Below are 72,089 nucleotides of genomic sequence, written 5' to 3' on the forward strand. Positions count from 1 at the left end.
CTAAAAGACCGTGTTCTAAACAGTCCCGGACAAACGACGGAGCCCCGGAGTAAGCCGTTTGTCACAATATATATACATATATACAGGCATACTCCGCTTTAAGGACACTCACTTTAAGTACACTCGCGAGTAAGTACATATCGCTCAGTAGTCAAACAGCAGCTCACGCATGCGCCTGTCAGCACGACCTGTACAGCAAAGTTGAACTCCCTACCTGCACCGAAGCTGTGCGCAAGCGGGGAGACTATAGAGCCTGTTACACATGCGTTATTTACATCAGTTATGCACGTATATGATGATTGCAGTACAGTACATGCATCAATAAGTGGAAGAAAGGTAGTGCTTCACTTTAAGTACATTTTCACTTTACATACATGCTCCGGTCCCATTGCGTACGTTAATGCGGGGTATGCCTGTATGTGTGTATATATATATATATATATATATATATATATATATATATATATATATGTATATATATATGTATGTATATATGTATATATATATATATATATATATATATATATATATATATATATATATATATATATGTACTACACCAACAACCCCCTAAGGTCCCTAACATTTTTGGGATGCACAGCAAACACTATAGGCTGGCAGTGGCCCTCGGGTGTTCCCGCAGGTGTCCCCGCTTGCCTGCAGTATCAAGTCTGTGCCCCAAAAAAATAAGTAAAACACACATAAATACTTTTAAATAAATAACCCCTCCCCCCCCCCCCACCCGCCGTCTAACATATACAGCAATAGTAATGGGCCAAATGACTATTATCCACATATGGATAATAGTGCATTTGCCCATTTAAAATACATGAATCCTAATAAATAAAATAAAGACATCTTGCACTCACCCTTGGTCGCCAGCCACGATGAAGGCCATCCTCATCTTCATCACAGTCATGGCCTCGGGTGCTGAAAAACACACACAAGCATAAAAAGAGCCAATGTTATGTCCCCTAACCCCTTAATCACCGTAGCGGTTATTAACCGCTACCGTCATTAAGGGGTTAACCCATCCTCACCCACCACTCTGGAGGCCTAAGCACACCCCCCCCACTACCCACCCCCGTGAGGCATAACCACCCTCACTCACCCCTACACACCGGGAGGCCTACCCTCCCTCCCTTGGGGACAATATCCCCTACCCCCAATACCCACATTAAAAACAATACACACACCCGCAATAAACATAACAATTCTGAATATACTATACATAACCCACCCACACCATATAGCAAATATATTCTGGTGTTACTTAACCCCTTAATAACAATAACGGTTAATAAGCGCTAAAGTTATTAATGGGTTAAGCCACCCTGCACCCATTCATTTGTAGACTGGCTGCATCATTCACATAATATACAGGTAAACCCCGTTATAGCGCGGTCCTCGGAGTCCACCCCGAGACCACCGCGTTAGTAACGGGGGCGCGCTAATTTAAAAAAAAATGGCCGCCACGCGCCTGATCGGGAGGAAGGGAGTGAGGAGGGAAGGAAGGAAGAGGTGGCCGGAAGCCCTACAAATGGCAGCGATTCATCCCTCCTCCCTACCAGCCCCCTCCCTCTCCCTCCCAGCCCCCTCCCTCTCCCTCCCAGCCCCCTCCCTCTCCCTCCCAACCCCCTCCGCCAGCCGTGTGTTTTTTTTTCTTCAATAGCAGGCTGCCGGGGAGGTCAGTGTGTGTGTGTGGTTGGTGAATAGAGGGTGAAAATAAATGAAAGTGCAGTTTGTAATAGACATTTAGTATTACACATATAAGTTGCTGAATGTAATTAGTATATAGTAATACATGAATAAGGGTTCCGTTAGTAATCGGTATAACATAGTAAAAACTAGGAATATAGAAATGTATGATACAAGGGTACAGTATGTAATAGTTTTGTATTACATTATTACAGGGCTCGGGCTCAGTGTGTAATAGGAATATGACATTACATAAGTACAAGTAAAACAGGACAATGAGGCTCTACGTATCGGCTGCGGACCTCACAATTTAACATGCACTTCCCTTATTAACTCTTTGGCCAAGGCTTTGTCTTGTGGCCCTGCTTGCGTCCGTATCAGTACAGGGATTGCTTGCACAGAGTGAGTCGAGATGTACAGAACTTCTACTCGCGTTCGCTAGCCTTGGCGGTATTTGCCTATTTTCCCCCCTGCGCAATCTGAGTTCCCCCTCCACTCATGTTCCTATGGTGACGTAACGATCAGTGCCAAGCACGTGATCGTGACTTTTTGGAGGGGGCGTGAACATGAGGTAACCCCTGCCCTCAGGCAATTGAGGGGTCATTTATACTTAGCAGATAGGATTAACAAGTGTCTTACAGCCAATGCACTTGGGTTGGACGTAGAATGTACTCTGGGAGGGGACAGACGCTGTGTGTGTGTGTGTGTGTGTGTGTGTGTGTGTGTGTGTGTGTGTGTGTGTGTGTGTGTGTGTGTGTGTGTGTGTGTGTGTGTGTGTGTGTGTGGAGGGGGGCACAATGACGCTGAATGTACTCTGGGAGGGGGACGGACGCTGTGTGGGTGTGGGTGGAGTGGGAGTGTGTGCATGCAGTGTAGAGTGTGTGCAGTGTAGAGTGTGTGCAGTGTGTGCAGTGAGAGTGTGTGCAGTGTGTGCAGTGTGTGCAGTGTGTGCAGTGTGTGCAGTGTGTGCAGTGTGTGCAGTGTGTGCAGTGTGCAAAAAAAAAATTTTTTTTTTAAATTTAATTTTATTTATTTATTTATTTATTTAAACGGGAGCCACGGGGAATCCGCGTTATAACCGATTCGCGTTATAACGGGTCGCGTTATAACGGGGTTTACCTGTATATATATATATATGTATATATACAATGTTCAACAAAGCTATACATTTGCTCGCCCCGGGCGAGTGGATTTAACATCGTGGCGAGCTCCTATTGGCCCAAGCAGCACACGTTTGGTACTAGGTGGCGAGTAGATTGTTTTGTGTGGCGAGTAGATTTTTTGGTGATTTGTCGACCACTGTATATATATATATATTTTTTTTTGTGTGGCGAGTAGATTTTTGGGTGATTTGTCGACCACTGTATATATATATATATATATATATATATATATACAGTGTTCGACAAATCACCCAAAAATCTACTCGCCCAACCAAAAAATCTACTCGCCACCTAGTCCCGCCCCCAACCCCGCCCCCAAAGCCGACCTCAACCCCGCTTTAAATTAAAATATATAAATAAAATACATTTAATAAATTCCTAGTCAGAACAACATTCGTGTGTGTGTGTGTAAATGTCGGATCTAGAAATAAAAGCCACAGGTGAATGACTAGTTTCCTGAACCCCTTAACCAGTGTCTGGACGTCCCCGGTTCACAATATCTAAAGCAGCAATCCCGCCTGGGATCTTACCTGATCCGCAGTCCCTCAATGTCCAGGTACCCTCATTCCCGCAATGTTATAAGTTGGAGGGGATGTGTTCCCTACCTGTCTTCTGGGTTAGGGGGTGATTCCGATGTCTTCCGTGTGAAGCTTGAGTCAGATCTGGAAGAAAGCAGTACTGTATAAGTTATTTTGGTGTAGTATAGGACAGTTTAGATATATAGGGTAAATAAGATATCCAGATACAGAGAGGGGGAGAAAGAGGAAGAGAGGGAGAGGAAGAGAGGGAGGGAGAGGAAGAGAGGGAGGGAGAGGAAGAGAGGGAGGGAGAGGAAGAGAGGGAGGGAGAGGAAGAGAGAGAGGAAGAGAGAGAGAGAGAGGAAGAGAGAGAGAGGAAGAGAGAGAGAGAGAGAGAGAGAGAGAGAGAGAGAGAGAGAGAGAGGGAGAGAGAGAGGGAGAGAGAGAGAGAGAGAGAGAGAGAGAGAGAGAGAGAGAGAGAGACAGAGAGAGAGACAGAGAGAGAGAGAGAGACAGAGAGAGACAGAGAGAGGAAAGAAAGAGACAGAGAGGAAAGAAAGAGACAGAGAGAGACAGAGAGAGAAAGAAAGAGACAGAGAGAGGAAAGAAAGAGACAGAGAGAGGAAAGAAAGAGACAGAGAGAGGAAAGAAAGAGACAGAGAGAGGAAAGAAAGAGACAGAGAGAGGAAAGAAAGAGACAGAGAGAGGAAAGAAAGAGACAGAGAGAGACAGAGAGAGACAGAGAGAGACAGAGAGAGGAAAGAAAGAGACAGAGAGGAAAGAAAGAGACAGAGAGGAAAGAAAGAGACCAGAGAGAGGGGAGAGGGGGGAGACCAGAGAGAGGGGGGAGACCAGAGAGAGGGGGGAGACCAGAGAGAGGGGGGAGACCAGAGAGAGGGGGGAGACCAGAGAGAGGGGAGACGGGGGAGACCAGAGAGAGGGGGGAGACCAGAGAGAGGGGAGACGGGGGAGACCAGAGAGAGGGGGGAGACCAGAGAGAGGGGAGACGGGGGAGACCAGAGAGAGGGGGGAGACCAGAGAGAGGGGAGACGGGGGAGACCAGAGAGAGGGGAGACGGGGGAGACCAGAGAGTGGGGGCAGGGGTGACTGACTGACCGGGGCAGGGGTGACTGACTGACCGGGGCAGGGGTGACTGACTGACCGGGGCAGGGGTGACTGACTGACCAGGGCAGGTGACTGATTGGGGGGGGGGGGTACCTCTGGTGTCACACACATACTCCCATACACACATACACATTCTCCCATATACAGTATATACACACACACACCCATATATACACACACTCCCATATATACACACACACACACACTCCCATATATACACACACTCCCATATATACACACACTCCCATATATACACACACTCCCACATATATACACACACTCCCACATATATACACACACTCCCACATATATACACACACTCCCACATATATACACACACACACACACACACTCCCACATATATACACACACTCCCACATATACACACACACACACACACACACACACACACACACACACACACACACACACACACACACACACACACACACACACACACACACACACACACACTCCCACATATATACACACACACACACTCCCACATATATACACACACACACACACACACATATATACACACACACACTCTCTCCCCCCTACACACACACACACTCTCCCCCTACACACACACTCTCTCTCCCCCCCCTACACACACACTCCTCTCCCCCCCCCCTTACTCACCGTGGATCGCTGTGGTCTCTGTGACAGCCAAGGAAGCGGCAGGCCGGGTGTCGCCCTCGGCGGCTGTTGCTGCGGGTCACCGGGTGGCAGTGAGGGATCCGGACACAGGGGAGAGAGGAGTGGGGGGGCTAGTGATGCGGCTGGTCACCGGAGGCCGGGGACACGGAGTTGGAGGTGAGATCGGGAGTGAGTGGGGAGATTTGGGGTGTCAGGGGTGTCACGGGTGTCGGGGGGGAGATTGGGGTGTCGGGGGGGGGGTCATGGAGGCCGGGAGAGATTGGGGTGAGGGGGGGTCACGCAGGCCGGGAGTGATTGGGGTGAGGGGGGTCACTGAGGCTGGGAGAGATTGGGGTGGGGGGCGGATGGCCCGATGGGAGGGGGGGGCGGATGGCCCGATGGGAGGGGGGGGCGACAGATGGCCCTGCAGGGGCCTGAGGCAGACAGGCGTGGAAGGGGCTGGCTGCCAGAAGGGGGAGGAGTGGAAGCGCTGAGGAGGGAAAGTTGCTCAGAGGCGGGGTAATCTCCCCCAACAACATGAACCCGCCTCCGGCTTTTTTTTTTTTCTCTCCAGCGCGAGCTCGGGAAAAACAGCAGCGCGACCGGGGGAAAAACAGCAGCGCGAGCGTGGGAAATTTAAAAATCACACGTGTGCTGCTTGGGCCAATATTTACTCGCCCGGGGGTTAAATCCACACGCCCCGGGCGTGTAAATGTATATAATTGTCGAACACTGTATATATATATATATATGCAAATGTAAATACAACTGTATGCTCATCTGCATGTCTTAGGCAGGTCTGCAACCCCGCCTTTCACCATTATCACCCAGCACACAGCACTACCACTGCAGCAAGAGATTATGGGAAATGACATGCAAATGAGCCCACAGTGACACTTTTTGCTTCAAAAACCATTTTTAACATGGTTCCCTATAGGCTTAAGCTTGCTGCATGGTCACAGCTTTGAGCACAGCCAGGGTTAAGGTGCATAGCCAGAAAACCCACCCACAGACAGCTTTTTTTTTTTTTTTTTAGCCCGGGTGGTGGAAAAGTGATTCCACCTCAAAAACCGTGCTCGTGATCCACGCTGTGAGATCAGGTGCGCTCCACTTGTGACTATAGGCTCCGGAGAGCTGCAAGTCCATGACATAGTCAGTCCTCTTCAGCCACGAGGGTCAGGAAAAGTCCTGATGTTACACCGATGTCGTCATCCGAAGAATCCGACGTCCATCCTATTCCCTCCCCGTGCAGTAGACGCAGCAGGAGGGTCCAGGTCTTTAGGGCTTTCAGCTCACACCTACTCGCCCACCGCAGTCTTCTCCCGAGGGATGGCGACCAGCACACAGTCTTGCATTATCCGAAGAAAATTAGGTGACTGATAACCAAAAAAAAAAGTAAAACGAATTGATAGTGCGAGTGCTCCAGTGCGCTGAGTGATGCAGTGAAGGAGGTGCCCAAACGAAACAACAAAAATAAGTGTGTACAAGTGCACGCCAGACCCGGAAGCCTGGCAGGTAAAAAAACAATGGCTACCCCTCAGCGGAAGGCAATAAGGGGAGCCAGTGCAGAAAAATGTAGGGGTGTGCAAATTATCCGTGCAAGTGTCAAGTGCGTGTGGCAGCAAATGACTCCACCAGGTTAACCACTCCTGGGGTGCCGTGATAAAATAGCCCGGGCTACATATCCTCACTTCCCGGCCATGACAAGAGGACCAAGTGGACTACTACACTTGATCTTAGCCAAAAGGCCGAGAAGCCACCCACAGATAGCTGTTTCGACCTTAATGGGTCTCATCAGTGTGGGGTTGGTTAACTGGGTATGCAAAGAAGCTAAAGAATGGGGTTTACCATACTGAGTTAAGTTATGGTGAGTAAAAAAAGTGACAAAAACCCTCCACAGAAAAGCAAATATGCAAATGTATATACAACTGTATGCTTTTTTTGGGGCACAGACTTGATACTGCAGGCAAGTGGGGACACCTGCGGGGAACACCCGAGGGCCACCGCCAGCCTATAGTGTCATTGCTGTGCATCCCCAAAAAAATATATATACACATTTTAAATATATATATCTAAATATATTGAACATATACAGGTGTATGATTAACCAATCTACAAAGAAATGGTTAAGGATATCCATGTACAAATGTAAAACATCCCATCTCAAATTGACAACATCACTGCCAAATTAAAAACAAAGCCAAATGAAAATTAAAACACATCTCATAAGAGAATACAGCAAGCACGTATCCAAACCAGTAAATAGCAAATGGTAATAAAACATACAATTGAACAATGTGCAAATAATATTTCCATCATGTACACAATAGCAATCAATGCTCCAAAACAAATACACAATTGAAAGTAAACATTGAATATAAACAAAGCAAGTAGACAATAATAAATTACCAACACACAATGTATGCCATCCGGAATACATAATAAGCAAATATGAACCCAAAACCCGATTCACTATTGTAATGCTAAAACAAAACCATTCCGAAAATAAATCTATTTCTAACTAACACGATCATACACAATCTAACTTCAAAAAATAAGCCACAATAAAAAATTAAGGCAGGGTCACTAAATAAATCGATGCAATAATCATCATCATAAATGACATAACTAATTCAAAATAACATTGCACACACAAAATTTTAACCAAAAAAGGGAAAATACGTGTACAAGACATGAAAAAATGCAATTAACATTTGCAAAAGAACCCTTTAATCAACATGTATGTATATAGCTCCATAGGGATATATATACATACAGGGGCATTAAATGGACATTAAAAAAATTAATCTGACATGTTAGAAAAAAAAAAAAGAGTTCCAACTTAAATAAAATACATTTCTTTAGTGTACTTACCATTAGATGACCAATGACCGACTTCCGGGGGAACCGCTATGCCTGTAACAAATCCAAAAACAGGAACCAGGAACCCATAAAATAAAAAACCTTTGTAATCCAATGTGGTGTCTTCTTTCTTGTCTTTATAAACCATACCGTCTGTGGTCTTCTTTTCGGGGTCTTCTTTACCGTCTGCTGGGTCTTCAGGCTTCTTCTTCTGCGACGCACTGTCCATCTTCTTCAAAGGGGAGGTCCTCTCCCCACGGCGTCTAGCTGGAAAATGAGACGACATCGACATAGGCCTCTGACGTCACATTTTGCATCAAATGGTTCTCACGGTCCTGATTGGGCCGTGAAAAGCATGTGATTTTGGTTAAGGAAAAAAAATGATGACGTCATTTAAAGGAAATGAAGCCAGCCAATCAGAATGGCTGTGCTTCATTTCCCTCTAACATGACGTCAACAAAACCAAAATGGCGCCGTCACATGGGACTAGAGCCAATGAGATCGTTGAATTTGTTCCCACGATCTCATTGGCTCTAGTCCCATGGGACGGCGCCATTTTTGTTTTGTTGACGTCATGTTAAAGGGAAATGAAGCACAGCCATTCTGATTGGCTGGCTTCATTTCCTTTAAATGATGTCATCATTTGTGTTAGCCTTATCCAAAATCACATGCTTTTCACGGACCAATCAGGACCGTGAGAACCATTTGATGCAAAATGTGACGTCATAGGCCTATAAAAGCCTATGTCGTCTCATTTTCCAGCTTGACGCCGTGGGGAGAGGACCTCCCCTCTGAAGAAGATGGACGTGCGTCACAGAAGAAGAAGCCCGCAGACCCCGCAGACGGTGAAGAAGACACAGAAAATAAGACCACAGACGGTATGGATTATAAAGACAAGAAAGAAGACACCACATTGGATTACAAAGGTTTATTATTTTATGGGTTCCTGGTTCCTGTCTTTGGATTAGTTGCAGACTTAGCGGTTACCCCGGAAGTCGGTCATTGGTCATCTAATGGTAAGTAAAGTAAAGAAATGTATTTTATTTAAGTTGTAACTGTTTTTTTTTTTTCTAAAATGTCAGATTTATTTTTTTAATGTCCATTTAATGCCCATGTATGTATATATATCCCTATGGAGCTATATACATACATGTTTATTAAAGGGTTGTTTTGCAAATGTTATTTGCATTTTTTCATATCTTGTACAAGTATTTTCCCTTTTTTGGTTACAATTTTGTGTGTGCAATGTTATTTTGAATTAGTTATGTCCTTTCAGATGATGATGATTGGATCAATTTATTTAGGGACCCTGCCTTAATTTTTTATTGTGGCTTATTTTTTTAAGTTAGATTGTGTATGATCGTTTTAGTTAGAAATAGATTTATTTTCGGAATGGTTTTTTTTAACATTACAATTGTGAATAGGGATTTGGGTTTAGATTTACTTGTAATGTATTTCGGATGGCATACATTGTGTGTTGGTAATTTATTATTGTCTACTTGCTTTGTTTATATTGAATTATTACTTTCAATCGTGTATTTGTTTTGGAGCATTGATTGCTAATGTGTACATGATGGAAATATTATTTGCATCATGTACACATTGTTCAATTGTATGTTTTATTGCCATTTGCTATTTACTGGTTTGGATAGGTGCTTGCTGTATTCTCTTATGAGATGTGTTTTAATTTTCATTTGGCTTTGTTTTAAATTTGGCAGTGATGTTGTCAATTTGAGATGGGATGTTTTAAATTTGTACATGGATATCCTTAACCATTTCTTTGTAGATTGGTTAATCATACATACACTGGCGACACACTTTATCGCAGTGCGGCCAGATCCGCAAGCCGGGAGATTTCCCGGCTTGCTAGTGGCCGCCCCTCGGCGTGCCGCGCGTCATAGACGCGCGGTCACGCGTCATCGGGAGCCTGCGCCCCCTGCACGCGTGTCCAGGGGCTCCCCGAGGGAGCCCTGGTGTCCCGCGATCGCGGGACAGCGGCAGGGGGTTCCGGGGGACCCGGCGGACCCGGCAGCGGTAGGGAGAGCGCCCCGATCGGAGGGCGCTCTTCCGCTGCTTCGGCGCGCGCCCGTCACACTCGGGCGCGCGCCAGGCTACTGCTGCGGCACAGAACGGGCAAATGCTCGAATAAACTGTGCCGCAGCAGTATATGTTCAATATATTTAGATATATATATTTAAAATATTATATATAAATATATATATATAAATATATATATATATATATATATATATATATATATATATATATATATATATATATATATATATAATATGTGAATGATGCAGCCAGTGTACAAATGAATGGGTGCAGGGTGGCTCAAGCCATTAATAACTTTAGCGCTTATTAACCGTTATTGTTATTAAGGGGTTAAGTCACACCAGAATATATTTGCTATATGGTGTGGGTGGGTTATGTATAGTATATTCATAATTGTTATGTTTATTGCGGGTGTGTGTATTGTTTTTAATGTGGGTATTGGGGGTAGGGAGTACTGTCCCCAAGGGAGGGAGGGTAGGCCTCCCGGTATGTAGGGGTGATGGTGGTTATGCCTCACGGGGGTGGGTAGTGGGGGGGGGGTGTATTTATGTAAAAGTATTTATGTGTTTTTTAATTATTTTTTTGGGGCACAGACTTGATACTGTAGGCAAGCGGGGACACCTGCAGGGAACACCCGAGGGCCACCGCCGCCCTATAGTACCATTCCTGTGCCTAAAAAAATAACTATGGGTTATGTATATAAGGGGGGTATAGGGGTTGTTGGGGGCACAGAGGTTGATTGTGTTGTGTATTGCAATGTTTATTGGGGGCAATTGTCCCCAATAAACATGCTACTGTGACTTAACCCCTTCATTGCCTTAACGGATAGCCGCTAAGGCAATGAAGCAGCATTACTGTATTTGTATTAATAGTGTACATGTGCAGAGGGTCTCCGGACATGAACCGTGTTGGTTTTATGTCTGGGGACCCCCTGCTTCCAGAGATACAGGCCCCGTTATGGGGTGCCGGTATCTCCTATGAATGGAAATGTCCCGCGTCACGTGATCGGGCTATCTCCATGCATAGGAGATATCGGCACCTCATAACGGGGCCTGTATCTCGTGAAGCAGGGGATCCCCGGACATAAAACCAATGCGGTTCATCTCCGGAGACCCCCTGCACATCTACAATATTAATAGATTTGTTATGTACAAATTTTTTATTTGCCGGTGAAATTTGTGCAGAGAGAGGTGGATCTCGCTCTCTGCTGACAGATCTCGCCAGCGGAGCCCTTCTCGCCAGGGCTCGCCATCTCCCTGCTGGATTCCTCTCCCAGCAGGGCCACCAAGAGGGGGGGACAGAGGGTATGGGCATTCCGGGACCTTTGAGTCAGGGGGGCCTGGTCGATTGCGGCGGCCGCCGGGCCCACCGTGTGTCAGAAAAAAAAAAGTGTAAAAAAAAAAAATGAGGAGAGGGGATCCAATCAGGGCCCTCCTCATGGGCGGGGAGTGGGACGGACTTACAAGTTAATATAAGCAACTGACAGGCGGGAGAAGTGAGTTTGAATGTTCCCGGCTGGCAGCTGCTTATTCACATACAACATAAACGTTAAGTACATGCTGACTTATCTGTACTGTGAGTGTGTGTGTCTCTGTATGTGCGTGTCTGTGTTTTTTTTTGTCGGTCTGTGTAGTGTGTGTCCGTCCCGTTCAGACCCCCCACGGGCCCCCTTACCGGCATCCACCTCACCTTCCCCTCACCGGCATCCACCATCCCCTCACCCCTACCGGCATCCACCATCCCCTCACCCCTACCGGCATAAGCACTGTCCTCCGCGCACCCTCCCCAGCCAGGGCCTCACCCCCACCGGCATCCACCTTCCACTTTCCCCCAGGCTGCCACACCTACCGGCATCATCCACCCCGGCATCCAGACCGGCAGACCATCCTCCGCGCCAGCCCTCACTCTTTCTCCACTCCTAGCGCACACGGCCCTCCCCAGCCTCATCCAGCCAGCTCCTCGCTCCCCTTCCCTACCGGCATCCACCTCCCCACCACCGGCATCCAGCCCCCCCCACCGGCATCCATCCCCCCCACCAGCATCCACCCCTCCCCCCCCACCGGCATCCACCTTCCCCTCACCCCTACCGGCATCTACCTCACCTTCCCCTCCCCCCTACCAGCATCAGCACTGTCCTCCACGCACCCTCTCCAGCCAGGGCCTCACCACCACTGGCATCCACCTCCCCATCCTCCCCACACTGGCATCCACCTTCCACTTCCCCCTCAGGCCGCCACACCTACCGGCATCATCCAGCCCAGCATCCAGACCGGCAGACCATCCTCCGCACCAGCACTCACTCTCTGTCTCCACTCCTACGTGCAGCGTTTTGGGCCTAGCGCATGTGGCCCTCACCAGCTTCATCTAGCCAGCTCCTTGCTCCCCTTCCCCTACCGGCATCCACCTTCCCCCCCCCCATCACCCCTACCAGCATCCACCTTCCCCCCACCACTCCTACCAGCATCCACCTCCCCCCCACCCCTACCAGCATCCACCTTCCCCCTCCCACCCCTACCAGCATCCACCTTCCCCCTCACCCCTACCAGCATCCACCTTCTCCCCCCCGCCCCTACCAGCATCCACCTCCCCCCCCACACCCCTACCAGCATCCACCTTCCCTCCCCACCCCTACAGCATCCACCTTCCCCCCCACCCCTACCAGCATCCACCTTCCCCCCCACCCCTACCAGCATCCACCTTCCCCCACCCCTACCAGCATCCACCTTCCCCCCCACCACCCCTACCAGCATCCACCTTCCCCCGCACACCTACCGGCATCCACTGGACCTGGCCTGATCATTCACAAGGTAAGTCTTTTTTTATATGTATTTGGGCAGTGTTGGGAGTGGGTGGGGCTATATGGGTACTCCCAGGATGAGATTTATGGTTGTGGTTTGGGTTGCATTTCGCTAATAAGTTAGTAGCACACCCCACAAAGTAATCATTGAATGCATTTGCAATGTCTGTGGGGTTTGTCAGAGTAATATCCCCCTTAGTGATATTACTTGGTTGTTGATGGTTAGAAGGCTGGAATATGTTGTTGATAACCTTCCAAATGTTAGCTGGGTTTGATGTATTCTGGAGGAGATTGTCAGAGTAATATTGTGCTTTTGCATGTCTTGTTTGCCTTGTGCACATGTTCCGCAGGCATCTGTAGTGATTGAGATCCTTGGTAGTGCCAGTTACTTTGTAGCTATTTCCACAAGGCATCCCTGAAATGGTAGAGCGCTATAAGGTCAGTTGTAACCCATGGAAGGTGGGCACCCCGTACCCTTATTCTGCGTAGTGGAGTATGGGCATCACAGAGTTTTAAGAACTCGGATTGGAAATAGTCAAGGGAGGAATCGGGGTCAGGAATTAAATCGGTTCTGTGCCAAGGGCAGTTGGTAAGGTCAGCCAGAAACTGCTGTGGGTTAAAGTTTCTAAATGTTCTAGTGAGGAGAACTTTAGGGCTTGATTGGGGTGGTTTAATTTTCCTTACACAGTACACTATTGCATGGTCACTGAAAATGTCAGGAAGGATGCCAGAGGATTGAATTCTGCTGGGATTTGATGAGAGAATCCAGTCAAGCAAGGAATGGTTGTGCGATTTCAGGTTTGTTCCTGTGGGTTGGGAAATGAGTTGCGATAGGTTAAACGACATGATTTGTATCTGAATTTTGTGGTTTTTAGGGTCGAGCCAATTGAAGTTGAAATTCCCAAGAACTAGCAGCTCACTCTTCTCATTTAGAGAGGAAATGGAGCCAAGATACTGGGTGATATCAGTTAGAGACTGTAGAGGGGCTTTAGGGGGGCGGTAGATGCCAGCAACCAAGATGGGCTTAGAAAAGGGGAGGCATATTCTGCCAACTAGGATTTCAAAAGAGGGTGGGCTTGGGGGGCAAATTAACAATGTAAATTGTAAGGTGTCTGCAATATAAAATAACACCCCTCCTCCTCTCTTTGACCTATCTCTCCTAGAAATGGAGTATTCCTGAATGGCAATATTTGCATCTGGAGTTTTAGGGGTTAGCCATGTTTCTGAGAGAACGATGGCTTTGGGTTTATGCATAAGGCACCATGCTCTTAGTTCATCCAGTTTGGGCAGCAGGCTCCGGATATTTATATGGGTGACAGATAGACCTTTTTGGAATTTGAAGGTGGAATTCTCAGGGGTATGGGACAGAGTAAAATGGGAGGGCTTGGGTTAGGTTCAATATCACCTGCTAAAGAGAGTAATAGTATGAGTAGAAATTTGGGTAGTTGTTTGCAAGTTGTAAATTTGTGGTGTTTGCCATTAGAGTGAGCGTTGGTTGGTGTGCTGGTTTTTAGAGTTCTCCACCAACATTCAGTAGATAGTGCAAGGCTTTTGAGTAGTCCAGGGTGTCTGGTGATATTGGGTGTGGGCCAGGAGACAGGAGTTTGTAGTGGATAGAGGGAGGAACATTTCCATGAGGCCATGAGAAAGAACAAAGTTGAGGTATATACCAGGTTCATTATGCCAGAGGTAGGTAATGCTGCATGGAGCTGTTGTTAGTCAAGTGTGTGTGTGTGTGTGTGTGCAGACTAAACTGCAGGGGTGTGCCTTTTCCTTGTCAAATGTTTTGCTGCATTGCAATGCTAGGGTCTATTCAGGGTTTTCAGTGGGCTGAGTGGGTGAGGTTGAGAGGGGGGGGGTAGTTGTGTGCAGTCAGTGTTGGGAGAGGTGCAGTGAAATATGTTGTAAAGGGGTGGGGGGCTAAATTGTGCAGGCTAACAAGCATGGGGTCATAGTGTGGTCAGGGTAGCTCACCGTTTGTTGCCTTGTGTATAAGAGTTTGCAGTAGATCCAGTCCCCAGTCCACCTCTAGTCATACTATAGTCAAACTATACATTCTCACTTAAAAGGCTCACTTTAAATGCCTCACTCTAAAATGCCAATGCAGGGGGGGGCGGTGGGTTACTTTTATACATCTAAAGCAGTCACATGACCCTCCCCAATAAATTAATCTGTTACAAGTTGCTCAATTAGCAGCACTCAGTTAAAAGAAGGGGGGGGAACACCTTTTGAAATTCAAACATTGTATTGTATTGTATTGTATGTCTTTATTTATATAGCGCCATTAATGTACATAGCGCTTCACAGTAGTAATACATGTGGTAATCGAATAAATAACAGATAATATAAATAACAGATCATGGGAATAAGTGTTTTAGACTAACATAACATTAAGGAAGAGGAGTCCCTGCCCCGAGGAGCTTACAATCTAATTGGTAGGTAGGGAGAACGTACAGAGACAGGAGGAGGGAGTTCTGGTAAGTGCGTCTGCAGGGGGCCAAGCTTTATGTATCATGTGTTCAGAATGTTCACAGTGCTATTCGTATGCTTCTTTAAGCAAGTGTGTCTTAAGGTGGGTCTTAAAGGTGGATAGAGAGGGTGCTAGTCGGGTACTGAGGGGAAGGGCATTCCAGAGGTGTGGGGCAGTCAGTGAAAAAGGTTTAAGGCGGGAGAGGGCTTTAGATAAAAAGGGGGTAGAAAGAAGACATCCTTGAGCAGAACACAAGAGTCGGGGTGCATAGCGAGAAATTAGGGCTGAGATGTAAGGAGGGGCAGAAGAGTGTAAAGCTTTAAAAGTGAGGAGAAGAATGGAGTGTGAGATGCGGGATTTGATTGGAAGCCAGGAGAGGGATTTCAGGAGGGGAGATGCTGAGACAGATCTAGCAAAGAGTAGAGTGATTCTGGCAGCAGCATTTAGGATAGATTGTAGGGGAGACAGGTGAGAGGCAGGAAGGCCGGACAGCAGGAGGTTACAGTAATCAAGACGGGAGAGAATGAGGGCCTGAGTCAGAGTTTTAGCAGTCGAGCAACAGAGGAAAGGGCGTATCTTTGTTATATTGCGGAGGAAAAAGCGACAAGTTTTAGAAATGTTTTGAATGTGAGGGGCGAATGTGAGAGAGGAGTCGAGTGTGACCCCTAGGCAGCGTGCTTGGGCTACTGGGTGGATGATCGTAGTTCCAACAGTAATGTGGAAGGAGGTAGTAGGGCCAGGTTTGGGAGGAAGTATGAGGAGCTCTGTTTTAGCCAACATACCAAAGATCAATAATAAAGGCTGGGTGGGGTATTTCTTTTAAAACAGGGTTTGTAGTTCAGAAACATACCTGTGAAGAGAATGCAATTAGATCCATGTCATATCAGCTGAGGTTATAGGTCTTGCATAAAGAAAAGATGACATCATATCCTTAAAAAAAATTGAAGCTTTCACATGTTACTACAACAAATCAGATTGGTGGTGTACATCTCCCAATCCGATTGTTTGGATTACCATGTTATGGCAGCTATTTTTTTTAATGCCTGTCCCGTCTCATTTGAGTTCAAGGAGGCGACAGGACAACATTCGTCCAATTGGATTACAAGTAAAGATGAAAGAAAAGAAAGAAGAAAAGAATGAAGAACTTACCGGGGAAATATCTCTAAAATTAAGCTATGATCCTGGACTTCTGCACATCGGCTGTTTGAGGAGCATTGCGTCAAGGGTCAAGAGTTGGTACTCACATAAGATTGGGGTGAAGACATCAATGGTAAGAAAAAATTGATTGTATGTTATTTAATTGTGTACATTTTTTTTAGGTTGCCCATTGACTACCAATGTGCTTATCTATGCCCCCTTCGGGCTATAGATAAGCACAGTGACAAGCAATGCATTTTTTAGCAAATGCTTGTATTTATTGAATTGTTATGTATTGCACCCCATACCGGGGCCTGTTTCTCTGGGTCAGCAGGGGGTCCCCAGACCAGAAATTAATGCGGTTCTACACTGTTATTAAAATGTAAATAGAAACAATGCGATCGCCGGTAAGAGCTGTGTAGGGAGATGCGGCTCTCTCTGTTCCGCTAACTCCGTGCAGCTCTTACAGACTGTAGCCAGATCGCACAAGGGAGAACATAGAAAGAAGCTGAGATAACATTGCTGCTCTCCCATATGGTACTGGTATTTTCCAACCTCAGTTTGAGACTTGTGGAAATACAAATAACAAACAGTTTGGTGGGGTCATGCGATATAGTTTGAGATGGCAGCAAAGTCATTGAAGCTACTAGAATAGGTCCTTGAGTCTCTTAACTACATTATGATACAGAAAACAGTGATGGTAAAGTCACAAAAAAATTAGTCCTACTGCACTTGGTTGCTGAATGGCACAGTTATTTTAAAAAGAGCAGAGCTCTTTAGACATCGTTGTTCTAAATGCTATTAGAAGAGGAACAGTAAGACCTTCCTAACTTTCTCACCAGTTGGTCTAATAAAGAAGACACTTCCTCTTTTCAATTGGAAGAACCTTAGGCCCATACAGTACATCTCTATCACATTCCTTGGCATCCTGTTAAAATCCATTCTAAAGGAAGATTGCCTACTGTTTAATAACCTATTTAAAAACCAGTTTAAAAATGTGATCCAAAGCCTTTTCCATGTGTTCTCTATTCCTGTGACGATGCGCGGAACACGCCCCTGCGCCGTGTTCCCTCCTTACCTGTTGAACTTCTGATCGCTGCCCTCTAGCTGCGAGTCAAGATTATCTGATGTCTGTCTGTGTCTGAACTCTTCCCTGCTTCCGCAGAGGCCGCGCCTCTATTCCGCCCCTGCCTTGTCTTCTCTACAGGAAGTGACTTCAAACATACTGAAGCAAGCGACGCCATCTTGCTTTCTGGCAAATCCTGCCTTCTTCCTTCTGACAGGAAGTAAGCCTCACTCTGACTTTCATTGCTATCAGTTGCCGCTGCTCTTTAAATAAGTCAGTTACTACCTGCCCTGGTTCCTGCAAGTACTACCATCACATGCTGTTCTTGCCTGGACATCCTTGGGACCTTTACTCATCTCCTTTGGATTCCGGAAGGCTGGGACAGTCACTCATTCTACTATTGAGGTTAGTTTACCGTGCGTGTAGTGTAGGATCTGCTGATTTGGGTTTACCTTGACGTGGTAGCAGGCTTACAATAATTTGGCCAAAGCATTCAACTAAAGAACCCTTACTTTGAATTTAGTATTGCTGCCCTCTTTTGTTACTGGCACTATGCCTTTGAGGAGGCTGGTCGTCTTCCAAGAACAATTCTATTGTGACCTTGTGCTCTGGACTCTTTCCTCCCCTGCCTCCTCACTAGTGGCAAACCCATGTCTGGGGGCACGCGCATTCTCCTGCGCGCAGCGCGTTCACGTGACTACGTGCATCGCTCCCCAGCTGCACGCCAACTTACTCCTTTTCATGTCTCCTGCAGCTTCCCCCACCTCGCTACTGGGTCCCTTTCCCCTTCCCTGGCTTGTGCGCGGGAGCACAAGCGTGACAATTCCAAACAATAGTTTGTCAATATGTGTCGAACTGGTTGTCAAACGATGGTTGCAGGATAGTTGTCGAGCGAGGGAGGGACAGGATAGTTATCAAGCTGTGTTGACTGGTGGCATGGTTGGAAACTGGAGCCGGTCTGGGTTGGCCCCTTTCTGAAATAGGCCAGGGACAACCACGTCGGCTGCACTGGCATGCTATGCCTGCTGGAAAGACCTATTAAGTCTGTGGGCCAATTAAAGTTTTCCCCTGTTCCATGGCGGGCCAGTCTGACTACTTTTATCTATCTACCTATCTAGAAAAAGAGAAAGGAATTTAAAGGGCTTTCCATTTATATGTTTTATCTTATAAATCACAACAAATTACCATAGATATCTTCATGTTCTGTTCTTGATACTTTTGTCATCAAAATAACATTGTGTATATATTTATTTACAATCAATCTTCCTATCTAGCACCTGTCTCTTCGCTGTCTCATTGTCTGTTCCCATAAGATTGCCTTTGAACATTCAACCATCTGGAAAAGCTTACCTGTATTTCTCTGGCTCATTGACTGTCCAAATGTCATCTTAAAACATTTTTTTTGTCTGTTCCTTCCAATTTCAAACACTCTTACTACTTTGCTGGCTCCACGGGTAAATGATGTACTGTAAGCTTTTTACAACTTCAGAGCTCTTTCCAATGATATATTTCAATATTATTTTAACAGCATTCAAGCTCCTGTGGCAGGAAAGGAGTTAATGTATTTACATCGTTTGTTATCTTCACACAACATGATCTAATCCTGCTTGCTTTTACAGATGGATGTACAAAAAACTTAGGAGTGGAGCCTCAGAAGTCCGTTAAATCTAGGTTACTAATGTGATGTTACCCAACTAGGTAACGTCTGTTAGTTTCCCTGGGTTTAATGGTTATCGCATTAGCATAGGCTTAATGCCATGTCAAGTTAGCACTGCCTTGTGTTCGCTTCAAATAGCATTAAGCATGTCTTACCTAAAGGCGGTATTACTTCTATAAGGTCCCTCAATAGTTGTTTGATTACATTTAAGAAAGAGAAGACACGAGAGGAAAATAATCCTGTAGATAACAATATGACAGTTAAATCGTACTTAACTGTGGCCGTACACTTACCCAGGCCCTGTAAAAGACCTGTTTCATGGTTTGGATGTGAGTATTGTTAGAGGGCACTCCTCTTTGGCATATCATTTGCATGAACATCCGTTCTAATAATGCAACGGCTTCTTACAGCTGAAAACGGCACTTGATGCATCAGTGCTGAGCTCTGAATATCCCCGTTAGTAATTAACAATATTTAAACTGACGTTGACATATAGTTAAGTATTTAACAGACTTCTGACCCATAGATCTAACCCATAGACTCCACTTCCAAACACAAGGCTAGAAATGATCTTAAAGCAGGAATCCCCCCAACGCTGTGTTATCTGGATTCTGACTCTGAATGAGTGGAAGATCCCCATGATTCTCAGCTCCATAAACCTCCTGGTTCCCAATAGGTTTACTTTTTGTATTTGCAAGTGACATTAAAGGAAAATCAGGCTGGCTGTTGGGGTTACCTAACAGGAAGCCACACTGCCAGGAGGTCATTGATAACAGGAAGCCACACTGCCAGGAGGTCATTGATAACAGGAAGCCACACTGTCAGGAGGTCATTGATAACAGGAAGCCACACTGCCAGGAGGTCATTGATGCTTTAATTATACTTTGTATCAGGTCTAAATTACACATTTTACAATAAATGTGGAGCCTCTGAAGAGCTGGATGGCGTCGAAATCTCTTTAGTCAAGAAATGTCTGAGATTGGCCTGAAACATTAACAATGTTAAAGTAAAGTAGAAAATTAGGGAGTAGCTCTTATGATATCTTTTGTTTGAGCAACAGATGGTTGATAAGGTTTTATTAATGACCTTGAGGTTGGCATAGGGAGCAAAGTCTCCATCTTTGCTGATGACACTAAATTGTCTAAGGTTGTAAAATTAAAGCAGGCTGTAATTTCTTTACATAAGGACTTAGATAAACTGGAAACTTGGTTAGCTGAGGTCTAATACATATAAATGTAAGGTTATGCATTTGGGAAGCAAGAATAAAAAGGCGACTTACAAATTAAATTGGACAAAAATACTGTAGGTGAATCCTTGATGGAGGAGCGTTTAGGAGTGCTTGTAGACAGCAGGCTTAGCAATAGTGCACAATGTCAGGCAGTAGCTGCAAAGGTAAAAAATATATTATCTTGCATAAAACGGCATATGAATGGAATGGAAGAAAGCCTAATTTTACTACGGTATAAATTCGTAGTAAGACCACACCTTGAATTGATAGTTTTGAGCACTACACCATAAAAAATGACATTGTAACGGGTATTCCACCCCACCCAACCGCATATATATAGTGTGGGTGAGTAGAACATGCGGTGTTACCGGTGTGGTGCATATACCTGCAGGCTCACAGGAGGTCTGAGCCTCCGCTAGTGAGAGCCTGGGGTGAATCCTCTGGAACGTATCTTCTTTCAGCGCCTCCACCTGTGTAGGATTCTATGGAAGTGTAGAATGACCCTACATAGGAACCCAATCAGAAACCACACACACAGTGATTATATAACTAAGGACTTTACTAACGAATAATAATGATAACCTGTGTCTCTCTCACGGTGAGACACTAACAGTGACGTCTCGCAGGACGATTCCCAAACACTAGGTGATCCCACCCAGTGTCCCAAGAACCCCACCCAATGTCCCGTACTCCTACAGAGATAGTCAATGGGTGACTGCGCAGTCACTAAGAACCTCTAGGCCTGTTGGTGCACATGTGATGGTATAATACCTGCCGAGCATTCCGGTGCTCGGGTCAGCAATAAACTTCTCAAAGGGTCAGACGTGTGATGAGTCCGTCTGATCCTCCAACCGAACTCCTTGCACGTGCGGACCGCTAGGGCGGTCCCACTCTGGAATCGTCTCTGAGGACCCCAACGTGGGTCCAACCGCTTCCACAGGAACAGCAGCAGCCGCTGTGTCCCTATCTATATAAGTGGTACTAATGTGACAGGAACCCTAACTTAGGGCCTGTCCCTGTAGTACAGCAACCTGTAGTGGCTTGGGGAACTCCTATGGCCGGTAGGGGGTAATGACCTGTCCCACTCCCCTTACTACCCAAGTCCCTTCGGTAAGTGATCTGGAATGGATTAGAGTACTGTTCCATGCAGTACTTGGGCGTCTACCTACTGTTGGCTAGCCTAGTGCAGATCCTCTCCAGAATTCCTGACCTCGTTAACAGGCTATCCCTTCAGGCATCCTACCCCTAGCGCTACCTCAAGGTGACTAGAACAGCTATAGCCCTTCTCCAGACCCACTACTCTCTGACTAGTCCCAGCGCCTACCGCAGCAAGCTGTAACTCACTGGAGGCTGCAGCCAACGTGCTGCGCAACAAGGTGCCTGCCTATCAGACCTCACAGCACTGCTCGCTGTGACCCTGACAAGGCAGCACTCTAACAACACTAAGGGCAGCGTCCCTATCTTGGGCCTCCCTCAGTACTTAACCCACTACACTAGTGGGGGGGTTGGGGCCTACCTGGGGTGTGGGTACCTATGGGGTGCAGGAGCTGCTCTCACTCCCCGCACCCTTCTTCCCTCACAGCTCCCTAGCTCCAACCCTCTATCACCTTCCTCAACAGTTACCCACCCAACTAGTGGGGAGTTGTGGTCTACCTGGAGTGTAGGTACCTATATGGGGCAGAAGCTGCACTCGCTCCCTACACCCTACTTCCCTAACAGCTCCCTGACTCCAACTCTCTAACTGCAGACTTCCTTCTCCCAGCTCCCACTAATGTAAGTGGCAGAGTCCCTAACCTGAGGGCTGCCCCTGGCAACACTCACCTTACTGGGGAGCTGAGCTATCCTGGACCAAGGGGGTGCTGGCCTAATACAGGGGAGTCCCTCTCTCCTGTACCCTACCTCCTTCCTTCACAGGGTCCCTCCGCTGACTGACTAGCGTGGTGCAAGCCCGCGAAATGTATCCTTTCCTCCAGGGCAGTCCTGCAGCCTTATTGGCTCCTATGAGGCACCTGGTGCCTCCCTCGCTATGCTCCATGGGAGTTGTAGTCCCATAGAGCCTATCCTGGCATTGGGGCCGCGTGCGCGCCTTTCCTGCGCATGCGCGAGCTACAGGGAGCTTCCTGAACCTTTCCCTACTCTGTTCTGGCCCTCGCGCGACTTTCCCTGCCTCTGACGGCTGTACTGCGCATGCGCGACTCTGTCGGCTTACTCCTACACTCGCGCGATCACTGCGCATGCGCGAGTGGTTGCGTAATGGTGGCGCTCTCCTCGCCGGCTGCCGGGACCTTAGAGACGCGACCGCGGCCTTAGCAACGGCCCGATCGCGTCCCCGGCAACCGGCCCGCTCGCGGAGACAGCGCACCGCTCCCTGCAACGGCCCCCACCCTTGGGATGGCCGTCGGGTCTGCCGCTGGCCTCCGGCAGTACCCAGCATTGCTTGTGCCCACGGAGGCTCCCGAGGGGGTCGCAGGGGGCAAAGGGTGACCTGGCTACAACATTATGGAACTAGAAAAGTACAGAGAAGAGCCACCAAATTAATAAAGGGGATGGAAGATCTGACTTGTGAGGAGAGGTTAACTAAATTAGATTTGTTTATGTTAGAAAAGAGGTGTCTAAGATGGGATATGATAACTATTTACAAATATATTCGGGGACAATACAAAGAGCTTACAAAATAACTACTTATCGAACAACACAGGCTCACCCCTTAAGGTTGGACTAAAAGAGAAAGGGTTCTTTCCAGAAAGGGCAGTTAAAATGTTGACTTCATTCAGGGCCGCAGACAGGGGGGGAGAACCGAAAAAGTGCTGCAGTCCCGGTGGCTGAGTGAGGCCCGGCTGGACGGCGCTGCAAGTTGGGTATGACCTCTGGCCGGGCCCGGCTGCCGGTCCTCTCATCGAGGACAGGTCCTGGCTCTCCCCAGCTGCAGGCCTCCCTCGCTGACACCAACACTATCCCACGCCGAGCTTCTGACATCAGTGCACGCTGGGTCTCTCTGATGTCGGCGCGTGCCTGAAGCAAGCTGTGCTCAGCTTCTGGTATGAGAGAGAGACCCGGTGTGTGCTGACATCAGAAGCTTGGTGTGGGACAATGTTAGTGAGGGAGCTGGGGCCCAGCGGCAATGAGAGGACCAGCAGCCAGGCCTCCTTGGACAGACCTGAGACCATCCCCAAGGTAGGTACACTTGTATTTATTTGGGGGGGGGGCTGTTTTTTTAATGTATTTGGGGGAGGTGGTGTGTGTGTATGTATTTGGGTGGTTGTATGTATTTGGGGGTTGAGGGGGCTGTGTATATTTGGGGATTGGGGGTTGTATGAATTTGGGGGGTGGGGGGTTGTACGCATTTGGGGGGTGGAGGGTTGTATGCATTTGGGTGGTGGGGGGTTGTATGCATTTGAGGTTTTTTTTTGTATGTATGTATTTGGTTCCATTAGCTCTTAACCTACATGGTTCATTTGTCTATTTCTGGACTTTATATTCATTGAGGATAACTCTGATTCATTCTTCAGCACTTATATCATTAGCCTCATAATCTGTGCCTCTTCTTAAGTGCAATATCAAACGCATTTACATTTACAAGATCCAGCGCTGGAGCGCATATATCACCACAAACTTTTTATATCTATGTATTTGGGGGTGAATTGTGTATTTGGGAGGTGGGGAGGTTGTATGTATTATGTGGGGGTAGATTGTCTGTATGGGGATGAGGGAATGAGTGTGTGGTGGGGGGATTGAGTGAGCTTGGGGCAATTGATGTGGAGAAGGGGTGTAAAAGAGGGGGTGAGGGGCTACGAGTGAGATGGGGAAATAGAGGGGGCTTGCAAGGTGTGAAATGTATGTATGTGGTCCCCGCGAGTGTCTGGGGGCCCTTGGGTGGTCCCTGCGAGTATCTGGGGGCCCTCGCGTGATTCCCATGGGTGTCTGGAGGCCCTCGGGTGGCTCTCAAAAGTGTCTGGGGGCCCTCAGGTGGTTCCCACGGGGTCTGAGGGGCCCTCAGGTGGTTCCCACGGGGTCTAGGGGTCCCACAGGGTTCCCCAGGTGGTCCCATGGGTATACGGTGATCCTCAGGTGGTTCCTACAGGTGTCCGGGGATCCTCGGGTGGTCCCCATGGGTCGAACAACACAGTTGCAAGACTGCAGTACCTATCCTGTTGTAACAAAAAAAAACATGGCATAAATTTCAATAAATACACCTCCCACCCCCCCACCACCAAACACATACAGTACAGTAATGTGCAAAAAAAACTATTAGCCAGATATGGATAATCGCTAATTTGCCCATTATTACATCAAACATTAGCCAGGCAGCAAAAATAAAGTGAAAAGGGGGGGTATTTGAGTGCGCTGTCCCTCCCAGAGCTCTCCCACGGCTATTCCAGTCTCCCCTGCAGATCCTAGTCTCCCGTGATCAGCGGGGCATACTCAGCACATATAAACACAAAAATAGGAGCGGATGGAAAAGAGAGCCAGAAAACCGGAATTAGTGCACAATTCTTTATATTAAAAAACACATACACATCGACAAACTATTACAGATTTAATGTAGTGAAAAATAGAAACACCACATACATAACGATCAAAATGGATCAATTAAATGAAATCCAAAACATCCACAGAGAACAGGGTATAAATACCCAACCAACCATAGGAAGACACCCCAGTTGTTAAAAGGTAAAGAACACTCGGCAAGCAAGTTGGTAGTAAATCAGACCTTGTGTCTCTATAAGTCTCCTAGGAGCGTCCTTGTGGTGTCCTGGAGCAGCAACCCGGAAGTCCGTCGTCACGGAAGTGCGTCACTGCGTATGACGTTCCCACCTACGCTTTTCGTGTCAAATGACACTTCCTCAGGGCATAGTCATATGGTAGTATGGTGATACTTATATACCTCAGTAGATAGATGTCTCAACCAATAACAGACCACTTATAATGATTGATAATACAACCTTCCAATCAGAACTTTATAAAGAAAAAAAACTTTATGAAAAACGGAGATCCACATTAACACAAACAATAAAGGACTACACCACAATAAAACAAATAATATGAACAAAGATGTAAATACATTTAACAAAACAGATTTATCAAAATAAATGATAATTGCAAGAGATGGTGGATAAAGATGTATCCTAAACATCGCAGCTTGCAAGAAAAAAACATTAGGGTCAGAGCAATTCTCGCAGGACCCATAATTTTGTTTACTAAAAAATACTAAATTAGTAAAAAATACACATAAACATTGCTATAATTCATAATAGAAATAATTAACCCTATAAATGGTTTATAAACAATGTATATACGCAAAGACATATAAATAGTGATTGTATACACAAAAACATATGTAAATAATGTGTGGTAAATAAATAAGCTAGAGATGAGATATTGGAAAATAGAATATTAATATACAATATCCCTTCGCAGCTAGCTTAAAAAGAACCCTGGTCAGAGAAATACTCGCAGGACCTAGGGTACTATAAATTGATAGATCAAAACCCATACTATGTACTCATAACATTATTACTAATTAGTTCAAAATTAAATAAAAAATGGAAGAGTAAGGGTAATTGAATGCAATACATAACCATCAATATATTAATGAATAAGTATAACCAAACATACACGTATTCACATACAGTTCCCCACAATATAAAATGAAATAAAAAGTAGAATAAAAGTAGGGAAATTAAGTCATATATGATGGTCAAAAAATATCCTTACTCACTGTGTGACGTCATCCGCCGTTCCGCCACATCCATCCTCCCCGGTGGGAACCAAAATCATCTGGTCGTGTGTTCCCGGGGACAGGAGTTTGTGGAGAGCCTGATGTCGTAAGTTCCTGCTGGCGGTGATTCACGAGGGCCATATCGGATGCGGTGGAGTCACGGAGCAGTGTAGCAGAGAAGCGGCGTTTCCTGATCCTTTGGAGCATGAGTATTATCTCATAACATGCTTTTTTATCTTTTATGTTTGTGAGTTCATTTTATGAGCCTCTTTTGGGAATTAAATTCATTTTTGCACAGTAATGCACTAGGATTGGGCGCTTTTTTCTTCTATTTTCTCTATATATATATATATATATATGTGTGTGTGTGTGTGTGTGTGTGTGTATACATATATATATATAGAAACAGGAAACGGCAGGTGAGTTAAAATACATGCACATGACATATTATTAAAGGACTCAGTGAAAATGATTAAAAATGCTGGTTTCATAAATCGAAACAGTGTTATGAAAGTCAATTACCTTGACACTAACAGTTTTTCAGTGGCATAAATGACATCACCAGTCATACATAGCTGACTCCACTATGCCAGAAGTAGCTGCACTGAGAAAAAAGGTCGGAAGCACTGTAGATACATAAAAACTGGAATAGCACTCGATTATTCATGTGTCAGAAGTACAAATTATTTTTTGCATAGTTCAAAGGCTAAATTTCAGACCTAATACAGTATGTTGCATATGTGAAGCTTTAAAAAAATTAGAGACGATGTATAAAAAAGTGTTAATGAATATCAATTACCTCAACTCTGAAACAACTTTTTAAGGGCTGATTCTATATGGGCCTAAGTGTCTGATCGGGACATTTTCGGATGAGTCGGACAAAATGGGGAATTTTGGCAAAAAAAGGCTTGATTGGCAGCTTTAGCAATATAGAAATCATCCCCTTTGTGTCATAGATGACATCAACAGACATATATAGCGTATATTGCTAATTTCTGGGAAGCAAAATAGGACAGAAGTACTGTAACTACATAAAGATTACAATAACACACTTGTTTACTTCCCATTCCATCTCATGGAGATTCTGCAGAAAGATTACCAGTTTTTAAGGAAACTTGCACATAAGAAACTTAAAGGGAGTTACACTATGTATTATAGCCCTAGTAGGTTTGGGCTATTATTCTGTCCTCCTCCTGTGCAATAATCCCTGGTAAGTGCAGGTTTGCCAGGAGTAAATATGGGTTTGCCCCACCCACTGTAATTCAGTTGATCAGAGAAGGTATTGCTCATGCCTTGTGTCAGTCAAAGGGCACAGGGGTGGGGCTACTGGATCTGTACTAAAGGAATTACCACTTCCTGTTTTGGGAGTTCCTCTCCAGTTTGGAGAGAGGACAGTTTGCTTCAGCAAGCTGCCAGGGCTCTGGTACACTTGAGGCCTTCCCTTTGGGGAGAGGTGAGATACTGTAGTGCTGACGAGTATTCCAAACCAAACCTGGGGCAATCACCAACAAGACCCAGGTACATGCTGGGTACATGTTGGGTACATGCAGCAACATTCCAGTGACATTTCTGCAGACAGACTAATGGCCCATCGGATTAACAGCGGGGGTCCCTGGCAGTCCCATTCAAACTGAATGGGACTACCAGGGACCCCTACAGTGTTAATCTGAAGGGCCATTAATCTCTGCAGAAATGTCACTTAAATATTGCAGCATGTACCCAGCTGATACCTGAGTGATAGCCCCAGATTTTCTAAGGCAAGTTTTAGAATACTCGTTGGCACACCTTTATATTCCTCTTACTCCACAAAGGAGTAAGGGAAGAGCAAGGACAGCTCCTAGGGTCCTGACTAGGAATGTGTCTAGGAACATCCTGAAGGTGACAACCTTTGATTGCTGTGTGCTGTAACAGAGACTGTGCTGATTCAGGAAGGATCAATAAAGACCATCTGCTTTTATCTAGACCTCCTGCCTGAGAGTGGAGTATATTGAGAGGAGGGAGACATAACTCTTTTGCAGATACTCCACCCCACACAACTGGGGGCTGCACAAGATGGAGGCGCTGCACCAGTAAGAAGAATTCGGGCACAGCCCCAGAAGCCTGTCCTGTTATCCCCCATGACATTGCGGGAGACTCAGGGCCCCCTGTTACCACCAGGTATGCACCAACAAGACCTATGTAACCAGAGAGCTAGTTCCCTTAGGAGACCCTATGTGAGATTGGGTGGGGGAAACACCGTAACAGTATATTAAGGCAAATACAGTATTTAGCAAAATTAAACATCTTTTTGCGTCAATGTATCAAGGTCTGTGCACCGTGTGCATCAGCGTGGGATTTGGGGAGTGTCAGTAGGTGGAGATAGGGAGTAGTTACACGATGCACATGTAACACCGATTCCCCCACCCTAAGTGAGATCATATAGCTACCGGTGTATTCAGGTTCTGGTGCATACCTGTTTGGTAGAATAGATGGCCTAAGATCTCCGCAATGGTATAGGGAGGCATCAGGACAGGCTCTCAGTGATGGTTCTTCGGTCAGCGCAGCACCTCCAGCCCAGGAGGATCCTGGTGCAGCCAGGATGAACCTCATAGGCAACTCTTCTTAGTATTTACACTCCACACATCACACCAGAGAGGGTATAACTGGAGTTTATTAGGTTCAGTTCCTCATTAGAGGTTCCATTCCCTGAAGGCAGTACCCTGGGCTTGAGGCCCTGAGCACCACTCCTCAGCATACCTTACCCCCTAACAGGGAAAGGCCTCAGCCCACTCCTGTCCAGGAGAGACTGCGTCCTCATAGCAGGGAGGGCAGCACAGAACTAACTCCCAGAACCCCTTGCTCTAACCAGGGGAGTGGCTTGTAAGCCGGCCTCCTATCAGTCATAGGCCCCCCTTGTAATACCAGGCTACTCCTGAACTTTATTAGGTAACACACATATAACAATACAACCAGGCCCTCCAGGATTTGTTCCCAACACAGCCCACTCTTTACTGGGACTTACAGTGCTAGAGGGGCCAGAGAATTAGTAGTCCAAGGGAACCTGGCTACATACAGATTATAATGAGATGTATTAAAAGCTGCGTCTCCTCGTGCCACTTTCTTATCTTGTGAGCGTCGGGGGGGGGAGGGAGTGAGGGGGTCACGGTACCAGAGTGCCATGACCCCTCCGGCATATCACAATCACGTGACTGCTCCTCAAAGTGATCATGTGATTGATTGTGGCATCACTGATTATTGAAATAGAAGAGGAGTCTTCTTCCATTGCCCTTTGTGCCAGAAAGCGTTCTGCGTTGAACGCGATCTTCTCTATAAAACAAGCTAAAAAAGTCCATGATGTAGGCACTGTATCATGGGCCCCCGGAGGGTCAGACCACATGACGTAGTGGCTACTATTACATGGTGTCTACACAAGACAGACGCTTTGCTAATTTCTTGAACGGTTACACTTTTCAAATATATTAATGACATGACAGGCAATTTGAAAAAGAGGTTGATTATTACTATGCATTCTTCTTTTTATTCATGAATTGTACAAAAACGATTGCTTAACATATACAAGAAGAATGTAAAAACAAACGTTTTTGAATGTAAAATAAAGCAATGTCAGTAAAAGAACTCGAAACATATTTATATATTGGATATAGTTCTCACAATTACACGTACATTTTAAGATGGTAAAAGAACACTTTTAACAACACTAAGAATTTCACATTTTATCATTTCAGCATTACATCTTAATCTAGAAAATAGATTTATTTTAAATATGAAACATTTTATACACGGATTTACCAGGGAGAAGGATTCTGGGTAATGGAATTCAAATGAGTACTCGGAGTGCATTAAATGTTACTTCCTATCCACTTTGAATATGAAACACACCGTTTGTATAAAAATAGACTAGGTTAAACAAGTTTGTGGGATCTGTTGAAGACGTAGAATGGTACTATTGTACACATTTTTTACCTTTGCTGTAAATTGTAGGGGTTTTGACAATTTTGACAATAGGTCATCATTACTACAGTATTACCGTATTGTGCATCGTTTACAACTACCAACTACCAGATTCACAATGCACAATCAGTAACTAAATTTGAATTGACAAGTCCCAAAGGACAAAACAGCTGCCATAAAATGGATTTCCTGATTATGCATTTCCTGGACTCCTTCATTGCCAGAGGCCTGTAAATGATGGATGTTTTTCAGGCCTCTGTGGAAGAGACAGTGCTAGCTTTTTACAAGATGGTTAATTAAGTCGTCAAATGCTTAGGGGAAATATCCATTGAAAAAGGAACAGGAAGTCAAAAGCAACGCACTCAGGGGGGAGATCACTAAACTCGGTTAATAGAAACAAATATGATCCATATTCACTAAAGGGTGCTACACTTTAGCCAGCTCTAACTCCCACTGAAATAAATGGGAGTTAAGATGTACTGAAACTAAGCACCCTTTAGTGAACATGTGAGAAATCCTCCCAAGGGGGGAAAAAATGCAGCACAGCCGTAATAAATCGATGAAGGCTGATGAGTGACAGTAAAAAAGCTTTATTCACACAAGGTGCAAGCGGATCCTCTGACGCGTTTCAGCTTGCGTCACGCGTCAGAGGATCCGCTTGCACCTTGTGTGAATAAAGCTTTTTTACTGACACTCATCAGCCTTCATCGATTTATTACGGCTGTGCGGCATTTTTTCCCCCCTTGGGAGGATTTCTCACAGTGCTGTTTACCATCGCCTGCACGCCGAGCTGCCAAGAGTATTCTGTTCTCCTGTGATCAGACCCGGAAGTCCTGCTGTTGCTGCCGCCGGTCAGGTGACCACCCACCGCAATGGAGCGGGTGCAGGGTTGGCGGTGAAGAGGTTATCAGCCGCTCGTGAAGCTGAGGTGCCACATTTACCCCGAATTTATACAGCTCTAGGGAGAGTTCTGCGAGCAGGAGAAGCTACATCGCTGGAGGACGCTGCAGGCATGGAATCAGTCACCCCGAAGTCAGTCATGTGAGTCTTTTCATCTCAACTATATGGTGCTCTTAGGGAGCCTGTTGCTGGAAAAGATATCACTTACATTATACTTTCTATATATGGGGTCAACCATAGCCTAAGTCCCTACATACAGCAATTACAGTGACTATACTAACAAGCAGGATTGTTCTATTTCTGAGCACCTGGTGGGTTAATCGTCAGATTCACCCGTTTTATACACTTTAGTGAACATGGGCCTATGTTCCATACAGTAAGTTAACAGTAAAAACAGGTATTTACTACTCTAATTATGTTAAAAAATAACAGCCGTAATTGGGCTCATTGGTATTAGCTTAACTTCCCATTATCGATGTGGTAACTCACATAACAATCCATTATGTAAGTTTTGGCCTTACTCCTAGTCACAGATGTAGCCAATGTTATTACAACCACTGGCCCATGGCAGCGGGACATATACAACACACCAGCGGAAGAAGCGGACATTGTTTTGATTCAGCCGAGCAAGAGAAAGGGACAGGGCAAATGCAGTAAATTACCTACCAGATCGGGCTGGCTACACCTGTACATTATAGCTATAGCCTGGGTCCCCCTTGTACCCCCTCTGGTCCCCACACACCTCCGATACAGTTGAGGGCGCCGCTGAGATAGAGGCAGACTCGGCGGGAGGCAGAGAGGAGAGCGGGCGGTGTAGGGAGCCTTTACGGGAGCTGGTGCATGTGCAGTACAATAGGAACAGCGGCGGCCATGTTATAGATAATTCCGCAGGGGAACTACAAGCCCCATAGTGCATAAGGGCTGTTAGTCACATGGTGTGAAACAGCCAATAGGGCTTCAGCATTCCCCTGCAAAAGAAAGGATACATATGGTCCGCTTCAGGGACCACTCCAGTCAGAAGAGGGAGCAGAAAAAGAGAAGTAGTGTCCAAGGAGCTGTGCTTCCCTGAACTGGGCCTAGCTTGCCCCCTTAGGGCCAAGGTAGGCCCTGAGACCCAAACAGATTGTGGCTGCTTCAGGGACAGGCCCCCTTAGATAGGGACACTGCCCCAATTAGAGCCTATAGTGTCAGGGACACAGCGACGCTGTGCAGTACTTGCGGCTTGCGGTCTGGGACCAGACCACCACCGCACGATAAGAGACTCTCATCAGCTGGTGTACCGGGTACCGGAGCACCCAGAAGGTATCAAAATATTCACCAGGGTGTGGACAAGGTGGTTGGGACACTGTGTGGTTACAGGCCACTATAGTATAATAGTATTATATGCGTTCAGTAAACCTGTTATCCTATACAAGTGTGTGTATTTATTGTATTGGGTCCTGTGCAAGGGGTATCCAGCAGTTCTAGGATCCTTCACAGGTGGAGGCGCTGTGACCGGAACAAATCAAGTACACCCCATGCTCCCTGCAGCGGAGGATCAGGCCTCCTGTGAGGTAAAGCGCACCACACGTAGTTACCCTAGACATGGGGGAAAGGAGGCTACATAGCTAATTCTGGTGTTACACCCATCCAGACACTGCAAAACCCCTATTTCAGGGTCTGACTGGGTTTAACTCTGATTTAACTAACGTACCATTACTTCCCTGCGTTAACCTTAACAGAGTCAATTAATAGAGGATGATAAGATAACACCTCATTTGCATATAATTTGAATATCATTATCACTAACATCAGTTTTACTTAACACTATGCTCTTTAAATGAGAAAACAGTGTGTTATTATCTTTATTGAAAACAGTGTTACTATTAACATGTTGTTAACTTTGGTTAATAATACATGATGTTAAGTAGCCTAATGGAGTGTAGCCATATAGCCCCTGGCTACTAAAATCCTCTGCCCTAACATATAAGCCCTGGTACCAGTGCAGGCAGTGTTAGGGTTAATCCCTTGCTTTCTTGCTACAGTACATTAAGCTCCAGTAGTGATAGTGGGAGTGGGCTCACAGCCGAGGTGCTGCCCACCTACCAGGGCTAAGATCTGGGAACCTCCCCTGGTAATAAAAGGGCTGCAGCTCAAATTATGTAGGTTGTTGGAGCCAGGGCTCTGGTACTGTCTTCCCTCCCTCAGGGGACTGGGAGCGTATTCCCCTTATCGCATCAGGGGGTAAGGGAGCTAAGGAGAGGCTCTTGGGGCCTCAAGCTCCTTGGGTCTGCTCCAGGGTCTAGGACAGTATATGGAAGACCTATATGCTGTGAGACCAATAAAGACTCAGTTTGTTTTATCCTGTCTGAGTATGAAGTTATTCAGGGGGAAAGAAGAGAGTTTCCTGCAGGGACTACCCCTCTCCATGATAAGGCCCTGGAGGAATAGTATAATATCCTAAAGATATATCATCAAAGGAACATTGTATACATTATATATAAACATGACTATGAATGCTAAAACAAGGAAGCGAAAAAATGTAGGGAATCGCTCTGGCATTCAGTATTTATTTATTATTTATTTATAAAATATTTTACCAGGAAGTAATACATTGAGAGTTACCTCTCGTTTTCAAGTATGTCCTGGGCACAGAGTAAAACAAATAATACATGGTTACAAGTACAGTTACATAAATGAACAGGGTATACATTATATACAAGACATTGCGTGCACGGTTAAAGAAAACATATATTATGAGCGTATGAAACAGTTACAGACCAGGTTAAAATGTGAGACAGCCTTAGATTTGAAAGAACTTAAACTGGTGGTGGATGTGAGAGTCTCTCGTAGGTTGTTCCAGTTTTGGGGTGCACGGAGTATAACTCCCTTTCTGGGGGATTAATCCCGTAATGCCTGTCTTATTCCAATAAATTCTTATAGTTGCCGGACGCAGGATCAGTGGATGTTTTTAATGTTGATTTTGTTATTTGATTTTTGTCTTTTCATTAAATAGTTTTAATTCATTTTAGTGCTTGCTCTAACACTTTATCCTTATTGTTTTGTTTTTTGTTTGTTTTTTAAGGTGCATTGTCTCTTAACAATATTACTATGTTGTTTTATTTATTCATTTTCATGTGCTGAGAAACGTCTGGTTTCAGTTATCTGCATCATTGGAACTCTTTGGGACTATTTCAGCATCCAGTCATTATCACACGGTTGTATCTGTGCACATTCACTGTAGGGTTAACTACTATTGTTAATCCATTCACATTTATTATTTTATTTAGAATAAGGGCGCCCCTATCTTCTGTTTTTTATGTCTGTTATATCACTCACTTTGGGTAGTTAGTGACTTTTAGTTGGCAGCCCAAAATATTTATATCACCTTATATTGTTATTAGGGTGTCTATATTGATATTTATCAATTATATTCTGAATAGCGCTACACAGCTTGCACTTTTTCCCATGAGACCTTAGTAGGCTTCTGTCCATAGACAATATGCATTTTATGCTCTGGTTGTGGTTAATATACAGTAGTATTAGCACCACTGGGAGTAGTGGTACTGCAATAATAGCTGGATAAGATATTGTAAGTCAGATTGCAGTATTTACCTTTCTAGATTAATTTGCTCGGTCTAATTGATTGATTGTGCTAACCTATTTAGACATGTTTATAATTTTGGTGTTTGTATTCTTTAAGTATTATTCTCTTTAAGATCTATGTGTTAGGATGTTGTCTTGTATATTAACCGATGAGATACAGGTTATTAACTTACACCAGCTCACTTTTGTTTTTGTATTCAGCTTTTAGTAATAGTAACTTTTATTTTTGTAGACACTTAGGGGCCTATTCTAGTAGCTTCGACAAGTAACTCATTGAGCATTTTGAGCACTTCCCGAACGAGTTGGCAAGTGTAGCTATTCAGAAAGCTTGAGGGTGGCGAGATGGGATCCACGATGTGACTTAGAAGAAAAAAAATATTTTTACTGGATCGGATTTAAGCAAGGAGCCTCTGGAGCTGACAAGCATTAATATCCGCTCCAGAGACCCCCTGCTTCGATCCTATGTAATTAAAATAAATTTACAGGCAGCTTCATAACCTTAGCGGCTAACCGCTAAGGTAATTAAGGGGTTAAATACCAGTGCCCAGTTTATTGGGGGTAGAGGGGGTGGGTGAAGGTGGTATTTGGCCCGTGGTAGGTGTTTATGCTACCGGGAGGGTTGCGGGAGAAGATAACCCCTTCATTTCTACTGCTAAGGTAATGAAGGGTTAACCCGTCACGCTACCCACCTGGTAAGCATAAACACCCACCACTGTCCAAATACTACCTTAGCCTACCCCCAATAAACATAAAAACACAATACAAACACCAATACTATCCAATACACCCATTGATTGCCAGTGTGGTTACCTATGCCCTCAATGGGAGAAAAGATAACCTCAATAGCAATGAATGGGCACCCTACAACCCACCCCTATACCCACAACAACCCCTCCCCCCTAACACATACAGTACGGTAATGGGCAAAATCCCTATTATCCAGATCTGGATAATAGCTCATTTGCCCATCAAAAAGAAAACATTATCCAGCCAGCATAAAGTAAATTAAAGTTATACTTTAACCCCCCCCCCCAGGGCAACTACACCCACCTCCTCTACCCCCATCACCACACATACAAATGGACAAAGGCACTAGTAGCCAAAAATGGCTAATAGCACGTTTGCCCATTTGTTTGTAAAACAAAAGAAATACACAATAAAATAACATTGGCATAACAGTACACTTGCCAATAAACCCATGGATTGTTACAGTGGTAAACCATGTCTACAATATGGGCATGGATTGCCCCAATGGCAATGAATGGACAAGCTAAAAAAAAAAAGAACCACAAAATAAAACACAATACATTTAAATAAAAACCATCATTGGACAATAAAGCTATTTATTGTGACTGTGGCAAACGATGCCCACAATATGGGAGTGGATTGCCACAATAACAATAAATGGGCAAAAAAAAAGGAAGCTATGATATGGTACACAACCAATAGAATTGTGTCCCATCTCATTGGAGCTCAAGATACCATTGGGGCAACATCTCTGGGCTCCTTTGGATTATAAAGAAGAAAAGACAGAAGAAAAGAAAGGAACACACTTACCGGAGACGTATCTTCAATCAACAGAGAACCATGGACTTCTGCGCATCAGGCTGTTGAGCATTGCGTCGAGAGTCAAGAGTTGGCGGGATGTGGGTGAATACGACAAAGGTAAGAAACACATTTATTGGCAATTATTTAATTGCATATTTTTTTAGGCTTCCCATTGACTGCCATTGTGCTTATCTATGCCCCTCTCTGGGAATAGATAAGCACCGTTACAATCAATGCATTTTGGGGCAAATGCTTATTTTTATTTGATTGTTAAGTATTGTATTTTTTGTTATGTTTTTTGTTTTGAAAAGACAAAAAAAATATGTTTTTTGAAGAGCGGTTGCGTGACGTCAGCATTATGTGAGTGGTTCAGCCAATGAGGGAAAACCAGCTTTGTGAAGCCTCCGCCATGCCTCCCCATCGCCTCCCCAATCACACATTGCTTGGGCGAGAGGCGCCCGTGATGCGCACACACTGACGCGCGCCAGCACGGCCTACAATCATGGTCTTAATCTTCATATAACGGGTGGACATCCGGTACCAATTTATATTTATTTAAATTCAGGTGCCTTCATTATTAAATTACAGAGACCAGCACTACAGTATGTAGTTACCAAACAGAGCACAGTAGCAAAAATGAGTTGCAATGTCTTTGCCAAGTTAGTTAGTACACAGTGTAGTTAAGAGAAACAGATTATATTATGTAACAACCTATTAGAGCTATTGGCTATTGCTTCAGAGGAGTACAAATCAATTCAAGCAAATCCTGAATTCTATCACATAACAAAAATATGTAAGTGCTCAGTGAGTAAAGACACTGACTGGCACTGAGAGTTTGCAGCAGGGGAACCTGGTTCAATTCCCGGTGTCGGCTCTTTGTGACCTTGGGCAAGTCACTTGATCTCCCTGTGCCTCAGGCATCAAAAACATAGATTGTAAGCTCCATGGGCAGGGACCTGTGCCTGCAAAAATGTCTCTGTAAAGCGCTACGTAAAACTAGCAGCGCTATACAAGAACATGCTATTATTATTATTAATACATGAGAAGCTGGACTAAAGGGAGCATACATGTCTGTCACGTGTTATATTATGCATGTTCAACAGCTTCCAGCGTCTACATTTCATTGTAGTAGAATAACATTTTAATGTCATAAAAGTATTGATAGGGATGCTTTGCCACTGGGTTGAGAACACATTTATACTAGAATTATTCTGTTAGCAAATAACTCCCACCATGTCGCCTCCAAACATGCCAGATGTAGCACTGTCATGTTTGGAGGGACATAGAGTTTACATCAAATATCTTCCTGTGCTTGTAACTGTGGATACAAAAAAACTCAAGATTGTCTCTGTGCTACAGTCTCCATGAGGAAATACACATCAATTCAATCCATGACAAGGCTGGGTGAAGGCTGTACTTAATGACTGTATCCCATATCAGGGCACTGGTAGCTTAGTGGATATTACTTGTACTTCAGTGCTGCAGTTTTAAAAAAACTCCACAAATGTTAAATTTGTATTTACGCTTGATGCATAACACTGACCAAGCTATGGGGGGGATGTTGATGCACAATCACATTATGGTGTACAATTATTCACAACCAATTCATTTACAAATGACCTAATGACAAAGTACAGTGACTCATTAATGTCATGTTATCAAAATCAGTAACGGATATTATGTTCAATGAGGTTAATGCAAATCCACAAAGCTAATTTTATTCAAAAGCAATATATTCCCTTAGTGCTATAAAAATCCCTTAAAACACACCTTCAAACAACACGTGTAAAGACACCTGTACACAAAAAAAGGGCACACGAGATACCTGGAAAATATGCTAATCGGATATGCTAATAACCCCATATTAGCATATTTCCCATCAATCTCATGGGTGCACCTTTTTGTGCATAGGTATCTCTACACGTTTTGTATAAAGATGTGTTTGGGGAGGTATATACTGTATAGCACTGTAACCCATATTCCCCCCCCCCCCAATCTCAGATAGGGTGTATATGAGGGGATCTATATGCATTACCCAGCTTGGTGCTTTACCTGTTAGGCTCACAGGAGGCCTAAGCCTCCGCCACGGAGAGCCTGGGGCACGTATGACAATATGAATAACCTCGTACTTGGTGCAGCGCCTCCACCTGCGATGGCTCCCACCAGAGGGGGAGTGGTTCCTCGCAGGACACTATATATATCACTCCACACACAGTATGTAAAACAACCAATGACTTTACTTGTGAGCATAGGAAACGTACTGTTGCATATAATAACAGGTGTCCCTCCCTAGAGGAGACACTAACTACTGCGTCTCGCAGGACGCTACCTCCACCTCCACCGGATGATCCCACCCGGATGGTCCAGTGACCCCACACAGTATTACCCCACCCTCAAGTGAGAGAGATAAGTGTGACTGCGCAGCCACTATGTCCCTTGTGAATGTGATATGACTCGTTGGTGCACTTGTAGATTACCTGCCGGGCACTCTGGTGCTCGGGCCTGCCAAGGAACTTCACAAAGGATCCTGATGTCGACTTTACACAGGAACTACCGTCCGGGGCGATCCCACCCGGATGGCTGATGCAGCAACAGCAAAGGTCTGAGCCCAAACCTCTGGACGGACGCGCAGCGTTTGCGGGGCCCCTAACTGACTCTAGATAGTAAGTGGCAGGGTCCCTAACCTGGGGGCTGTCCCTGACACAACTCACACTACTGGGTGACTCAGGGCTAGCTGGGGCCTTGGGGGTTGCTGGCCTGGTGCATGGAGTCACTGACTCCTGCACCCTACCTCCTTCCCCTAGCATCCCCTGGTGCCAACTGCCCCTCTCCTCCAAACCCCGCCAAATGTATCTATTCTCTGTGCAGGGCAATCCTCCAGCCCTATTGGCCACTCTGGGGCACCTGGTACCTTCCCCCCTTAGCCTCCTGGGAATTGTAGTCCCGTGGAGGCTATCCCTACATTGGGGCCGCATGCGCGACTGCACTGCGCATGTGCAACTCCTCAATGGCCGCCGCAACTCCCTGGCCTCATCCGCGCATGCGTGATTACACCGCATGCGCGCGCAACCGCGATGGCGGCCCCCGCTAGCTGTGTGCGCCGCTGAGCCTCCTAAGGCTCTCACCGCTCCCTGCTCCGGCCCCCACCTTTGGAAGCAGCCGGCGGGTCCGTCGCTGGCTCCGGCGGCTCCCGCGACCGCGCTGCCACAAAGGAGGGGGGTCTATAGGAGCCGCCGGGGCCCAGGGCTACAGCACTATAACAGAGCTCTGTGGATAGGCCCTTGTTAGAGTGCTTATCATTAGCACTTATATCTGTTATTGCAACATAAGATCCTGTTAATGCAGAAAATAGCATTTAACACTATGTTAGTGAGCTTTGAAGATACCTGTGAGCACTTAACGGTGTGTTAACTTACGTTTTACTTACGAAACAATTTTTCTACGATAGTACCTACAACAAATATCTAAAGCGTAATTGAAATAAAATTACTTAAACACTTTGCATCTCCAGTATATTTTAATAAAACAATGATTAAGCAAATCAGGCTTTATTTGCCTCAGTGGGATAAAACTATAATTCAGGATATTTCAGAGTAACTAAGATAAACAAAATGCAATCCCCGGCACATATACCCGATTACTAATAAACAGACAGATTACCAATCTCCTGAACAAATGTCCACATAACTGTAACAATCCACTGGGGAATTCAATTCCAGAAAAAGTCCAATCTTGAACTTAGCACGAATAGCGTCCTCCTTACGAATACATAATACAAAAAGGGGGACACAACATAGTGCAGTATGTAAGTCCAAGAGGGGTCTCCTGATTAAAACGAATAAATGCCTACTTACAAGATGGACTATCAGAGTGTGCAGCGGATAGGAGCTGTGCTTGTGCCGACGTCTTCTCTCCTGATGCTCCACGAACCCCACGTGGTTCCGCAGCTGGATTCCGCTGATTCAATCGCATACGCTCCCACACAACACCAGATCGATTTCCCAGGGAGATAAACAAAGAGGAAAGGGATGGTGCAGAACTGCAACACTTTAATATAAAAATAACAAAACAGCGAATCACACTTACGATGTGCCCCTGCTAAAAACAAAACACTGTTGCCGTCTACAGCATGTCCAAACAGAGCCTCAGCTTGTAGCAGTGTTTGATAGACGCTCGTCCCCGGGATCGCGTGTCCCAGCGCCTGCACAGATTACGTCACTGCAAGGCTCACTACACACCGGTCGGCAACACAGTTAGCTCCTCCCTACGTGTTTCGTGACACTGTTGGTCACTTCCTCAGGGTATTGTGGAGCCGATCAATCCCATGTTCTTAATATACCCTAAAAAATGAACCCCTCCATTGCCATAAATGGAGAGATTTAGTTAAAATACAACTGAACTGGTATGGATCAGCAGGGGAAACTACAAAATGACCAATGCAAAAATAACACAGGCCAATGGGGTTAGAAGTCCCTCTTCACTGTACCAGTAAACCATAGGTTAAATAACCTTATATTAAAATAAAACTTACAACTACAATCCTACAGTAGTTACACAGTTCCTCAAATAGCTTAAAGGAGTGCTATTACACCAATTGGTATTAGTGCACCAAACAGACATGTCATTCTTTCAGGAAGGATGCTAGATCGAACTCAATATTTAACCCGTTGGGGGATAGTGTTTTTAGTGTAAATATCCAGAAACTTTCGCGTCTGGATATCGCATTGAGCCTATCACCCCCCCTTCAATTTACTTTTGGGCAGTCAATGCCTTTGCATACTAGTCCATCAAGTTTTTGACCATGCTTTATTCTAAAATGGTTGGAGGCACTATGTGTCTCCAAACCCCTTCTGATATTGTACACATGTTCGGCAAAACGTCTCTTAAGAGGTCTACTGGTTCTGCCGATATATTGAAGCCCGCACGGGCATTCAAGTAGGTACACACAGAAGTTGGTTTTACAATAAATGAAGGCATTGATGTCATATTCTATACCCGTTACATTTGACCTAAACTTTTTACCTTTTGAGCTGAAGTCGGATATTTCAGAGTGGTTTAGTTTTCCATGGCTTTATGAAACTCTCAGTATCATCATTCTGTTCACAAGGTTGTCATCAATAAACATTTAGGGGTCTATGCACTTACCGTTCATAAGCCACTTATCAAGCACTTATTGCCCAAAATGCCAACTCCGATTCTGTAAGCATCGATAAGTGGGCGATAAAATAATGAATCGCTCAAATTTCAGTGCTAAAAAAAAAATCGCAGAGTGAGCGGCGATAAGCCACTTATCGTCAGGTTCTGAAACTCATGCAATTCTAGTAGCTGCGGTTAGGTTATCGAGGCCTATCGCGGCTCTAGAAAGGTGAGTTTCTCACAAAGTCCAAACAATGTAAGCCAATCAATAAACAGAAAAATAAAATAAAGCAATCAATAGAAAAAAAGCATTTGGCAAAAATGCATTGGCTATCACTATATTGATCTGTACCCTAAACGGGCACAGATTAATACATTAGCAGTCAATGGGCAATAAAAAACATGAAAATACAAAAATACAATAAAAAACCTGTAAAAAAATAATTACAAACATTCAATATTTTACTTACCTTTAGAAGCGTGGCCCTCCAAATCCAGGGGTATCAGGAAGCTCTCGTACCGCGACGCAATCAAAGACAATCCAATGCCATCCACCTTGAAGATCCGGAACAGGTAACAAAATATTTTTTTCTTTTATCTTCTATCACCTTCTTCTTTCTTCATCTGTCAAAATTTCTTTGTTTTCTGTAATCTTCTTTCTTCATCTGTTAATCCACAAAGCCCCATGTTAAATCTACAACACGATGTTACGTCGGCTTCTTGAGCTAAAATGAGGCGTCAAGGCCTTAAATATGACCTGTGGCGTCACTTTTTAAGTCAGATGGTACAGCTCCAATCTGATTGGTCGCTGTATCATGTGCCCGCCTCTTTTTTTGGCGAAGGATGTGACGTGATCTCCAATGGAGGTACGCATCTTGTATGCACATTTGTATGTGCTATCATTCCTGTCTGCACATCTTATGCCTCTCATACTCAACTGTAACGTCTAAATCAGGGATGTCCATAATAAGGCCCGCGGGCCACACATGGCCCGCCATCTGTTTCAATCATGCCCCCAAAACAATTTAATAAAATAATTAAATAAAGACCCTCTGCCACTATGTGATAAAAAATATTTTTGATAAGTAACAGGCCAATAATTCACTGCAATTATAGAAAACTGAAAAGACGAGAAAATTATGTTCCTGCTGGAAAGATGAGAGGGAGCTACCTATCCCTTTTCTTCAAGAGGCCCCTTAAATCTTTCGAAAAGACCTGCGTGGGTCTGAGGGGCGTACAGCATAGGAGAGCGTTTCCCTGAGATGGCAAAGTGCCTCCCAATGGTATTTGCTCCTATGCTGCACCACCACCAACCCTCCCCTGGCTGCATGTTTGGTGACCAGGGATTTATTAGACTTATTTCTAGGGCTATTTGTTCACCCTGTGTAAGATTATTATAATGATTAATTAACAAATGTTTTACCAAATTAATAGCCATTTGCCAACAGTGCTAAGTACCTTTCTACTAACTTTTCTGAACTAGTTAAGTATGTGCCTTTCCCAAAAGTAGGATAAAAAATGGATTTTCTGTTAAAGCCTGAATTTATCCAATCAAAAAAGCAGGAGTGGTCATCCTCTGTAATCAGCCCATCTAATAGTTGATCAAGATCTTGTAAAGCACATAGATCTTTAAAAGTAAATCCACCTTCAGCTGAGGTAAATTGAGAACTCTCAATATCCAATGATGATGATACATGAATGTTAGAACCACTATTTTGAACAATTTCCCCTTTTGTTTTTTTTTCCATTAAATATTTTTTTTTAAATGGGTTTTCGCATACATTTGCGCAAATCTACTATAGTATCAAAAAGTCTCAAGTTCACATCCGGAGCAAATTTCAGTCCTTTTTGAGGAGTGATAATTCGTCTTCAGTAACGTCCACTATAGAGATGTTAATTACTCCCGAATCCTCTTTCACAAGTTCTTTTTCCGTTTGTAGGGGAACCTTCTGTCACTTTCTTTTTCTACTCCATCTGGTCCTCAGTCGTTTTTCTGTTGTTGTCGATGTGATTGTTGCTGTATTCCAAACAGATCCCTCTCGTCTGTGTCTCTCTTGGATTCCTCCCCCAATATGTCCATTGACCATATCTCTTGTTTGTACTGCGGGGGTCATTTCTATTCTCCTCTGCATTGTGGAATGATTAAACATATCATTATCTGAAATATCCTCTTCCCCACTTGCTGACTCTGCAAAAGATTTTTTCTTCTTTAAGATCGACTTGAATGAATGAGATCTCTGACCAGACCTGTTTACTGGAGTAAAATAGTTAACCTTTTTTAGGTGCAATTTTTTTTTCCAAGCATACAATCGATTCCTCTCATAATTAAGTATGTCTCTTTCAAATTTGGCCTTTTTCTCAAACATTATTTCTTTCTCCAATTTGTTTATTCTTAACGCCAGAGATGGATTAAAATCTTTAAAAGAGCAATCCCAGGTGGCTAATTTTTTTTAAAAGGTATTTTTTAAATATAGAATTGAAGAAGGGGGCTTCTGGAGCTTAACCCTGTTAATTTCAGCTCCTGGGACCCCCTACACTCACAGGAGACCAGACAGGATTGCAGAGTGAATTTATTAGAAAAAGTTTCCACAAACTTCCCGTATATAAAAACACACAAACTCACACAATTGGGGTAACTGGGGGAACAACCTAAAGTCCTAGGTGTAGAGACCTCTCTCCAGAAGCTTACCCCGATACGCATGCACAAGTTGCGCCATTGCTCTGTATTATGGGCAGCACTGCCTTGCTCTCCGGTGGCTAGCAGTTTTAAATTCCCTGCTGCTTCACTCCAAACAGCTCGGACCAATGCTCCACACACAAACCGCAGCAATACTGGATGCTCCAGACCCCTGCACGGGGTCTCCTCAGTTCCCTTCTGCTGACTCTATCTCAGCTTTTGCTTTACAGGGGCTATGCCAGTCCCCTGTCAGCACACAGCCTTCAAGAAGAATATCCAGTCCAAAATGACTCCCTTGAGGCTGGAGAGAAGGAGTATGTATACCCCTGTCCAAATCAGGGAGATTCTGGGTAGGAACAATATTCCTGTTCTCTGCACATGGCCCTAGACCCGGTTGATGAGATTACTGGGGTTGAAGGTGGGCCCAGGTGGTCAACCTCTCCCTGGTTCCACAATAATGGGCCTAATCCCATCACAGTGTCTAGGTATACAATGTCAAACTCTGATGTGATTAGAACTCGGTTTGAAAAAAAAAAGTTAACCCCACAGGTCCCCACTCTTGAACCGAGCTGTACATCACTGTTTTACATCCTTGAAGAGGAACATATATAGGACTGCTACAATAAACTGTACATACATAAATCATATCATTACAAGTTAGGGGTAATGGCGGGCTTAACTTTTATTTAAAAGCGGCCAAATCTACCCCAACCATCACACCTAGTTCCGAAAATACTTACCTCCGAAGTAGGTGCTGGTAGCTGCTCTGGCTCAGCAAGCCGGGCTTTCATGTTTGAAGCTTCCGCGTCACATGGGATAATAGGAAGCCATACAGACGACATTACGGCTTCCTATTGGCCCGCAGAGCCTGAGAGCTCTGAACAGCAGACCTTCTGTGAATCCTGCTTGCCGAGGAAGCTGCTACTGGCACCCAATTCGCAAGTAAGTATCTCTGGAAGCAAGAGGTCCCTGGAGCTGAAACAATAGGGTTCAGCTCCAGAGACGCCTGCTTGAAATATATATATATATATATATATATATAACCAGTGTTCGACAAACCTATACATCTGCACGCCCCTGACGAGTGGATTTAACATCGTGGCGAGCTCTTATTGGCCCAAGCAGCACACGTGTGGTACTAGGTGGCGAGTAGATTTTTTTGTTCAGCGAGTAGATTTTTTGGTGATTTGTCGACCACTGTATTCAGTATAACAATTATTTGGTTTTAAACTGAACAATCAAATCCATAAGTAAGTTTAAAGGAACATTCGTTATAGACTACTTTTCATTTCTGTTCAAAGTCATTATCTTGAAATCCAAAAGTTGGGGATTTTTTGATTCGTAGACCTATAGGGATTCTGTTAGATTTTGTATATTTCTCCAAGGTAACAATATCTGACCAGATTCTTGTGTCCTGTGACAAATATTTCTCCAAACGAAAAAATCGAGTTTTTAAATCTGACAAATCTTCACAATTAGTTTCCAGAAGATAATCAAAAACTTGCTCAGCTTTCTTGACACGTGTTGCACTATCAAAACAATTGAATGCAATTATGGCCAGAATTGTACAAGGGCCTGGAAAAAGTCCCGATTTCCCCAAATGAGATGCCCAGCTGAAAGAATGCTGAGCTGGTTTGGCTCCACGTATGTGAGCAAACTTTCTCAGCAATGACTTTAAACATGAATCACCTGAGATCGAACATAACGGATTCCCTCATAAGTGACGTGCTGCGGCTCACAGCCACAAGCCTCTCACCTGATATCGCCCAGATTCTGCAATCCAAGTCCCAACTTTACTGTTCACATTAACATCACGTCCCACACCAGTATGTAAAACAAAATCAATTATAAGTTCACTGGTATATGTTTACTACAAACTGATGTAGCGTTTAACCTTAATGTTAGGTAGGCCAACATAATAGACTCTAAAATTGCTCTCTTACACAATCATAATCAATATCTGTTAATGTGTATTATTATAAGTATATTTAAATGTTCCTTAGAATACAGTGTAGCACCTTCCCCCCAACCCCCTCCCACCTCCCCACACGAGAGATCTGTCCGCTACCTGATGTTTGTGGTAATCACCTGGAGGTTCTCAGGAGCTCTGAGCGACCGCCGATGGTATTGGTGATCAACAGGTCAGGTTTTTTGGTTTATCTTCATTCTCTTTTTTTTTCAGCGCCTCCATCCTCCAAAGGCCTGCAGGAAACTCTCTTCTTCCCCCTGAATAATTCATACTCAGGCAGGCATGGAACAACTGGTCTTTATTTGGTCTCACAGCATACATCTGTTTTCTCTTATTCCCTGGAGCAAACCCCAGGAGCTCGAGGCCCCAAGAATCTCTCCTTAGCGCATTTACCCCCTAATGGAATAAGGGGAATCAGCTACCACTCCCATGAGGGAGGGAAGGACAGAACATGAACCAGAGCCCTGGCTCAACAACCACAAACAACCCCTATAATTTGAGCTGCAGACACTTTTTATTACCAGGGGAGGGTCCCAGGTCTGAGCCCCGGTAGGTGGGCAGTACCTCAGTAGTGGACCCACCCCCTGCAACTACTGCAAGAACAAGGGATTAACCCTAACACTGCCTGCACTGATACCAGGGCTTATATGTTATGGAAGAGGATTTTAGAAGCCAGGGGTTATATGGCTACAACCGTAGTGCGAGTGTGTGAGTGTGTGCAATGTAGATTTCATGTTTATACTGTAGTTAGTATGTGGCACTTTAACGATTACTTTTTTATTAATCTGGCCCTCAACTAAAATCTTTTTGACACCCCTGGTCTAGGTCCTACAGTGCTGAAATGGCGCAAAAATGCTTTCCGAAGAAATGTGTTGATGGCCCCTATACCATTGAATGAGTTAAAAAGGTTACTTTAAAAAGCACACTATACTACAAGTTTTAGGAAATGGACTTGGGGGATAGTTGTCTTCTTGACAAGAGGTAAAGGTGTATTGTCCTCCAGAGGTTAATGTGTACTCAACCTCAGTTAGAAGCCACAGTGTGCAATAACCATCAATCCACTGAGCTCCAGTAGAAGTGGGCATATTTATGGCTGCAGTCACTAAAGGGTGAAATAAAGATTAGATTTTACTTAGGAACACAAAGCCGTTGAGATCAATATAGGCCCACAACTGAATTCAATCTAAAGTTTAGAATTTTTAAGTAAAGATTTACTAGCCTTCCCTGTACTATTATTTTGACATGGGAGAAGATGGTCTGAACAAATGTTCCATAGTATTCAAATTGTCAGGGAACCTCAGTCCATAAACCATCTCCTAATTTGTACATAAGTAAACAGTACTAAACAATATCCTTTTTTTTTTTCCAACGTCATTATAACTTTGCCGGTAAAATGAGAAAGCACAAATATGCACAAGATATAAAAAATGACAACTTCATGTGTCCAAACATAAATAATCAATAAACATAAATAATGAAGCTGTTCCTGGATTACTTGGCACTGTGTATATTAAGTGTTTCAATTATTCCTCTTTAGTTTAATAGATAAATGTGTACTCTGGTTATTTGGCAGCCTTAGGAAGAATATAGAATGTCTGTTAAAAACAATAGCCACTGGACTGTTTAAATGAAAAGAACAAGTGAAATGGAAATACATAACTTGTTATACCTTTTTCCTGTTCATGTTTGATGCATCTGTACCATTTATTATGCAGTTTGTTGAGGTTTGACAAAGTAATTGTCTAGCAAACCATAGCTCTAATGACATTTTCTGCTTCAAACCAAAGAATGTATTATTAAAAAGTATTAAAGGAAATGGCGTAATATATCAGATTGTATAACTGTTGCTAATACATATGTTAAATACACCTTATGTACTATTTACAGAATATGTGCATTAATATTAATGACGAAAACTATTTTTCTCAAGATGAAACAAATGCTTGTGTCCTTTCAATTACCTCCATATTCCAGTTTTAAATTACATTGAATGTATCGTCTCAATGAAAAACACATGAATTTGTAAGCCAAGGGAGCATACATAATTCATTAATTGAAAACATATATTCTTCTACAGATGTACAATATATTCTGCCAACATTATCCACTCATTCGCTCCTTAATTGTTAGGATTTCAGCTTGCAGTTCTCCCTAGATATTTGCCTTTAAAAGATTTGCAATCTGGCCTTAAAAGTTAGGTGTTCAACAAAAATTATTTCGGTACAGAATTTCAATTGTCGGTAAATAGAACCACTAAGCAATATTTTGGTGGATATGCTGATATTAATGTCCTGCAAAGTATGCACATATGTAATGAGACATTCATGTTCAAGATTCTCTTTAAATTTACAGTAGTATTATGCTGTATACTGAAAATTACAGATATGCACTTAGTCAGGCGTTCTGGTTTTGGTTCTGAATAATGTTTTGGTTCTGGTTCCACATCATGTAATATTGCAGCAAAATATATTAGTTACTGTACATTATAGAATAACAATAAAATACACCATTACCAGAAAGCAGGAATGACCAAATAAATACCAATCTTTTCAAATTGTTAGGGAAAAAATCTGCACACGTTTTGGTTTTGTTTCTAAATAATTTGGGGTTTTTTTTTTCTTCGTGTATTGGGGTTTGAACTGCAAGGTTCTGGTAGGTTCTGATTTCACACGCTCAGATTTGGACAGACTGAGAATAACTTCACATTTCTAACATTATAACTATTTTGTATAAAAGAGGACTCATACTCTCCTCCCACCCAGAGTTATTGAAAACACTGCAATATTACATCAGTTGTACTCTCATATTTCCCCAATATCCTGCAACCTTACTGATAAAGAAACCCTTATAAGAAAATACCCATCTGTTGATAGTGTGGTGAGGCGACAGGTGCCGCACAAAATTAACATGACTGTCAGGTTAGACTTCTCTAAAGAGAATGAGCTACAGTATGTGGTAGGTTTGTGAATTGATGTTACATTGATGATTTGTGATATGTTTACTAGCTATGGAAATGCATGCGTAAAAGTTTATCGGAATAAAAAGAACAATAAGACATATGTAGCCCTCTTCCCCCCCCCCGCCTAAGTGAGATTGGGGTGGGTGGTGTATCTGACTACTTCTCAGTGTGGTGCGATACCTGTTTGGCAACCAGGAGAGCTGAGCTTCCGCCATGGGGAACCTGGGGTATGTGTATTATGAGTAACCCTGTACTCGGTGCAGCGCCTCCACCTGCGATGGTTCCCAGCAAAGCGGGAATTATTCCTCGCAGGACACATACGAATAACCAGCACACCGTTTGTATAATAACCAACACCTTTACTCGGGAACATATGAACCATATAACATTCACAGAATAACAGGTGTCCCTCTCTAGAGGAGACACTAACTAAGGCGTCTCACAGGACGCTCCCCCCCTACACCGGGTGATCCCACCCCGTGCCCAATGATCCCCACACAATGTCCCGCACTCTTTCAGAGAGAGGATATGTGTGACTGCGCAGTCATTGATTGTTAACAGGATTGTTGGTGCACTTGTTGATAAGGGGAGTTACCTGCCGAGCACTCCAGTGCTCGGGCCTGCAACGGAGCTACGCAAAGGATCCGCTGACGGGTGAACACAGGAACTACCATCCGGAGTGATCCCACCCGGATGGCCTCGGCAGCAACGACGATGATCGACGCCCAACCCTCTGGACGGACGCGCAGCGTCTGCTGAGTCCCTAACTGACTATGAACTACGGTGATGCTCACTGTACTATAGGCCATCCCTACAGCACAGCAACCTTGAATGGCTGCAGGGAAAACTCCTAGGGGCCTACGGGGAACCTGTCCTATGCAAGTGGGTCCCTGACCCACTGCACCTGCACTACCTCTTCCCGTACCGCCCGAGTCCCCTCTGCCTCACTCCTACCTAACCCTTCCAACCCTGCAGCAACGTACTGCAACCTTGCACGGTGCCCGCTTGTCAGCCCTCACAGCACTGACCACTGTGACCTGACAAGAGTGCACACCACGAACCTAAGGGCAGGGTCCCTAACTTGGGGCCGTCCCTTATCACTTACCCACTAACCTGGTGGGGAGTTGGGGCCTATCTGGGACCTGGGGGAACCTTACCTGGTGCAGGAGCTTCACTTGCTCCTTACACCCTTCCTTCCCCTTCTTGCTCCCAGCTCCAACTGAACTGCATACTACAAGCCCACGAAATGTATCTTTTTCCCTGCCTGGGAATCCTTGGCCCTCATTGGCCACTATCAGGCACCTGGTGTCTCCCTCACTATGCCCCATGGGATTTGTAGTCCTGGAGAGCCTGTCTGAGCATTGGGGCCGCGTGTGCGATTCTCCTGCGCATGCGAACACCTAATGGCCGCCGCAACCTTTCCCTGCCTGTTCCCGCACTCGCGCGACTTCTCCCTGGCTCCTGTGAGCTTTCTGCGCATGCGCGATCACTGCGCATGCGCGAATATTTGCAATGGCGGCCCCCACTAGCCGGGTGCGTCACCGAGACTCCCAGCGCTCCCTGCACTGGCCCCCACCCTCGTGTTGTGCCGGCGGGTCCATCGCTGCCTCCGGCGGCACCCGCGACCGCTCGGCACCTCGGGAGGAAGGTCTCCGGAGCATGGAGGGCACCGGGGCTACACTTATATTGCAAAATATTGTACAAAGCATCCTGAATTAATCAGGGGCTGGTGTGTGGCTAACACATAACTATGGGAAGTTTGTAGCAGACTACTCATTTTGCAGAGGCTGGAGCTGTTATATGGCAGTTTTTAGACAATAAAGAAAGTAGTGAGACCGCGCATATCTGGTGTCCTCAGCTCCCTGGGTCTCTTCTTCCCGCTGCTGCAAAACTCTCCGGTGATCAACCGGGGCACAGCAAACATAGAACAAAGACAGGAGCGCAGAGAAGGCAGGACGTCAAATAAATAGTTCACATTTATTATACATATAGCAAATTAAAAACTTACTGTGAAGTTCAGCCACTTGATCAATCCAATTCCCCTCACACTGCCGACATCAACACCACGAGATCCGCAGAGTCCCCCCTGCTCCAACTATCCCCGATCACCACACGATTGTCAAACCGGAAGTGAACAAGAAGCTGACTGCCAGGAAGAGCTGTTCCTCTCGTTAGAGCTGCATGCCTAGCTATAGCAGGGCTCACCGTTGTTTGTCTGAGAGGAGGTTCAATTTCCAAATTTATCCCATAAACACACACTGTGTGGTAGCCCTCTACGCGTTTTGCACTATTTTGCTTTTTTAAAGTAAATGTGGGGTTTAAAAGAAAAAAAGTGTTTTTTTTTAAGTGTTTTTTTTTAAGTGGTTTGTTATGATGTTGTATAATGTTATTATGTGTTGCCATGTTATGTATGTGTCATTCCTAGGTGTATGTGTGTTTGTTAGTATTCCCCTGGTACAAAAGAGCAATTATCATAATTATGCATACTAATCGGAGCACCTGGGTTAATTTGTGTAGACCCTATTTTAGGGACACTCCCCAGGGTGCTTAGAATACTCCTGAAGAAGCGCAAAATAGCGCGAAACGCGTAGAGGGCTACCAAACAGCAAGTTTTTAATTTGCTATATGCATAATAAATGTGAACTATTTCTTTGACGGCCTACCTTCTCTGCGCTCCTGTCTTTGTTCTCAGATTTTAGACAAACACAATATGCTGCTTGCTTTTTACTCACAAGAGAAGTTTTTTTTTTACCACTATTTCAATATAATTGAAAACCTCTGGAAGAATTGCAATGAGATGTGATCTGCACGAAAAAAAAACAAAGTAAAGGAAATCTATAAATGAAATAAAATATCTGTTTTTGTCCAGCTATGTGAAGCTGGGACTTTACAAAGTTCAGCAGGCCCACTAATCCATTACATTTTCATTTATTTTATCTTCATTTTAAAGCAGCAACTGTTTCAAAACTGGGGTATCCACTGGTGGAAAGCCAAGGTAAAGATAGCACCAGTCACCACGTCTGCTCCAGGAGATGACAAAGTTTTAGACCCTCCCAAACAAAACTTTCTTTGCAATGGACCAATCAGTAAATGCAACATCAGTGGAAGGCGTCAGTATTACAGAAACCTACAGGTTTCATTATCACTTTCAAATGATGCTGCTGTTATTCATTAGCTCACCAGGAAGGAAGTTTTTTCTTCATCTCCAGAAGCCTTAAGAATTAAAAGGATGTGCCAGTTTCAAATTTCTAAAAGGTACAGGAGTTTGCTGTGTCCATTATGCTTTCCTAGATTTTCAATTTAGTAGTCAATTTATCCACAATTAACATTGATTTGGGCCTCAATAAATAAATAAATATAGTAATTAAAATGTAAAGGCACAAGCACCTATCAAATGACAAATAAAAAAAATCATGTACACTCATATGGTATGTCCCCCTTACTTTATCAAAGCATATATTATTGAAAAAGTTAAAGAAAGTTTAGGAATTTCCATCATTTGTGAAATTCTGTACACAGTTCTTGATCTCTAAATGCATTTAGTATTATACCTATTATCCTAGTTTTAGGTTTAGTAAACATACAGAGGTCATCCGTTAGAAAATCCTATGGAAGGAATGGGGTATAAGTGATGAATAAGGGATAAACTCAAGACGGTGCAGAGTTATAACTCTTTTGTTTCCATAATTTTTTCCGGGACACCATAATGTTCTCGCTAACACAATAATTCAAATAAATATGATATTTAGCAGAAGGATGTATATATTTATGATGGGACAACAAAACCAGATATTAATTGTCCCATCTAAAAAGTTGCTCTGATGCAATAGATGAAAAACACATTTTGGTGATATTGAAAGGATTTGGGTGACTGTTTCTTTAAGAAACTTTCATGCAAAGCTTTTGTTTGGTGTCTGTCTGTGGATGGTACTTTTGTTTTTGAATACGGGCACTGGTCTTGGGCAGATGATGTCATGTACCTTCTCTTCTAAGACAACCCACTATATTAACATACACGTTCTTTACACACGATACTATTCCAAATTAGAAGATGCCAATTCTGTCCTTTCAGATACTAGTATGGGTCATAGATGTACCACTCTATCCAATCACAAGTTACTAAATGTATGCCACTCCCTTGATTTGGGAGACTATAATTGTTTTGAATTTCCTTTGTCTCTTTAATGTGAGCATATCCCTGAGTGTGGCTGTCATCTTACTAATTAGTAAAACTAGCTGAAGAATTACTCTTTTGTTTGTGTTTCAACTTATTCCTAACTTATTCTTTAACAATATCACCTTTTAAATGGCATTTTATGTCATCTAGATCAAATCTAAAACGTTTTTTATAATAGCACTACTCTTTCAACTATATACAGTAGTAGGGTGACCAGATGTCCCGGTTTAGCCGGGACAGTCCCATTTTTTTAATCTCTGTCCCGTCTGCCTGACATTCTGTAAAATGTCCTGTTTTTTTGTGGCTGTCCCGCTTTTGACCATCAGAGCAAGGGGGGGGGCAGCAGAGAGCAGACAATGCAGAGAGGAGAGCCGGGGCCGGGTCTGAGCTGCGGAGCCCCAGAAGTGAGACCCGGAAGTGTCAGTGAGAACTTCCGGTGTCTGCTGCAAGGGCTCACGATGGCTTCCCAGACCCATGCAGGTAGGGTCCAGAATGGGGGACACTCACTCACACAATGGGGGGGAAGAGACACACAGCATTGGGAGAAACACAGAGAGAGACACAGGCACAGCATGGGGAGACAGACAATATGGGGAGAGACACACAGTATGGGGAGAGACACAGTGCGGGGAGAGACACACATTGTGGGGAGAGACACAGCATGGGGAGAGAGACACAAAGGCACAGCATGGGGAGAGAGACACAGTGTGGGGAGAGATACACAGTGTGGGGAGAGACACACAGTGTGGAGAGAGACACACAGTGTGAGGAGAGACACAGTGTGGGGAGAGACACAGTGTGGGCAGAGACAGAGTCACAGCATGGGAAGAGAGACACAGGCACAACATGAGGAGAGAGACACAGAGGCACAACATGGGGAGAGAGGGAGAGAGAGACAGAGGCACAGCATGGGGAGAGAGGGAGAGAGACACAGAGGCACAGCATGGGGAGAGAGACACAGAGACACGGCATGGGGAGAGAGACACAGAGACATGACATGGGGAGAGAGACACAGAGGCACAGCATGGGGAGAGAGACACAGAGACATGGCATGGGGCGAGAGACACAGAGACACGACATGAGGAGAAAGACACAGAGACACTGCATGGGGAGAGAGACACAGAGACACGGCATGGGGAGAGAGACACAGAGACACGGCATGGGGAGAGAGACACGGCATGGGGAGAGAGACACCGAGACACGGCATGGGGAGAGAGACACGGCATGGGGAGAGAGACACGGCATGGGGAGAGAGACACCGAGACACGGCATGGGGAGAGAGACACAGAGACACGGCATGGGGAGAGAGACACGGCATGGGGAGAGAGACACCGAGACACGGCATGGGGAGAGAGACACAGAGACACGGCATGGGGAGAGAGACACCGAGACACGGCATGGGGAGAGAGACACAGAGGCACAGCATGGGGAGAGAGACACCGAGACACGGCATGGGGAGAGAGACACAGAGACATGGCATGGGGAGAGAGACACAGAGATACAGCATGGGGAGAGAGACACAGCATGGGGAGAGAGACACGGCATGGGGAGAGAGACACAGAGGCACAGCATGGGGAGAGAGACACGGCATGGGGAGAGAGACACAGAGACACGGCATGGGGAGAGAGACACAGAGATACAGCATGGGGAGAGAGACACAGCATGGGGAGAGAGACACGGCATGGGGAGAGAGACACAGAGGCACAGCATGGGGAGAGAGACACGGCATGGGGAGAGAGACACAGAGACACGACATGGGGAGAGAGACACGGCATGGGGAGAGAGACACGGCATGGGGAGAGAGACACAGAGACACGGCATGGGGAGAGAGACACGGCATGGGGAGAGAGACACGGCATGGGGAGAGAGACACAGAGGCACAGCATGGGGAGAGAGACACGGCATGGGGAGAGAGACACAGAGACACGGCATGGGGAGAGAGACACAGAGACATGACATGGGGAGAGAGACACAGAGACACTGCATGGGGAGAGAGACACAGAGGCACAGCATGGGGAGAGAGACACGGCATGGGGAGAGAGACACAGAGACACGGCATGGGGAGAGAGACACAGAGACATGGCATGGGGAGAGAGACACAGAGACATGACATGGGGAGAGAGACACAGAGGCACAGCATGGGGAGAGAGACACGGCATGGGGAGAGAGACACGGCATGGGGAGAGAGACACGGCATGGGGAGAGAGACACAGAGACACGGCATGGGGAGAGAGACACAGAGACATGGCATGAGGAGAAAGACACAGAGACACTGCATGGGGAGAGAGACACAGAGACACGGCATGGGGAGAGAGACACGGCATGGGGAGAGAGACACGGCATGGGGAGAGAGACACGGCATGGGGAGAGAGACACAGAGACACGGCATGGGGAGAGATACACAGAGACACGGCATGGGGAGAGAGACACAGCATGGGGAGAGGCACAGCATGGAGAGAGGCACCACATGAAGAGAGGCACCACATGGGGAGAGGCACAGCATGGAGAGAGGCACAGCATGGGAAGAGAGACACAGAGTGGGGGGGGGAGAGACACAGAGAATGGGGGGGGGAGAGAGAGACACATAAAGAATGGGGGGAGAGAGACACAAAGAATGGGGGGAGAGAGACACAAAGAATAGGGGGAGAGAGTCAAACAATGGGGGAGAGAGAGAGACAGAGAATGGGGGAGACACAGAGAATGGGGGGGGGTTCACAGAATGGGGGAGAGAGAGACAGAGAATGGGGGAGAGAGAGAGAATGGAGGGGAGAGAGACAGAAAATGGAGGAGAGACACAGAATGGGCGGAGGGGGATAGAGAGACAAAGAATGGGGGAGAGAGAGACACACAGAGAATGGGGGGTTGGAGGGAGAGAGAGAGAGAATGGGGGGGAGAGAGAGAATGGGAGGGGGAAGAGAAAAAGAGAATGGGGATAGAGAGAATGGGGGAGAGAGAGAGAATTGGGGGGGAGAGAGAATAAGGGGAGAGAGAATGGGAGAGAGAGAGAGAATAGAGAGAGAATGGGGGAGAGAGAATGGGGGGAGAGAGAGAGAGAATAGGGGGGAGAGAGAGAATGGGGGAAAGAGAGAGAATGGGGGAGAGAGAATGGGAGAGAGAGAATGGGAGCGAGAGAATGGGGGGAGAGAATGAGGGGGAGAGAGAGAGATAGAGAATGGAGGGGAGAGAGAGAGAATGGGAGAGAGAGAGGGAGAATTGGGGGAGAGATTGGGGAGAGAAGATGGGGAGAGAATGGGGGGGGGAGATATAGAGAGAGTGTGGGTGGGGGAGAGAGAATGGGGGAGAGAGAGAGAATGGGGGGGAGAGAGAGAGAATGGGGAGAGAGAATGGGGGAGAGAGATAATGGGGGGAGAGAGAATGGGGAGAGGGAGAAACAGGGAATGGGGGGAGAGAGACAGGGAATGGGAGGGAGAGAGACAGGGAATGGGGGGGAGAGAGAATGGGAAGGGTGGAATGAAAATGTAAGGGTGTGGGGGGGGAGAACGAGAATGGAGTGATATGTGGGAGGGAGTGAGAATGGGGTGTGTTTGAGAGAAGGGGGGACAGAGCGGGGCAGAGAGACATAAAGGAGAAGGGCGCAGTTGGTGATATCATTTGTTTTATAAAAAATATTTTTAATGTGTCCCGGTTTTTACTTTTGTAAATCTGGTCACCCTATACAGTAGATATCTGCTTGTATTTTTCACGTTCTGCTTTCATAGGAAATAATTTTGCAAACTAATGCTGAATTGTTTATTATATGTTTATAAGCAGTCATTTATATTCATGTTCAGAGTTCTGAGTACTTTATGGAGTGCTTTGATTACCTATTAAAACTGTCATTAAGAGACTTCCCCTTTATTAGATAACATCAGTCCTTAAAATGCATTTGGTGTGATTATGTTTGGGCTAGATTCTTGGTTTTTTTTAAATCCGAAATAAAGGGTGCAATTTAAAGTTCAAAAGCAATTCTACAAAAATGATATTTAGAATTGATTCTGCTTAATGCAATTCCATTAGTTGGCAGTCTGAGACAGATTTACCTTCAAGACTTGCTCCCTAATGGCAACCCAAATCCTAGATGATTATTATAATAAAATCATGGCACGAAAAAAATGGGTGCAGTACTATAAATTATGAATTGTGCTAATACTTTCATGCAGCGTAGAGTCACAAATGCCTCAACCTGGTTGCATATTTGTTAGAAATGTATAAAGTCTACATGATTACTGCAATGTGTCACATTTTTTTTAAAGTACATTTTTGTCCCTCTTAATAAGAATTTATCGGACTTAAAAATAACTTAATATCACTCCAATTGACTGTACGGTATGTTTGTCAGAGATCACCAACAAGTGTTTGGGTAAAGAAAGATAATCTATATGTCAACTGATGTTTGTAGACAAGTCCTCAGGACCTCACAGGTCTCTTCTTAACAAATGAAAAAACATATGCTCAGACTGTTTCTGATTTTAAGGATAATACAGGAGTTACTAATTCTATAAACAACGTAGTTTATATTTACATACTTACAAGACATGGCTGACATCTAACTTAATAAGTAATTATACACTACCCATATCACAATATCTATAATTGCCAAGCAGAGGTTTCTACAGTTTCACATATACAGTACAGTATGTATCTTCATATTTATATACTGTACATTGTTGGTTTTTCAATAGCATTGGGCTACCAGTCTTTCTACTGTAAGTGCACGTCATAAACGTGAAGAATGTCTCACTGAGACAAGTGATTGGGCATATTTTTCAAAATTTGGACTACAGAACTTTTCCCATAGGTCAAACTAATAATCTTATTGATTTGAAGCATTGTACTTTTTTTTGATAAGGGATAGAACCTTACAGCAGCTGTCTGTTATTTGTGCTTTATAGAATTGGAAGCAACGTGCAGTAATATAACTGAGTTCATCATATGGTTCTTTAGTTAGTTACCGTAGGCAAATGTCTACAGACAGTTTAGTAGCAGTATACAGAAATATAGCGACTCTAGAATAGATTCGATTCAGGAATACAATACATAGCGGTATACAATTGGCCCAAAATGTTTCTACAAATTTGAATTGCAATCTATTGATGAAGACTTTTGCACAGAAACGGAAAATCAATGATTACAAGGTTTTTTTTCTCGCTTTTGTACAGCTGAATGATTTATTTCTTTTGCGGTTACTTTTGAAGCACAGATCGCTATATCCTGTCAAGACTACTAAGAAAAAAAAAAATCACCAGGGCCCTGACACAAAATGCTGTGAATTTGCTTGTCCGTTTAGGAGACGAGACAAGATCCTTTCAAGAGAATGGGGGTTCAATCTGCTCCAGGGGAGGGGAGCAGCTTCACGGCATATGGCATCAGGGCTTCAGTCAAAATGTATAAACCAAATCTGAAATGATTTTAGGATTCCTCTTATCCATGCTTGTTCACGTACCTTATATAATGTAAAGGAAACCTTGAAAAAGGTCTATAACGGGAAGTGAAACATTGACATTATGACTCAAAACTATAAATCACATTTTAGCCTAATCATTGTACTTGACAATTCTTCAATGCTGTGAAACCACTAAAAGATCACGAAGAGGGACGATTTCAACTACTGAAAACTGGGTAAGAACCCCCTTAGTGGAACTCTCTAAAACATACTTGGGTATATCCAGGGGTACGCCCCGATGAGTTGGCTTCCCCATCACAAAACATTGTGGTTCAACAGGAACAAAGTATATGTTTTCTATACTATGGTAACAACTTTATTTATAAAATGAAAGACTAAGGCTCCGCTTATAGTGCTGGCGACGGCGACGCGACCGATGACGTCACCCGTAGCCACCAGCGAAAGTTATCATTTGTTTTTTTAGCGACTGTCGCCAGTGACGTCACTAAAGGGGACGGGCCGCACAATTTGATTGGTTTAGAGACAGTCACATGTGGCGACTGTCTCTAAAAAAATCAAATTTAGCCGGCTTCCAAATTTTCAGTTGCTCCGTCACTGTCGCGCTTACTATAAGCGCTAGCGACGAGTCAATTGATTTGTTTTGGAGCGACGTTGCATCGCCGTCACCGTCACAAGGGACTATGAGCGCTGCTTAAGGGGGCTATTCACTACGCAGTGAGCTTTTGCCGCCGATTGGGAAATTTTTACTCGCCCGTTACAAAGTGAAGACAAACGCAGGATTCACTAACAAGTGAAGCACATTTTGGTCCGGACGGGCAAAAATATGATAGATTGCCTGAGCTTTTTTCCCCCCTGCTATCGTGCTTAAACTTGTAAAGCACGATAGCTGATAGAAAAAAAAGCCGCCTGAAAGAGCTGCATGGAGACGCTATGTCTCCATGCACGGCTCTTACAGGCGATCGTGAAGTATAAATATAGATTTTAATAATAGTGTACATATGCAGGGGGTCTCCTGAGCTGAACTACATTTGTTTCAGCCTCGGGGACACCCTACTTCATGAGACACAGGTCCCATCATGGGGTGCCGGTATCCCCTGTGCTTTTAAATCTCCTGCGTCACGTGACCGGGGGATTTAAATCCTGCAGGGGGATACCGGCACCCCATATACGGGGCCTGTATCTCATGAAGTAGGAGTCCCCAAGGCTGAAACCAATGCGGTTCAGCTCTGAAGAACCGCTGCTCATCTACACTAGTATCAAAACACACATCACACTAAAAATTAATTCATTACCGTAGCTGCTATCCGCTATATTAATGATGCTGCTTTAATATAATTTTTATTAATATAGTGCGGGAGCAGGGAGTCTCCTGAGCTGAACCGCATTGATTTCAGCCTCGGGGACCCCCTGCTTCCCGAGTTACAGGCCCAGATATGGGGTGCCGGTATCTCCATTATTTACATGCCACATGTTACTCGACGTGGACGCTTTAAAAATGGCGGCGACACTGGCATCCTATGCCCCATACCGGGGCCTGTAACTGAGCAAGAAATCAAAGCGGTTCAGCTCATGAGACCCCCTGCTCCCGCATACTATTAAAAAAAAATACATTATGCAGCTTCATTACCTTTTGCCGCTATACGCTAAGGCAATAAAGGGGTTAAGGTACAATAGCATGCTTATTGTGGACAATTGCTCTCAATAAACATTGCAATACACAACCCACCCACTCTCTGTGCCCCCAACAACCCCTATACCCCCTAACATACACAAAATATATATATTTTTGTTATGCACAGGAATTATACTATAGTCCGGCAGTGGCCCTCGGATGTTCCCCGCGGGTGTCTGGGGGCCCCACATGGGTCCCCGCAGGTGTCCAGGGGTCCATGCTTGCCTGCGGTATCAATCCTGTGCCCCTGAAAAAAAATACTTTTAAATAAATACACCCCCCATGCCGTAACACATACAATACAATAATGGCCAAAATGACTATTATCCAGATATGGATAATAGTGCATTTGTCCATTTAAAATACAACATTAAGCCGCATAAATAAAGTAAATAAAGCTTGCACTCACCCCTGCCAGGCTGCCACGATTAAGGCCGTCCTCATCCTCATCACCGTCCATGTCCTCCGTTGCCACAAACAATACAGTACATACAAAAAGACAATCTAATGTCCCCTAACCCCTTAATCACCTTAGCAGTTAGTAACAGCTATAGTAATTAAGGGGTTAACCCATCCTCTGCCACTACCCACCCAGGAGGCCTAACCACCCTCCCCAGGCAACAACCCCCACCCTCAACCCATTGGGGGTGGGTTCATCATGCTCATATAATATGGGCATCATTTACCACTATAGCAAGAAATGGTGAAGGAATAAAAAAAAAACAGGCTCCAATAAAACACATCACATAGCAAAATCAAGCACATCACATAGCAAAATAAAGCACATCACATAGCAAAATAAAACACATCACATAGTCAATTAAATAGATAACAAATGCCAATAAAACAATTGAATGGCACAGCGGGTACATCATGCCCATATAATATGGGCATCATTTAACACTATGCCAGTCAATGGTCAACCTAAAAAAACAATTAAAAACAAGATCCAATGCATTCCAAACAATGAGAAACTAAAAACAAATAAAGCAGTAAACCGAACTAAATTACCACCAATCAATTAATCCAATCCAAAATAAATACCACAATTATCAATTAAACCACAAAAACAAAGCCATGTATAATTAAAATAAATATGCAAATAAACTGCAACATTCAAATTCAAAAGCAAAAAAATTAGCCAACATTAAAAGCAAACACCAATCAAAAGCCAGAAATAACCAATAAAAACACCAGCAAAACTTCCTGTAAACTACAAAAATATGCAAAATAAATAGCATACAAAATAAAAAACAAATAACCAATATACATTTAAAATACATAAAAGCAAGCATTTGCAAAAACAACCATTGCTTGTCCCCTGCATGTATGTATATCCATAAAGAGACATACATAAATACAGTGGCAATGAATGGGCATAAAAAAATGCAATCACAATTAAAATAGAATTAAAAACCTGTAAAAGAAAAATAACATACATTCTATGTTTTTCCTTACCTTTAGATGTCTTCACCCACAGATTCCTGGGGACACCGCAAGCTCTCGAACCAATCCACGAACTCAAACAGGAATGGGCTACAGGTAAAATAAATCCAAAGTCCTTTTCTTCTTTCTTTTAAATTTGTAATCCATTTGGGGGTCTTCTATCTTCTTCTTCTGTATCTTCTGTATCTTCCTCTTCATCATCTGTATCTTCTTCATCTTCATCCGACATGTCCTTGTCCTTCTATTGGTGGAGGAGGTCCTCCCTCCTAGGCTTCTTGCTGTCAAATGAGGCTGCAAAGGCTTTTATAGGTGTATGATGTCACATTTGAGGCAAATGGTTCACACGCCATCTGATTGGCCAGTGAAAACCATGTGACTTGTTTTTTTTTTTTTTTATGTCATGTAAAGGAAATGAAGCCAGCCAATCAGAATGACGTCACCAAAAGCAACATGGCTTTCGTCACATGGTACTTCAGCCAATCATATTGGGGATATAGTTCCCACAATCTGATTGGCTCAGGTACCATGTGACGGCAGCCATGTTGCTTTTGATGACGTCATGTTAAAGGGAAAGGAAGCACAGCCATTCTGATTGGCTGCTTCATTTCCTTTACATGACGTCACAAAAAAAAAGGGAAAGGAACATGGTTTTCACTGACCAATCAGAGCCGTGTGAACCATTTGCCAAAAATGTGACGTCACAGGCCTATAAAAGCCTATGCAGCCTCATTTGATGGCAAGAAGCCGAGGAGGGAGGGCCTCCTCCTCCAATAGGAGTACAGGGCGTGCCTGCTGAAGATGGAAGAAGATACAGATGAAGAAGAAGACCCCAGAAGACCCTGAAAGACCCCAAAATTGGATTACAATGTACAGATGAAAAAAAAGAAAGAAAAAAAGGACTTTGGATATTTTTTACCTGTGGCCCGTTGCTGTTTGAATTTGTGGATTGGTTCGAGAGCTTGCGGTGTCCCTAGGAATCGGAGGGTGAAGATATCTGAAGGTAAGGAAAAACATAGAATGTATGTTATTTGTATTTGACAGGTTTCTAATTTAATTTTTTATTGTGATTGCATTTATTTTATGCCCATTCATTGCCACTGTATTTATGTATGTCTCTTTATGGATATACATACATACATGGGACAAGCAATGATTGTTTTTGCTAATGCTTGGTTTTACAGTATGTATTTTAACTGTATATTGGTTATTTGTTTTTAATTTTGTATGCTATTTATTTTGCATATTTTTGTAGTTTATAGGAAGTTTTGTTGGTGTTTTAAATTGGTTATTTCTGGCTTTTGTGTGGTGTTTGCTTTTTAATGTTGGTTCATTTTTTTTATTTTGAATTTTAATGATGCAGTTTATTTGCATATTTATTTTAATTATTCATGTTTTGTTTTGGTGTTTACATTGTTAATTGTGGTATTTATTTTGGATTGGATTACCTGATTGGTGGTAATTTAGTTCTGTTTATTTATTTATTTGTTTTTATTTTCTCATTGTTTGGAATGCATTGTATCTTGTTTGTGATTTTTTTTGGGTTGACCATTGACTGGCATAGTGTTAAATGATGCCCATATTATATGGGCATGATGTAACCACTGTGCCATTCAATTGTTTTATTGGCATTTGTTATCTATTTAATTGGCTATGTGATGTGTTTTATTTTGCTATGTGATGTATTTTATTTTGCTATGTGGTGTGTTTTATTTTGCTATGTGATGTGTTTTTTTTGGGCCTGTATTTTATATTCCTTCACCATTTCTTGCTATAGTGGTAAATGATGCCCATATTATATGAGCATGATGTACCCACTGTATCAATGAATGGGTGAAGGTGGGGGTAGTTGCCTGGGTAGAGTGGTTAGTCCTCCTGGGTGGGTAGTGGCAGAGGGTGGGTTAACCCCTTAATTACTATAGCGGTTACTAACTACTAAGGTAATTAAGGGGTTAGGGGACATTAGATTGTATTTTTTTATGTACTGTATTGTTTGTGGCAACGGAGGACATAAACGGTGATGAGGATGGCCTTCATCGTGGCAGCCTGGCAGGGGTGAGTGCAAGATTTATTTACGCTGCTTAAGGTTGTATTTTAAATGGATAAATGCACTATTATCCATATGTGGATAATAGTCATTTGGCCATTATTGGACTGTATGTGTTAGGGACGGGGTGGGGGGGGAGGGAGGTGTATTTATTTAAAAGTATTGTTTTTTTTGGGAGGGGGACACACGATTGGTACCGCAGGCCAGTGGGGACCCCAGGACTCCCGCAGGGATCATCGAGGGCCCCAGACTCCCGCGGGGATTACCCGAGGGCCCAGGACTCCCTCTGGGATCACCCAAGGGACCCGGACTCCCGCGGGGATCACCCGAGGGCCCATGGACACCCGCGGGGATCACCTGGGGACACCCGCCAGCCTGTTTTATCAATGCTGTGCTGAAAAAAATGTAAACAATGATTTTCTCACAGTCTGCAACTCTTTTGCACCAGTCTTTAGCTGGTGAAAAGAAATGCTGTGTTTTTTAAAATACGATTCACTTATCACTTATTGTGAATCCCGCTGACTGGCAAAAAAGGCGCGTTTGCTGTTTTTTGCGTGATCGGACGATTTTTTTTCCACTAATTTTTTTTCCACTGATTTTTTTGTCCTGAAAAATTACTTTTAAGAGCGATACAGCAGTGTTATCACTGCTTAGTGAATAGCGCTGCATGCAGTATCGGTCTTAAAACCCATTTATCGCTCTTAAAAATGACTTTTCACTGCTTAGTGCATAGCCCCCTTAGTGGGCAAAGACAGCAATACGTATATATAGATTCGATTTTACTAAAAAAAATTATTGGTGGCTCATACATAGATGAGGAAATGATACAGTGTTCACAATGTTAGAGTGATCAGCTCTGAGAAAAAGATGTTTACAGAATATTAATAGTGGTGACTAATTTTTAAGAACCCACACAAAAAATTGGGACATCACTATTTTTACAAGTTGGAAACTTACTAACATTTCAAATATGAGACATGGGATTAAGATGAAAAAAGGGGAGGTAAACAAATATATAGATTTATACGCATTTTTTGGATCGCCTTAGTACTATGGCTCCTTTAAAAGTATAAGTACATAAAGTTTAAAGAGCAGTTATTTTTACCCTGTGAAACTGTAATATTAGGAGATCGTCCCTAAGCAGAAATTATAGTAAAAAAATAAGTTCATGTTTCCTAGTTCAGATACACTAATCTTCAGCTGAAGACAAAACAGGCAGTGCTGCCATTTTACAATCAGTCTCAACACTGCAGTGGTTTCCACAGTTCAATAACCGCAGCTTCAATAGAAATGTGAAGTTTCCTATGTATAATAAATATATTGATTTTCCTGCAGCTAATAAATTAAAAGAGATGTGACTACTTTTTTTTTTTCAAAGGGAAACATCTCTCTGTGCCAGTGTGTGGGCGTTTGGTGCGTTTAAGACTTAAAATTTGACAATTTGAGATCTGACATTGATTAAAAGAAAGATCTTCCCCTTCCGTAATTGTTGCACAGTCCATCAAACAATGCATTATATACATTTATGTAGCCCTTGGACCCCCACTCTAAGTGAGATTTGGTCTGCTACTCCAAATTACTGTGTGGTGCGTACCTGTGAGGTAACAAGAGGGCTGAGTGTTCCGCGATGTTGTGGGGAGAACAGGACATGGTTTACAGGGTACCTTATTTATGGTTGCAGCGCCTCCAGTCAGCATGGATCCTCTGGATGGAAGGATGGTCCAAACTAACACCTTTCTTTCTCCTTAAATAGTGAATCACACTGATAGATAGTACAATGGTGTTTATTGCATGTTCAGGATATTTACAGCAGGTACATATCTTTCCTCGCTTCTTCTAAGAAGGTCACTTCAAGGCTTGAGGCCCATCCAAGTTTCATCCTGCATGGTACTCCTCCTTAGGCCTCCAAGTGAGACCCAGGGTAGCTGTAACTCACTCCACAGAGGGAGGAAAGAGACACACTTTTAGAAAAGTGCCAGTATTTCTACCCTGGAGTTTTGCTTGTAACCCTGCTCCATAACAGAGCAGGTCTGGATACTGACAGGCCATCACATCTAGCATGTGACCCAACCAGTATCCACCCCTCAGGTTGACACTTTCTGGCTGTTGCTATGCCCGCCCTTGGATACATCAAATGTATCTAAGGCTGCAAAAGCACACAAGGCCTTTCAGAAGGAATTAATCCATCCACTGCCTGCACCTATCAGGACTTACACTGGTATGGCCCAGGAAAATAAGTAGCGGCATATGTGTGTGTGTGTGCTGTCAATGGCTACATGCAATCTAAAAGTGCGCATTGTGGGAAATCATAATCATGGTAAAGGTGAAGTTTATCTTAGTCATATTTTTTTACTAATCCCCTACAGAAGACACAATAACTATCATGTCGGTCCTTAACAAAATGTACAGTGAATTTACAAATCACAGTTCCCTTTATATTGTGACCCCGTCTCAGCTATCCCCTCTCTCGGCAGTTCTCATGTGCTGAACATGAACAGGGATTTGCACAGGCTAAGCCTCCTCCCTTCTTATCTTTATTGATCTTTTAACAGTGACAGAGTGGGCCAGAGTAAACACTTGACGTGACAAGCATCGCCCCATTCAAAGGTCCCATAATGACAACAATATTATTTTTAATTTCCAAAGAAAACAAGACAGTCAAATGCTATATATAAGCCAATCTGTTTTTTTTTGCAAACTAACAGGGATTGCACCTTTTAAGCAGGCTGAGCTGCAAACAATGGGGCATGGCAGTATTATCTAGAAGCATGACCACATCACTAGGGAGCATGAGTATACCATCTGTTGGCATGCCCAAGATAAACGGACATGCGCCTGTCTCTGGCTGTGGATTTTGAACAGGGTGTACCTGTTTTGAGACGGGCAAACAAAATTGAATCCCTTTGTAGCCATGCCTGTTGTGGCTACGCCTGCCCTCGCTGGAATGCAAGTCCTGGTAAGAACAGGCAGTGCCAGTACCAATTATGGGGTTTCCCCACACAGACAGCTTCCTTGAGTGACAGGGGAGGAGATGGGACTAGGTCTGTGTTCTGCCCAATCATGGGTTCAGACCTAGTACCTTCCCCCTACTGTACTTAAGGGAGTTGCAACACCAAATTCTTCAGTGTCAGTACCGTTGAGAGACACTGTATCATGCAGGGCTGCTGTGCACTGGCAGGCCCTGATCCTCTTCCCTAAGGGGGAGAGTGAGTGATTACATTTTCCCCTGTCCTGCCAGAGGGCTGGGTAAGAGCAGGGACTGATGCAGGGGCTCTTGACCCGTAGTTTAGGTCCAGACACAATCCCAAGTTTGGAGACAGATCAGTGACTGTATTGGGCAGGACTGCCTGGATACTGTTGTGGACGCAGAAGAATAAAGCCAGTGCAAGTTATCTATACTTTCCGCCTGGTGTGTAATCTTTCTGGGGGAAGAGGAAACCGTTCTACTGTGGGAGATTACCTCCATACATCTGGAGCCTACAGCAGGCGCTTTGTACCATGGAGTAAATGTTGTGTATATACAACAGAAGCCTGTCCTGAAGGCCACACAACCATCGACGGACCATTCAGTCCCTTGTGAGCCAACAGGTAGCAAGCACCATACACCTGGTAACAGGGGGATCTCCCAGAGGGTGGGGGAAACACCGTTACACCTTATTCCTAGGGTTGCGGCATTTAAGTTTTTATAATACGGGACGTCGAAATCCAGTATGAAAGTGTGACATCATAATGAGTGATGAATTATTTGCAAATGCTTGGAGCTGAATGTATCTCCTGCTTGCGTGCTATATTATTTGGTTTTGATCCTCTCCGCTCTTGGCAGGGCGGGGGAAAGACACGGAAAGTAGAAGGAGGAATCCGAAGCAGCTACACATCGGTTTATCCAGAGGCTGAAATAGCACGGGAACCCAATTCTGATGAAAAAGTATAAAGTACTTTATTCAGACACATACAAAATAGCGATGGTCCAAGCAAAAAATCTCCCACGCGTTTCGCACATAAGTGGCCCTTTCTCAAGAGGGGGAAAGATGCGCACTGATCTAACGAGTAGTGGTGGGAGAAAAAGTAACGCCTACTGTGGATGTTGTCATGGTATTATGAGATGACCAGGCAGTGTCCTAACTTCGTTATTTTCAGAATTTAGTAAGGCAACCTCTATCGGAAAAGGTAACTATTACTCTCAAGTAGAAATGTATTATGTTTTTATGACTGATTTGATTACAGTAATTTTAAGTTCACGCATTTCACGTCAAGGCACTAAAATACAGGACAATTATGCTTCCAGACAGACCTTTCCCGGGACAACATGCCAAGTCAATTAAATAAGGGAGAATCCCATATAGACGGGACATCTGTCAACCCTACTTATTCCTACAGCCAGTTATGGGTGTAAATAACTGAGAATAATTTTGAAGCCATTACTTTCATTGAACAGTTATAACAAGCGGGTCTTGGGTTTTGTTACTGCTATCAAGGTTAGGCAGTAGATCTCAGTTCTCTGGTAACACCCACAATCAATGTTTAGTACTGCCCTTGCATTTGTGGACTGTTGTGGAGGTAAACATTTTGGTGTTAAATTTACTGCTTCATTTTGTTATTAAATATTTATTTTATAAAGTCAATGGATGAAGAGAAACTAATTTTGCTGTGTCTTGAAACACAGTTACCATTTGCTCTTTTTTAGCCATTGAAAGAATCTACCATTAGTGTAACAAACAAATATACTAAAAATATTAGCATGCATTAAAATATGTCAACATTCTTTATGACAGGGTACTGATCTTCCGCGGTTCACTGCAACTATAAATCTTCTGTGGCTTGTCCCTGTTAATTTTTGGTTCTATGTACACACACACAAAAAAAAAAACAAGAAGAAGAAAAGCCAGAAATTGATTTAATACAGGGTTCAGAATGGAGTTGCAATATGTTATCCACCAAATATGAAAGCCTAGAAATATTGCAAAAATGAGAGCAACTGAAGCTATTAATCATGTGTCAGTTGTCCACAAATGTGTTGTGTAAACGAGGTTTAAATATCAGATGTGATAGAAAGTTTAAAGGTTACACTGACGGAAAAGCAGAGACGTTTCAAGCAATTAGATTCAAACTTCTGCAATGCAAAGCCCGGAAAGTGAAAAGCAAAACTGACAAAATGCTAATCTTCTCCATAAAAAAAAGTGTCTTCTCCTAAACCACTCTGGGCCGCAGAATAGCTGACACTGAAGTTACAAGCCGCCTGTCTAACCAGACAAAACGATGGAGAAAATATGCTATCAAACAAGATCATAAATCGTGCATAGTGCAGAGGAAGAAATCTAAGAGGAACTGTTTAAACCACTTACTATTTTTTCCCCTTGCAATGCAATAGCGTATAAGGCAGCTTGGCAAACTACTATGTCTATGGCCACAACCGCATAGTAGAAAGCAAGTGTTTATATTTTCTTACAGCAAATAAATAAGGGTGACATTTGCAAGGGTTGAAGGCTGGGCCAAAGTAATATCTCAGTGGTGAGAACTAGAGTCGGACGAGTTTAGATTTTGCTAATTCAAACCCATCGCCTCCCCACTCCCCACTGGGCCTCCGCGGGTTCGGATTCATCTGAACCGTGGCTCAGTTCTGCCTGCCTGGGCGCAAACGGAAAACAAGGCAGAATCTTGTGTTTGATTCGCAATAGGAATTGATTTGAAGCCACGCTTGCCAAAGGAGCGTATATATTTCAATTGGAATAAAGAGGATCTCACCTAAGGATGGGGTGGCACGCCCTGAAATGTAAAGACACAGGTTACCTGTTATACACACACACATATATATATATATATATATATATATATATATATATATATACAGTGTTCGACAAATCACCCAAAAATCTACTCGCCCAACCAAAAAATCTACTCGCCACCTAGTCCCGCCCCCAACCCCACCCCTAGTCCCGCCCCAACCCCGCCCCTAGTCCCGCCCCCAACCCTAGTCCCGCCCCCAACCCCGCTTTAAAATAAAATATATAAATAAAATACATTTAATAAATTCCTAGCCAGAACAACATTCGTTTTTGACATAAATGTCTTTATTGTATTACATTATACTACAATTAGTCCTTGTTACGTGTGTGTGTGTGTGTGTGTGTGTGTGTGTGTGTGTGTGTGTGTGTGTGTGTGTGTGTGTGTGTGTGTGTGTGTGTGTGTGTGTGTGTGTGTGTGTGTGTAAATGTCGATCTAGAAATAAAAGCCAGGTGTGAATGACTAGTTTCCTGAACCCCTTAACCAGTGTCTGGACGTCGGCGCTTCACAATATCTAAAGCAGCAATCCCGCCTGGGATCTTACCTGATCCGCAGTCCCTCAATGTCCAGGCACCCTCATTCCCGCAATGTTATACATTGGTGGGGATGTGTTCCCTACCTGTCTTCTGGGTTAGGGGGGGTTCCGATGTCTTCTGTGTGAAGCTTGAGTCAGATCTAGAAGAAAGCAGTATAGGTTATTTTGGTGTAGTATAGGGCAGTTATGATATATACGGTAAATAAGAGATCCAGAAACAGAGTGTGAGACAGACACAGGGAGAGGGTGAGAGAGAGCGAGGGGGTTTGAGAGAGATAGGGGGTTTGAGAGAGAGAGAGAGAGGGGGTGTGAGAGAGAGAGGGGGTGTGAGAGAGAGGGGGTGAGTGAGAGAGAGAGGGTGTGAGAGAGAGAGGGTGTGAGAGAGAGGGTGTGGGTGAGAGAGAGAGGGTGTGGGGGAGAGAGAGAGGGTGTGGAGGAGAGAGAGAGAGGGTGTGGGGGAGAGAGAGAGGGTGTGGGGGAGAGAGAGAGGGTGTGGGGGAGAGAGAGGGTGTGAGAGAGAGAGAGAGAGAGAGAGAGGGTGTGAGAGAGAGGGTGTGAGAGAGAGAGGGTGAGAGAGAGAGAGGGTGTGAGAGAGAGAGGGTGTGAGAGAGGGTGTGAGAGAGAGAGAGTGTGAGAGAGAGAGAGTGTGAGAGAGGGTGTGGGGGAGAGAGAGGGTGTGGGGGAGAGAGAGAGGGTGTGGGGGAGAGAGAGGGTGTGAGAGAGAGGGTGTGAGAGAGAGAAAGAGAGAGAGAGAGAGGGTGTGAGAGAGAGGGTGTGAGAGAGAGAGGGTGTGAGAGGGTGCGAGAGAGAGAGGGTGGAGAGGGGGCGAGAGAGAGGGGGCGAGAGAGAGAGGGCGACAGGGGTGGGGTGACAGGGGTAACTGGGTGACTGGGTGGGGTGACGGGGTGACTGGGTGGGGTGATGGGGTGACTGGGTGGGGTGACTGGTTGACTGGGGTGACTGGGTGGGGTGGCGGGGTGACTGGTTGGGGTGACTGGTTGACTGGGTGGGGTGACTGGTTGACTGGGTGGGGTGACGGGGTGACTGGGTGGGGTGACGGGGTGACTGGGTGGGGTGACGCGGTGACTGGGTGGGGTGACTGGGTGGGGTGGTGGGGTGACTGGGTGACTGGGTGGGGTGACGGGGTGACTGGGTGCGGTGACGGGGTGACTGGGTGGGCTGACTGGTTGACTGGGTGGGGTGACGGGTAACTGGGTGGGGTGACGGGGTGACTGGGTGGGGTGACGGGGTGACTGGGTGGGGTGACTGGGTGGGGTGACGGGGTGACGGGGTGACTGGGTGGGGTGACGGGGTGACTGGGGTGGGGTGGTGGGCTGACTGGAGTGGGTTGACTGGAGTGGGGTGACACTTCATGTATCATACACAAACACACACTCACGCACACCCATGCATACACATACACTCTCCCATGCATGCATGCACAGACACACAGACACACAGACACTCACTCTCTCCCATGCATGCATACACACACACTCTCCCATGCATACACACACACACACACACACACACACACACACACACTCTCCCATACATGCATGCATACACACACACACACACACACAACTCTCCCATACATGCATGCATGCATACACACACACACACACACACACACACCCATACATACACACACACACACACACACACACACACACACACACACACACACACACACACACACACACACACACACACTCGACAGGGGGAAGAAGAGGAAAGGCCGCGCGACCGAGCACCACCACCACTGCCCCGCTCGCCCCCCCGCGACCATCTCCCGCCCTGCGCGGACAGCCACGGGACCGCGGGGAAGCGGAGACCAAGGAGGTAAGAGGGGAACACCCCCGCTACCATCTCCTACCCCGCGCGGGGATCTGGGAAGCGGAAAGTGGCGCATGAAGCAGGGAAAACACCCACTACCATCACCCGTCCCGCGCTGGTATCGCGGGAAGCCGGGGTAAGCGGGGACACCCCCCACTACCATCACCCGCCCCGCGCGGGGACCGGGCAAAGCTGGAAGTGGTGCGGGAAGCTGGGGGGAATAAGGGGGGAAACCTCCGCCCCGCGCGGATAAGCGGGGGCCTGGGTGAGAAGGCGGAACACCCTCGCTACCATCTCCAGCCACGCGCGGGTATTGGGGGGGGGAA

The sequence above is a fragment of the Ascaphus truei genome, chromosome 2, assembly GCF_040206685.1.
Source record: "Ascaphus truei isolate aAscTru1 chromosome 2, aAscTru1.hap1, whole genome shotgun sequence".
Taxonomy (NCBI): domain Eukaryota; kingdom Metazoa; phylum Chordata; class Amphibia; order Anura; family Ascaphidae; genus Ascaphus; species Ascaphus truei.